Below are 72,089 nucleotides of genomic sequence, written 5' to 3' on the forward strand. Positions count from 1 at the left end.
ACCCTTTGTCGTTGACTTATATCCCCCACTTCTAGAAAAACTCTAATCTACTCACCGTTGGATATTTTGAAAACTCTAATCCAATCGCTGCCAGAAAACCCTAATCGATTAGACCTTCTATTTGTCATGGGAGGCATAAAAAGCCTTGAGGGCCTTTAGTGCCACCTTTATCAGAGCTACAAATATGGTTTTCAGCACCACAAATCTATATATCTTGGTTCTTCTTCTTCGCCGAAAAATGGAGGGCTTTCTGGGATGTTCGACATTGGTGGTGACAGTCACATCTTTCAACCCTTTTTGTGTTGGTATTGACCGGTGGTGGTGGCTGCGTTCATATCTCCGACTGCGGCGGTGATATTTTCTCTTTGTGAAAATTAGGTGGGAGAGAGAGAGAGAGAAATATGTTGTATTTTATTTTTCCTTTCCTTTTGATTTCTACAGTAAAAGGAAATTAAAAAAAAACAAAATAAAAGACAAAATAGTCATTTCATATTTTTTTTATGACCAAAACCATAATAAAAAAACATATTTTGGACTAGTTATGTTAGTACAAGACTTTTTTTTTTTTTTTTTTTTTTTTATAACTAAAATTACAACTTTTGACTAAGTGTAGGACCATTTTTTCAATTTTGTCTATATTAGGACATCCGGAACTAAAAACCAACATTCTTCTCACCTCTCTCGCCGTCTACATTCCTTCGTCGTTGACTTGCCGTTTACCTGTTGACTTTCCGCCCTTCGCTCTATAGCATTTACTCGTCATCCTGTTCGCTCGACTCGCCGTTGATTCGTACCTCCGATATTCTGGCTGCTTCAGGTACTTATGTATGCACTAATTGTGCAGGCACATTCTTACAATTTGTTTCACATGTTATTTGAAATTTTTTTCTGATTAATCATAAATCAAATCATAATAATTTGTTTGTTCATTGACAAGGGATTGAAATTTCAACGATTTCAGTTAAGTTTTTCATTTTGTAATTCAGTTAGATAATACAGAGTCCAACATGCAGGTCATTAATTCTTCTGTATGTTTCAATTCAGAAATACGATTCTCTACGTATGATTCTTTTTTAATCTTAACAGTAAGCTAAACAATAATATTGAAGAAGCTTTAATTTTGGATTATAAGAAATCTTGGTTCTTGTGAAGTACTTTTCGGGTATTATATTCAATGAATCAAAGTTATGAATATGCTAGTGCAGAGTCTAGATCCTGAATCAATTAAGTAATGCGCTATTTACTTTCAGATAGGATAACTCGTGGCCACTTTCTCATCTGTGTGCTTGGGTTCATCCCTTTGATAGTCTTTTCATGTTGATTTTGCAATTAAAAGTAAGGTTTGGTAACATGAAGTCATGTTCTAGGGGGAGTATAGGGGAGTATATATATATGTGCACAAGTGCACATATTCTTGCTTGTGTTTGGATCTTTTAATTGTTTGTTCATATCTAGTGAAATTTGGATGCAAATATGTTTTTGCAATTCCTTTCATAGGATATAATAGTGGATGTTGTAGTTGTTTGTAGAATGGTATTTGGTGTTGATTTGTTTGAGGATTGTTGAACTTAACTTTAGATGGAAATTGTTTAGACAATATTAGGAATGTCTATGGTGGATTAATCAGATCAAGATAAAAGTTTTGTAGGTTAATTAAGCATATTGATTATTGGTTCAATATGGTGATTCTATATCAATACATAGCTGTATATATGTTGGTTATTTTTAAACATATTACTTCACATGGAAAAGTCTGGGGTTGCATATGTATTGTTGAGGTTATATTCTGTGATGAGACTTATGTTGCATAAGGTATTACTAATCTGGATTTTCTGTAGAGACATTATGTATGGGATCTTGAGATTGAGGCACAATTGAGGAAAGTGTGAGATTCAAAAGCTTCAGAACACAATACTTACTTTCTTACTTCCTGAGAGACACGACGTAAGCGATCAAACCAACAGTCATAGCTTATCGAGATACACAGTCGTGGGAAGATTGAAGAGTACTCATCAATCCAGAACTCATAATGGTTGTTCTCTCTGAACTTTGTGAAGGGTCTTCATGTTCATCAACTCATAATTGTCACAGACATGATGTATTTTTAAGTTTCAGAGGAGTTGACACTCGTCATGGTTTCACTAATCACCTTTACAACGCCCTCATGCATGCCAATATCACCACCTTCTTGGATGATGAAGATATTAAAACAGGGGAAGATCTAAAACCAGAATTGGAGAGTGGTATTCGAGGGTCTAGGGCTTCTGTTATCGTGTTGTCCAAAAATTATGCTACTTCCACATGGTGTCTCGACGAACTGGTGTTGATCCTTGAGCAACGTATGAAATCCAATCATGTTGTAATCCCCATCTTTTATCATGTTAAGCCCAGCCATGTCAGGAAACAACAAAGTAGCTTCGGAGATGCAATGGCTAAGCATAGACAAAAGATGGAGGCAGAAACAAATTCAAATAAAAGAAGCCAATGGGCTCAAAAGATAGAGCTTTGGAATAAAGCGCTTACAGGAGTTGTTGATTTAAAAGGGAAGGATGCAAATGGCAGGTAACCGCTTTCTTATCCATATTTCCATACTCCTTTAATATTGTTTAATTAGTACATGAAAGTTATACATAATCTTCTCCTTATGCTTATGCACTTAAACACGTCCCTTCATATTAATCAAATAGCCATATTTTGATGCATTTAATTTGGATATAGATATGGTTGGTATCGAGTCTAATTTTTGCAAATTATGTGATCTCACAAATTAATTCATATAGGCCGGTTAAACCACCCTGCTAATTTTAACACATTTTCTATGATTTTATTATTTTCCCACAATTATTTAATGTAGATAAATCTTTTTAATTATTTTATATGATTTTCATTAATAAACCAAATATGAAACAATTGCAATGCATGTGCTATATTTATATCATTCTACCTTCAAACTATATCATCTTTTATTATGATACACTAATGCTTTTACTTGTAAGTATTAAAGGTTAACTTAGAGATGATAATTATGACCTTGCACATTAAATACTTACATGGTTAGGAGTGCAACTACGATAATAGTTATGATATGGAAAACTTAATAATATAATAGGTTAATATGATATATTTTTGATTTGGATCATTTTTGAAAAATTAAATCTCCAGTGTGACATGTTAGTTGTTTTGATTATTGTTGTTCTTACTAAAGTCAAACTTCAGGTCTGAGGTGGAACTTATTGATGAAATTGTCAAGGACATCTTCCATAGACTACGCATATCCTCAAGGTTTCCACTACCACAACTTATTGGGATGGAAGGTTCCATTAACTTCGTCACTTCATGGCTGAAAGATACATCATCACATACGACAAATATACTAACTATTTTGGGTATGGGTGGGATTGGGAAGACATCTTTAGCCAAATATGTCTATGCGTTACATTTTCATGAATTTGACAAAAGCAGCTTCATTGAAGATATCGGTAGGAAATGTGAGGAAAAATCTAATGGGATTCTTGATGTTCAAAAACAACTATTTGATGACATTTCAAAACCAAGTTCAGTTCAAGTTCTTGATGATTCTATATACACCTCAATGATAGAGAATGCAGTAGCCCGTAAAAAGGTGTTTTTGGTTCTTGATGATATTAGTTCTCTAAACCAGTTAGATGCATTACTTGGAACTAAAGGTTTTTATGCAGGAACTAAAATCCTAGTAACAACAACGGACGCATGGTTAACAAAGAGTTGTACACTATTCAAAACGAACGATAAACCCAATCATGCAATGTACGAGCTTAAAGTCTTATATGAGATCGATTCACAAAAACTTTTTTGTTATCATGCATTTATGTGCAATGAGCCCAAACCAGGTTATGAAGAGGTGTCAAAAAAGCTAGTAAAGTATTGTAAAGGACATCCTATGGCTCTTAAAGTTTTGGGTAGGTCTCTACATAATCGAGATGTAACTTATTGGGAGGGATACATAGATAGGCTAAAGCAAGAAAATGATTCCCCTATAAATAATGTCTTGAGAATGAGCTTTGACTCATTGTCATCAGAAAATGACAAGGACTTGTTTAAGCATATAGCTTGTATTTTTGTTGGAATGGATAGCAATGATGTCGTAACAATATTAGAGGCATGTGATATAGAAACAAAAACTGGGATCACAAATCTCGTCGACAAATGCCTTCTTAGTATCGGATGGAATAATGAATTGAAGATGCATGAGTTGGTTAAAGAGATGGGAAGATTTGTGGTACGTGAGGAATCACTTTACAAGCCATGGGAACGAAGTCGAATATGGGGTCTTGAGTCATTTAAAGTGTTAAAACAAAAAAAGGTAAAATTCCATGTATACTTGTTTAAAGCATTTTGGATTTCTATATTTTACAATATGTTTTCATACCTTTCTTTTTAGTGTATGGAAAATGTTCTAGGTCTAACCCTTGACATGAGAATGCTTGAGAAAGAGAAGTTACACGGATCACTTGAGTTGAAAACAGATGCATTGAGTAGCATGGATAATCTAATGTTGCTACAACTCAATTATGTGCAAATAACCGACTCTTTCAAGAACTTTCCAGAAGAATTAAGATGGTTGTGTATGCATGGGTTCCCTTTGAAGTCTATACCTCCAGATTTACCGATGGAGAATTTGGTTGCTCTTGACATGTCACATAGTAGTATTGAATCATTTGGGATTTGTTATAGCTATCCACAACGACTTCATAAGAGGCTAAAGGTAACTTATCTCCATTTATTACTCTTCTAGGTCGAGTTGATAGAATTCACTAATATTCTAACTTATATCAATTTCAGCAATTAATTGGATCGTGCACAAAAGACAAAAGGTTGCTTGGATCGTTAAAGATTCTTAATTTAAGTTGTTGTGAACAACTTCATAGTCTTCGTGGCTTTGACCACCTCCCTAAACTTGAGAGACTAATACTTAAAGGTTGTATAGGTTTGATTGAGGTTTGTGAATCAATTGAGCAATGTTTTGAACTTGTCCACATCGATCTGAGCTACTGCAACAAGCTTGAAAAACTTCCAAGAAGCTTAGGCATGTTAAAGAAAGTTAAAACATTATTGTTAAACGGTTGTCATCTCAGTGAATCTCGAATCAAGATTAGGGATAAGAAATCATCAGAAATGCTCAACGCTAACAACATTGGCATAAACACAATAACCTCTTCCTCCACTCTTCTCCAGGCTATGCCAAGTTATTCAAAATTTTCTGTCATTTCTTTACCGAGATCTTTAGTAAGCTTGTCACTGGAGAATAATAATTTATCTACTGAATCTTTTCCAATGGACTTCAGTTGCCTAACCATGTTAAAAGAATTATATCTAGATAAAAATCCTCTTTTTTCCCTGCCCCGTTGTGTCAGAAGCCTTCCTAGGCTAGAGAAACTTAGCATGGTAAACTGTCATATGCTTATATCAGTCGAGCATCCTCCACATACACTAACATCTTTAAATCTAATGTTTGATTTTACAAATAAGCCATTGTTACGAAAAGTTGTATTTGATCCACAAATGTCCCCACTCAAGTTCTCACTAGAACGGACCATCTTGGCACATTCATCGTTTGAATTTGAAGGTATGGTCAAAATCCAACCAATGGCTGATGTTGAGGAAAATTTATTACACTGTTTGGGATGGACTAACTTACACTTCCTTAAAGGAAAGCAAGTGAAAATTTCTATTGGTTATAGAGAAACGGAGGAATCTGAAATCCAGGTTTGCTGTAGTTAACTACATGTCTTTGTGTGAATATATACGTATATATAATTAATGAAGGTGGTTCTATTTGGCAGATGTATTATGAATTTGGAATATTCAGCACAATTTATTGGGGTAAAGAGATGCCAAATTGGATTACAGATAGAAGGATGGGGCCATCAATATTATTTACAGTCCCATCATCTCCTAACAACCTCACAGGATTGAATTTCTGCTATGTGCTGACATCTGGATGTCTGGATGAGACACATGGATCTGTAGATGATCTGGACCTTATTAATTTGCCGGTGATCAAAATTTGTAATATAACAAAGAACCTCACATGGATATACGAACATTACATTGAGAAATTCAATGTGGGTGGCCATCGTCTAATATTATTAAGTCATTGGATGTTTGGGATGAATGAGATGGAGTGTGGTGATCAAATTACTATTACAGTGAGGAAGAGACTATATGATACTGGTAATGCAGTTACTAAGGAGTGTGGGGTGAGTTTTGTGTATGATAATGGAGAGAACAAAAAAGAAGAAGATGTGTTGGGTTATTACAGGTCATGGAATCACATCATTGGTGGAGATCTCACTGGATTTCAATCAACAACAGGAGAATACATCCTAAGCAAACGTCGAATTATTTGGCCTACGCTTGATATAGCTCTACGAAACTATTATCATCTGTGTGGAGAAGGCGCACACTTTAAAGGTACATAGGTGTCATTCTTATGTAGTACTTTTTTATTAAAACCGATAATAATAACTAAATGATAGTATTTTAAATCATGCGTTAATCTTCTGCAATCCTTGCCAAATCACTAATCTATTTTTTTCATTAGATAAGCTGTACTTCAAAGCTTTGTCTAATAGGAAGCCTGGCATATTAAAGGATGGTCCCTAAGGTACTTTTATTCCAAAAACCCTTTTCTCATAACATATATAAACCCACTGCCATGAGCTTATTTCTAATATGTTTTCACATAAATAAATCTTTCCAGCTGGCAGTCCACTCAACATACTTACACTTTGGCTTGCCTGACCTTTCCTCATCCCAACAACTCAGCAATTCTAAGCAGTCTTTTTTCATGTTTTCAAATGGCAATGAAGGTGCTTTTTGGTTTTGGTGTTTTCTTGTCTCGGAAAGTTGGATCTTCAAAACATGCATGTTCAGAATTTGTACAATACTAGGTGGGATATATTTTATGTATAGATATTTATTATTATACCATTTTTTTCAAGGTACAATGTGTATAAGGAAGAAATGAAGTAGAATGTTGTAATAAACATATCAATGAAAGTACATTGCCCAAAGCTAGATAGCTTGTATACGGAATTTTCATCTATTCATATTTTTTAGAAGGGATTCAATCAACCTCCATCTGGAAATCAACCTTCTACAAAACCCTTTATTTCCATGAGAAACGTTTACCAATGTCCAATACATTGGGTTGTCAGTTATATCCTTTATGTGTGCATATATTGTTTGTATTTCCATTCCTTAATGTAAATTTGTTATTATCTTCTGTACTTTAAAAAATAATTTTAGTAATCAAGTTAGTGTTTGTCTTTAGCCAAATCCAAGTATTTCTTAATTGTATTCATGACCATCAATATATCGTTGTTACTTTTTTTTATCAAGAAATCACTCATTACCATGCTCCTGAGAATTTTTCTCCGCTTACTTGGCAGACAACATGGAAACCAGTGTTGTTGCACTTGAAATACATTAGATCCCGATTTTATTAAACAACAAAGTATATGTATAAACCCAACTACTATTTAGAATTCATTATATGAACTCTAGATGTTTATTTATTTTTCCAGGATTTATGAAGTTTTATGAGTTAATTTTGGGCCCTATGCAAATATGTGTTTATTCGGCTAGCTGTTGATTTGTACTTTTAGTGTTTAACAAGTTACAATAGGATTAATTGTGATTATTTTTATGCATTTAATTTAGAGCTTGATGATTAAAAAAAACATTTAGTCCAGGAGTCGTGACAAGCCAACAAGTGAGGCCCAGGAATCTTACGTTCAAGAAACATAATATAGGCTTTTAATTGATTTTGTGCGTTCATCCAATTTCTACTAGCTGTTTGGTTATTTCTGGTGCTTAAACAAATATTACCATCCAGGTGTCCCCTCAATTGTCACATAGGATGCAATATTTATACCGAGAAAATTTTGTAATTGACAATCGATCCTGTAACGGATGAGAGTTAAAGATAATCATTAATCAAGACATCAAAACTGACAATCTGTGATTAAAACTATGTTTAATGCAAGTTTTATAACTGAAAAGTCTAATACACTTTTAGTTATGAAGAAAAATATTAGCTAAAAAGCCAACCGGTGGTGCATTCGTGTCCAAGGGGCAGAGCCCTGGCTGGGATCAGCACGAAATTTTTTTATATAGGTTATGTTTCTATAAAAAAAAATGCATCAAAAATCCGGGTTTTTTTAGAATTGACCCATATTTGACTTTTATCCAAATATCCGTTTTTATGACCACTGTCATATGATAGTTTTCAGACAAAGATCTTAATATCGTTTTTGGTCTCTTTTCTGGTACATAGAAAACATCATCAAAACACTCTCTGTTCTTGTATCTCCTCTCTAAGTCTTATCCGATTAAGGAATATTGGGAGTACCATCCAGATACTTAAAAGATCTAATTGAGAATTTGTGCACCGGCACTTTTTATTCATTACGTAACTTATTGTCAAACAAAAGCCAACAGGATATATATATCCTGAGATCCTAAAATTCAGTAAAAGATAATGAAAAACAAAACAGATAAATGTGAAACATCTATGATTATCTATTCATTGGAATAATCTAGATTCCTTTACTCCCCCTCAAGCTGGAGCATGAAGATTTTGAATGCCCAGCTTGTCCGACAACGACTTCAAACGATCTGAACCAAGTGGCTTAGTGAGCAAGTCAGCCAATTGATCTTGAGTGCTTATCTTGACAGGAACAATCTCCTTTGACAAAACACGTTCTCGTACGAAATAGCAATCCATTTCGACATGCTTGGTGCGCTCATGAAACACCGGATTGTGAGCAATGTTGCGGGCGGATTCATTATCACATAAAAGAGGTGTTGGTGCATGGAAATCAACATCAAATTCTGCCAACAACCAACGGGTCCAAAGAATTTCACTCACAGTAGTAGCCATTGCACGATACTCGGCTTCAGCTGAGGATCGAGAAACAACTGATTGTTTCTTGGATTTCCATGAAATCGGTGCACCTCCCAAGAGCAATATGTACCCCGTCCGTGACCTTCGTGAAAAGGGACAACCCAACCAATCCGAATCGCTATATGCTATCAACTCAACATCTTCGGTCTTTGGTAACAACACACCTTGTCCCAAAGTAGTTTTGAGATAACGAAGTACTCGCATAGCAGCATTCCAATGACTCTGTCTAGGGTCCGAGACAAATTGGCTAAGAACATTCACGGAATAAGTAATGTTAGGTCTCGTTGCTTGAAGATATAAGACTCTCCCAACGAGACGTCTATACACACTAGCATCGACCCGATCTTCATCTTCTCCTTTATTTAATTTTAAATTTTGTTCCATTGGAAACCTACTGGGTCAACATCCAAGAAAACCTGAATCTTCTAGGACATCAATGGTGTACTTTCGTTGACTAAGAACCAAACCTTCGCTTGTACGAGCCACTTCTATGCCCAGAAAATATTTCAAGGTTCCGAGATCCTTGATACTAAAACTCGCATCAAGTCTAGATTTGGTATGCTCTATCTTTTTCTTGTTGTTACCAACAATTATTACATCATCCACATAAATAAGGGCTGCCACAAAGGTGTCGCCATGCTTATGAACGAATAGTGAATGATCAGCTTGAGATTGTCGAAATTCTAGACTTTGGAGGGTTGTAGTAAATTTTTGATACCAATTTCTCGAGGCTTGTTTTAACCCATACAAAGAATTTTTGAGCTTACAGACTCGTGTTTCGTTGTCTTTTCTAAAACCCTGTGGTATCTTCATGTAAATGTCTTCGTCCAAGTCTCCATGTAAAAAGGCGTTGTTAACATCTAACTGGTGTATGATCCAATCACGTTTGACAGCTATAGTGAGTAGAACACGCATGGTTACAAGCTTAGCCACCGGGGCAAAGGTGTCATGAAAATCCACACCTTCCATTTGGGTGTAACCCTTAGCAACAAGACGGGCCTTGTAGCGTTCTATATCTCCATTTGGCTTGTACTTTATCTTATAGACCCACTTGGAATCTATAGCTCTTTTTCCAATGTAAGTTCCCAAGTGTTATTTTGTTCAAGAGCTTGGATCTCCCTTTGTATGGCTTCTTTCCATCGGTCATTTTTAATAGCCTGATGAAAGAACTTTGGCTCATCATGGGTGGCGGTGGCAGCTAAAAAGGACTTGTGAGCATTAGAAAATTTATCATATGAGACATAATTAGTGAGAGGATGTACCGTGGAGGCGACTCGATTGGCAGCGAGTTGTGGATGACTTATCGAAGGAGGTAGTTGTACGTCATAATCTTTGAAGCGAACTGGTTGAGATCGAGTTCTGGTCTCTCTGTTGCTGTCAGTGTTGCTGATTTCTTGGTTCTCGTGATTGTCACTCTCCACGAGTTCGCTGTTTTCATTGATGGTAGTATTATCTAGTTCGAGAGTATCATGATGATCTTGGGCTTCATCGCAGATGTGGCTGTCGACGATGAAAGGACGTTGAACCGGAGTCGTGGTGACCTCCTTATTAGTGAAGACAAAGAGGTGTTCATCTTCTTCATTTGTCTCCTTACTTTCTTTTATTTGTTTCATTGGAAATTCATGTTCTAGAAATCTTACATCTCTTGAGACTACTAACCTTCTGTACTCTAAGTCATAAATTTTGTAGCCCTTCATCCCCAGTGGGTAACCAACGAAGATGCCTAGTCTACCTCGCGACTCAAACTTGTCTCCACCGGTTTCTGTGCTTCGATAGTAGGCCAAACATCCAAATACTCTCATGTGATCATAAGTGGGTGATTTATTAAAAAGAACTTCATAGGGAGTGACCCCATTGAGCACCTTCGAGGGAAGCCTATTGATCACATAAGTAGCGGTCAAAATACATTCTCCCCAAAAGGCCTTGGGAAGATTGCCCTGGAAACGAAGGGCTCGTGCCGTCTCAAGCAAATGTCTATGCTTGCGTTCAACCACCCCATTTTGTTGGGGTGTATATGGACAAGAAGTCTCCAAGACAATTCCCTCTTGTGCATAAAAGCTATGCATTTTATGAGAGAAAAATTCTCCTCCGTTGTCACACCTTATACGCTTGATCTCCTTCCCAAACTGCGTTTTGACCATCTTGTGAAAATTTATGAGGTGTGTGTTAGCCTCATGCTTATGTTTGAGAAGAAATGTCCATACGGATCGACTAAAATCATCTACTATAGTCAAAAAATAATAAGCCTTTGAAAAAGATGGGGTTCTATACTTTCCCCACACGTCACAATGTATAAGATCAAAACAATTTGTAGTCTTTATTTCACTAATGGGAAAAGGAAGCCTTGTGTGTTTAGCCTTAAAACAAGCATCACACACTTCAGCTTGAGCATTTTTAGAAACATTTTTAACAAACCCTAAACTAGAAATCTTCTTGGGAGATGGATGACCTAGCCTCTTGTGCCAAACCTCAAAGGTAGTAACAAAAGCTTTCTTCTCCATCGCCCCCATTCGATATAGTCCTCCACTACAGTTACCCGTACCAATCAAGTCCCCCGTTACTAACTTCTGCATCACAATGAAATCAGGAAAGAAGGTTATAGCACAATGTAAGTTCTTGGCAAGCTTATTCACAGATAATAAATTATAATTGAAATTCGGAACATGCATGACTCCATTAATCTTAAGGCCTCCTGGAAGGGTATGTTCACCCTCCCCCATAACAGGTATTTTGTCACCATTAGGAATGATGACGGGTGCCTCCTTCGTGTATGTGATTTTGTTATCAAGAATATCACTTCTATGGGTTATGTGATCGGTAGCACCCGAGTCAACGACCCATCCATCATAAGGATTTTCTCTACCTGCCAAGTTAGCCTTCGGAATTGTCTCATTAAATGACTCCTCCTTGAAGTGTTCCACAAAGAGGTGATATTGCTCATCGGTTAACCCTGGTATAGGACTAGGACCCATCTGCACGCAAGCTGCCTTCGGCTTAGGTTTATCCTTCTTCCCGGGCCACCAGTCCGGATACCCTATCTTCTTGAAACACCCATCCTTATTATGACCTTCTTTCCCACAAAAGGTGCATTTTTCTGCCTTGTCATTACTTTGCTTGAATGTCTTTGGAATGGGCTTGCTAGCTGATTGAGTTCCTTGCCCTCGTGCGTTTTTCTTCCCCATTAAATTCACTTGAAAAGCCGCTGCTTCACCACCAACTCTTCTTGATCCTCTAGAAATTGCTCGTTATTGCTCATCTTCAGCCACTAGATGGTATATTGCCCCCAAGGACGGAGTTGGCTTCATGGCAAGTATTTCTGTACGGATGATAGAAAAATCATCATCGAGTCCCATGAGAAACTCATAAATCTTCTCCCTTTCTTTAAGTTCACTCAATCTTTTTCCCAATTCACAGTCACATCTGTCACACGTGCAACGGGGCATAGGATGAACAAGTTGCAGTTCATCCCACACAGCCTTTAGTTTCGTGTAATAAGAAGAGACAGAAGATCCATCTTGTCTGGTGGCATTTAACGACTGTTTCAGCTCATAGGCACGTGGTGCTCCCTCATTCTCGAATCTTTCTTCAAGGTCCTTCCAGATTTCGGCTGAAGTATTTACATATCTAACACTGGTTCGAATGTCTTTCTCCATGGCTGTTGTCATCCATCCCTTCACCATGGCATCGGCTCGCATCCAAGCCATGTATGTAGGTGCTGTTGATTCCAGCTTCTTGACTGATCCATCGACCAGTCCTATCTTATTCTTTGCAAACAGAAAATTAGTCATCTCCTGCTTCCATTCACTGAAATTATTGTCGTTCAATATGTCGTTAACCTGCATCTGTTTCGGGTAGTCAGACGGGTGGATATAGAAGGGTGAATTGGCATCAATGACATCTCCGTCCTTCTTGCTTCCGTCTCCTTTCTCCCCTGTTCATGATCTTCGTTAACCTATGACCTAACAGATCACAGGCTTTGATACCATAAAAGATCTAAATGAGAATTTGTGCACTGCACTTTTTATTCATTACGTAACTTATTGTCAAACAAAAGCCAACAGGATATATATATATATATATATATATATATATATATATATATATATATATATATATATATATCCTGAGATCCTAAAATTCAGTAAAAGATAATGAAAAACAAAACAGATAAATGTGAAACATCTATGATTATCTATTCATTGGAATAATCTAGATTCCTTTAATACTTTAATCTAAAAGTGTTTAACACGATTCTCAGAATTTCCAAGTCTTTCTATACCCTTAATTTCTAATTGATAATGTGTTGGTGATAAAAAAATTTAATGCTTTGAGTACCATTTTTTTCATTATGGTAATCTATTAGTGTTAGTGATAAGGTTATCATACCCTTTGGCCATACATTGTGCCCAACAAAGCTGATGAGATAGGACTATCGTGGTTTTATTCCTTCTTGTATTTGTCGTGGAATTTTTTTTGTAGAAGTGCTTATATATTACATTCGATGAGCTTCCATTATCATTGTAGATGTCGCCACATACTTCCTTCAAAGGAAACTTTCGATAACTACAAGTTCACAACGTATGTAAGTGTGATCAAGGTAGTCCCACTCGTCAAATGTGAATGTGTCGCGTTTCCAATTTCTTAGCCTATCTAAACATGGAAATCTCTCCTTTCATTAGTCCCTTTATTTTGACTTCTACTGGTGCAATGCTTTCTAGTTGCTTGGAACACAAACCTCTTATCAGTTCACTCAAGATCCTGATTGTATTTTTGTTTGGATCTTTCTTCTTAGTATTGTGCATTCCATAGTTTCATGACCTATTAAATAATGGAATTTAGAGTATCGATGGTTGTCCTTATTGCTGAATCTTTCTATTTTCTTTCATCCATTGTTCTTATTTCCCTTAACAAATTTTGCTATTTTGTTTCGAACTCCATTCTGGTAAGCATGCAGGATAGATTTTGTTGTGTGGTGGCAATTTGTTTGATATTTGTATTTTGTTGTTGATGTACCTTTGGGGCCCTTGGTATTCTTATTGTATAGCACTCCGCTATCTTTAGGACTGTTGTATTGTCGATCCCCATGTTTACTTTCTTTTTTCTGATGCCACTTCCTCTCGTTTCATGAGCCTATGGGCTAGTTCCATCGTGTCTCTTTTTGACTTCGGTGGTTTTCCAACTAACTATTTGAATAATACACCATCGAGTAATCCATAAGTGAATGTAGCTATGACCATGTCATCTTCTCTTTCTAGCGTTCAATGTTGCCTTACTAAATCAAAAGACAAAAGCCTGCAATGATTCATCCTCCCTCTGCATGCAACTTAAGATGGCATGTGCATTTGTTGTGTATTTTCTTTGTTGCACAAAATGAGTTTTGACTCTTTGCCATTAGAAAATGTCAAGGAGATATTTAAGCATATTGCTTGTATTTTTGTTGGAATGGATATAGATTCTAGTGTAACAATATTAGATGCATGTGATATTGAGACAGGATCTGGGATTACGAATCTTATTAATAGAGGTGTTCTTAGTATCAGATGGAATAAAGAATTAACGATGTATCAGTTGGTCCAAGAGATGGGAACATTTTTGGTATGTGAAGAACACTTTACAAGCCATGGGAACGAAGCCTATAGGGTCATGAGTTATTCAAAGTGGTGAAAGACGAAAAGTAAGATGTTATTTATACTTCTTTAAAGAATTTTGTATTTCTATATACATATCTAACATTTTAAAAATATTTTTGCATCCCATTTCTTCTTAGGGTACGGAAAATGTTCTAGCCTCACCCTTGACATGAGAATGCTTAAAAAAGAGCACTTACATGGATCAGTTGAGTTGAAAACATATGCATTGAGTAAGATAGATAGGATGATGCTTCTTCAACTCAATTATGTGAAAATAACCGGCTCTTGCAAGGATTTTCCGAAAAAGAAACTAATATGGTTGTGTATGCATGGGTTCCCTTTGAAGTTTGTAACTTTAAACTTACAGATACGGAATCTGGTTTCTCTTGAGATGTCATATAGAAAGATTGAATCATTTGGGATTTCTTGTAGCTATCCACGACTTCTTAAGAGGCTAAAGGTAACTTATCTCCATTTATTACTCTTCTTGGTCGAGTTGATAAAGTTCACTACTATTCTAACTTATCTCAGTTTCAGCAATTAACTAGATCGTGCTCAAAAGACAATAGGTTGCTTGGATCGTTGAAGATTCTTAATTTAAGTTTCTGTGAACAACTTTGTTGTATGGGTGGCATTGACCGCCTCCCTAAACTTGAGAGGTAGAGGTTGCGCTTGTGGTTTGTGAATCAATTGAGCAATGTCCTGAACTTGTCCTCATTTTCCTCATTGATCTGAGCTACTGAAACAAGCTTGAAAAACCTCCAAAAAGCTTAGGCATGATAAAGAAAGTTAAAATATTACTTCGAAACGGTTGCTACCTTGGTTCAACTGTGTACCAGGCTATGCCAAGCTATTCAAAGTTCTTTATCATTTCTTTACCAATATCTTTAGTAAGCTTGTCATTTAAGAATAATAATTTGTGCACTAAATCTTTTCCCTTGGACTTTAGTTGCCTAACCATGTTAAAGGAATTATATCTAGATAAAAATCCTATTGTTTCGCTGCCCAATTTTTTAAGATGCCTTCCTAGGCTTGAGACACTTAGGTGATGTTTCTTTTTTGTCTGCAGATCTGTGTGGCCTCTTCTGTCTGCGTCGCGCAGACCACGCGTGGACATTAGCCTTCGCAGACTGTGTTTTTTTTTTTTTTGAAGATTGCAGATCTAAAAATTTCTGCGCACCCACTTCTTGGCACAGATGTGGACCAGAGTCTTCTAACATCTTCAGACATCTTCTAGCCTAAAAAAACATATATATCTTTATTTTTTCTAAAGTTTTTTTTTTAATTTATAATTTTTCAAACTTTATTAATGATAAACAATTTGAAAAAAAAATTACAAAACTTTAAAAAAAACGTTCGACATTACAAACATGATATTTTCAACAAATTTATAAATAAAAATTTATTATAATAATAGTCATTGAAGTTGTTTATATAAATATGAAAAAAAATCATAATATATTCTTATATTTTTTGCAAAATTTTATAAAACATTATTTAATACAGTATCATCAATTTCTCGAGAAAATATTTATGGTACGTTTTTAATGGATTTAATTGAAAAAATCGAAGTTTATTTCCATCCATTTATGTATCAAATTCTTTGATCACTAATTATAATGTTTAGTTATAACTTTGCAACCAAAGTTTTTGGTTTTTATAAAATATATACGTTAATTCATACCATTTTTATTTTTATTTTTATACAATAATACATAAAAGTTATTCTAGATTCGTTAATTATTTATAACAAAGTCATAAAAATATGAAAAAATCATTTTGAAGTTTAAAAAAATCAATTTATTTAAATTTCAGTTTATTTTAGTAGCCCACAGATGTTAAAAAAACAAACAGTCTTCATTTTTCAGACCGCAGACGTTTGGTCCACCTCTTCTACTGCAGAGGTCTACAGATGTGGTCCGCGGACTGCAGACATTTTGCCTCAGAAAAAACAAACAACACCTTAGTATGAGAAATCGTTAATTTTTGACGTCAGTCGGGCATCCTCCACTTACACTTACATTTGAACCATGATTCTCTTTCTGATAATCCTTTGCTACGAAAAGTTGTATTTGATCCACAAATGTCCCCACTCAAGCTCTCACTAGGATGGAGGACATGTTCATGGTTTGATATTGAAGGTCCGGTAAAAATGCAACCAATGGCAGCTGTCGAGGAAAAGGTATTACATTGTTTGGGTTGGACTAACCTAGACTTCTCTAATTCTTCTAGCATGAGGATTGATGTTTTGGGTATAGCATCAGAGGAATCTGAAATCGAGGTTAGGTGTATTTTATTATATGTGTTTCTGTGAATATGTATGTATATATAATTAATGTGTTGGTTGTATGTGGCAGATGTATTACATGCTAAATTGGATTACAGATGGAAGCAAGGGGCATGGGGTGATTATGTGTATGATGGAGAAGAAGAAGGAAAAAAAAGATGTGTTCGATTGTTACAAGTCATGGAATTACATCATTGGTCAACATCTCACTGGATTTCAGACTACAACAGGAAGCAAATGGCGAATTGTGCATTATGACAAGGATATTGAGGATCAACTCGTTACATAGATTGGAAAAATTTGTGCTTTGAAGGTAGATGTCATTTTTATGTAATACTTTTTATCTAAATCCGATAGTATTTTAATTCATGTTTTTAGTTTTCTGCAATCATTGTCAAATCTTTAATCTATTTCTTTTCATTAGATGAGTGAGTGTACATCAAAGCTTTGGCCCAAAGGAAGTCTGACGTACTTGAGGATGACCCGTAAGATACTTTTATCCAAAAAACCCTTTTCTCATAACATATATAAACAAGCACAATTTGGCTCAATAGACATACAATTTGGCTCATCTGACCTTTTCTCATCTCTACAGCTCAACAATTCTAAGTAATCTTCATTGAGGTTTGTTTTATGTTTTCTAATGTAATGCCAATGAAGGTGCTTTTGATTTTGGTGTTTTCTTGTCCTGGAGAGTTGGATCTTGAAGACATGCATGTTCAAAATTTATTCAATACTAGGTTGGATGTATTATATGTATACATATACATCTTATTCGCCAAAACACAAGCCTTTTGCACAACCACTACAAGAAAAATGCTAAATAGCTACGGAAAGTTACTATGGAATCAAAATCCGTTGCTATTTTACAACCGAATATGCTACGGAACGACTTGTCGTAGCTATTTTGCTACATAAATGGTTACGGAATTGCATTACGTAGCTAAATCTTAAATAGCTACGTAAAGTTGTTACAGAATCTAAATTCATAGTTCCTTTAATACGGAATATGTTACAAAATGGTTGGTTGTAACTAATTTGCTACGGAAATGGCTACGTAATTGCATTCCGTAGCTAAATCTTGAATAGTTGCTACGGAATTAAAATCCGTAGCTAGTTTACTACAAATAATGCTACAAGTATTTTGGTTGTAGCTAGTTCTCTATGAAACTTGTTACAAAATCCATGTATGTAGCTAGTTGGCTACATAAATGGCTACAAAATAAAAATCCGTAGCAAGTTAGCTATGGAATTAGGATCCGTAGCTATTTTGTTAGGTAATTTGCTACAAAATAAAATTTTGTAGCTAATCTATTATGGAATCTGTTACAAAAAAAGGTGAATTTGCAAAATAGCTACGAAATCAAAATCCATAGGTATTTGGCTACGGAAAATTCGTAGTGAAATAGTTACGGAATATGTTTCCGTAGCAAAATATAGAAGATTTTTGAAAAGATATATTAAAAATGCACAATTATTTTTGAAACTCAACAACAAAAATAAAGTATTATTTTTAATTGTTTTGAAATTTTAATTATAATATAATTTTTACATTATAAATATTTTAGCTTCAATTTTTAGATTTTGATGACATACATTTGCTAATTTTCTTATAATAATATTATTCCGATTTTGAAAATTATTACCTCTAAATCAAAATTTATTTACCCTCTATTGTACTAGCTGTTCTAAAAAAAGAATTAAAATGTTTTATTTTGACTTTTTAGTTAAAAAAATGGTCAAGTAATTGCCACGTAAAGTTTTTTTCAATAATGTTTGAGTTTGTTGCCATAATGTTTCATCAGGGGCAAATTAGTAAATTCAATAACCCCAATTTACTTCCTCACAAATTAGGGGTATTTTTGTTGAGTTCAAATCCATCGCCGGACAATGGTCAAGATCGGATCTCTTCCTCTCTCTCTCAACCTGCTCCGCTGTCGCCCGTTGCTTAGCCACGTCGTCGCTGCTCACAACATTCCGATTTCAAGTACTGCCCCAAGCCCTAAACGATTTCATTGGTATTACTTGTATCACTATTCTGTTCTTTCATGCTAATTAGGAAGAAAATTCGACAGCTAAAGCACTATTCTGTTAAGAAACGAAGTCTCCATGATTGACTTCTCTGTTAATTTATACACGCAATAAACAAAGAAGGAATATTTTTATGTTAATTTATAGAAAGCAGGATCATTTTGTCAATGTGATAAAACCATGCCCCCAAGGCTAGTTCGGCTCCCACATTAATCATTTTGAAGTCCATACTTATCAAAATACAAATTTGACAAGTGTTTATTATGCTGTTAGTAGATATAGCATAACATTCAGTTTTAATTTTCTTTAATAAAAAAATGTGGATTAAAGTACTGAAAGAGTGATATGTACAACAAAAATCCTCAATAGACACAAATTTGGTAAAAGATATAGGTTAAAATCACCAAATTTGTGGGCTTACTTTAAAATTCTCCATGAAAAGTAAAATCCTGGATGGCATACTCTGGGCCAAATTTGGTAATAGACACAAATTTATAGCCAACTTTATTATTCTTACTTTTCAAAACATAAAAGTCTCTACCGCAATAAAAGGCCTTATGACTGAAGCCAACATCATGGGATGAATTTAGGAGCGAACAATTAAATTCATCGTCTTTGAAACGACAATTAATTATTATTATTGTTATTTTTTCGTATTGTAGATTCTTGCAACTACTTTACCCTTGTGAAACATATAGTTATTTTAAGAAGATTCAATGGTGTTGTTATTATTGATATCTTTCTTGCTTTTACATGGTTTTTGCTTGGATATGACTAATGGCATATATTTGTAATCTTTATGTTTTTAAATATTTGTTTATAGTACAAATGATGATCAAATGAAGTTGTCTGTAATAGCTAATCTCTTAAGGGCAGCAACAAGTAACTTGTATAGATATTCTATATTTAGAGCAAAGGGCATAACTGACAATTTTTCAAAGTATGATGTATTATAGGAAAAGAACTTAAAATTAGGATGTTTAATAGAAAAAAATTGAAAGTAGGGTGCTATATTACACACTTTTTGGAGAGTAGGTTGTTCTATCTTGACGAGGATATGGAGTTAAATACTTGCATGTTATTTTCTTAGATTAATATTTTCATTTCAAGAAGTAAGGGTAGTATGTTTGTTTCCTAATCTTTTATTATTCCCTGATTACACCTAGTTTTTGATACTTGTGTGCAGATATAATAAAATGAGCAATAGAAATAGATATTGGATGTATGAACGACTTGATGATCGTGGTCATGTCTCTCATGTTTTCATTAATGGTGTGAAAACATTCATCGAGTTTGCTTCTACTAAGCAAAGTTATATGGATGGAGATAAAATTAAATGCCCATGCACAAAATGCAATAACAAAGCATATAAAGCAGTTGATGAGGCAAAATATCACTTATACAAGTTTGGTTTTGTTCCAAATTATGGGTTACATATAATTATCAGAGGGAGAATATCTGTAAAGTCACTATTATGCAGGGACCATTTATGTAACTTTTATAAGCACATGGGTCATTTCTGTAAATTCTCTAAAAGGCATGGACCAAAGTTATATGGTATTGGTAAAATGACCGAATTTGCTTGATTAATATTGTCCAACTATAAAAAGGTGGAACAAAAGATGTAAATGCCCTTTTGATTCAACACAACATGAAAGTAGTGTTTGTAGTAACTAAACTGTAAATGTTTGCTATCATTAACTAAAAGTATATATTTACAGGTTTTGAAATGTGTCAAAGAAATGCAATCCGTCAAAGGAATGGAATCGGTCAAAGGAATTGAAATTTGAAGAAATTGAAACGTGTCACGTGTTTGGTTAGAAGAGTTTGTAAGGAGAATGGAATTGAATTCAACTCCGTTCGTTTACATGTAAATATCTACTTTTAGTTAACTAAACTATAAATGTTTGCTATATGATGGTTTTAAAGAATGGATGAAAAATGACAATGTTATTAATATTCTAACTGTTAGTTTGCTATATGATGGTATTTATTCAAATTTTGTGACATATATGATCTATAATATATATGATCTATAAAAAGAACTCATCGATTGAAAATGCCACATGCATTTACGACAATGTGACTAAGAAGATCAACATATTCTTAAAATATTCGTAAAGGAAAAATCAATTAGATGTTATTATATATTAGTATGTTATATTGTTTGAACAGCTGAATATTATATATTAAATTGTCACTAGTAGGAAGCTATTGAAACAAAAGCAATTTAAAATCTGCAAAAATGCCTACCCGTCGTGAAGTTGTGTTTTCTATGCACAATCTAATATAATCAATGGATCTTGTTGCCACAAGACAAGGGTAAAATTGTAATTTTACCCTAAAATTCCAATTGCTTCTAATTGTCCATCCAATTTTATAATTATCGAGAAAAGTATAAAAAAATTATAAAATAATCCAATTAATATTTTAACATCTTAGCTTATTCGATCCTCTATCAATCAAGACCACGTTGACTTTGACTTTCTGCATTTGTCAAACATCTTCAAATCTTAAAATTTTAATATAAATTTTCATTTACCACGATCAGAATGATATTATTTATATATTTTATTTATTTACCACGATCAAAATTATATAAATATACTCACGTAATTGATAGTTCAGGGAGAACACGACTCGTGCGTATACACAGGTAGATGAAAACAAAGAGCGAAATTCCACCTGACATTTAAAAAAAATAATCAAATATTCAGATTAAATACACCAAAATATAATAATTTTTTCTGTTAATTTAAAGATTTTATTTGGTAAATTTGATTTCTTAGGAGAGGACCCATCAAGTCATCAACCGATCATTAAGGGAAAAATGGGTCAAATAATTGGATCATATCTTCTTCCCTAAATCAGAGGTAATCGGATCATATCGATCGTATTCCTCATTCCTCAGATCACTTATTACGCCATTATCGATCGGAGCTTTGTTGTTCGCCGCCTGCTCCATCCCTACCTCTCTTTTGCCTACCTCGATCCTCCCTAAATTTGATGCTAAATCAGAGGTAACATTTTTCTCTCTTCTTTTTTGCTCTATTTTTCTCGATCTCTCCATTGAATCTTTCTTCTTCGCACATCGTCGCTATCTGGTCGTCGCCGTCGATTGCTGCTTCTTCCGGTCATCTTTCTCATTGACCCTGTGCAGGTACTATCCTTGATCCTCCCTAAATCCCTTCCTCGGTTTCTCCTTCTCCACTCTTCTGTGAACTTAGCCGGTCATGATTTTGTTTCAGAACTTCTAAATCTTCCAATGAATTTTGTTTCAGAACTAAAATTATTGTTCATTACGCATTACAGAACACTGTATCACACTCTCATACACACTTAACACATATACACCTCTACTGCTCTTTTAAAAGGATTTTGTCAACCAAATGGTTAAATGTCATATGACTTTATGTAGAAAATAAGCATACATTGTATGATGAGTTTATTGATCAAAACTAGAGACAAAAACTACATTCTGTTGTGGTCTACTGATGATAGAATTAAGATAACTTGGTGATGAAAACTAGATTATGCAGTAACTATGCTTTTGTGTGGTACATCACATTACAAACACCTCACTCATATTTTCTTTTTTACCTTAAGCATCAGAATCTTGTAAGAATCTTGTAATTTACTCCAATGCTTATACCAAGCCCTCCAAATTCCAATGTTTAACAACTCATGAAGATGTTTTCCTATCCTATAATAATACATTGTGCATTCTATACATGTATAATATGACCTTGTTAGTTGATGAAAAAGATGACTCTTGAAAAGAATGTATTTGATTGATCAAGTCAAGACTCGAGAATAAATAGAATACAAGATGGGACAATCATAAGGTCCTATAATGTGATGTGCATTCATTGTGCTGTTTAATTTGATGTTACTTTACTAGATGGCATATTCTTTGTTTGTAAAATGTAATGTTGCACTTTTTACTTAGATGAAGATAAGGAGACTCAGCTCTCATTTTGGAGTCCACTGTTGGATCTGAGCTCTTTCCTGTTAAGGTGAAGTTGATAAAAAAATCAGTGTCCAGCAATGTTAAATAAAAAGCAGTCAAGTAAACAAAACATATTGTATTATTCCTAGAAGAAATTAAGGTATAAAGTACAATTAAAGTTGCTATTATAGAACTCCTAAATTAAAACACAGACACATAAAAGTAGCAACCATGACCTAGTGACCTCTAAGGTGGTAGTGAAGCTCTAAAGTACCCTAGATTGGTAAATCTATGTCCCACGGATGTAACTGTAAATCTGAATATATCATTGTAGTCATTAGTTTGTTTTAATTGTAGTTTTTGTGCAACCATAGAAATCATTCCAAAGTGAATTCTCAAAATGAGCTCTTTCGGTATCACTTTATGTATAAATATTAATTAAAGGCATGAACTGTTTCAACTTTTTCTTTGCTCCAGGTTCCAATCCACTCCAGTCCAATCCAATCCAATCCAGGTGATAACAAAACCGTCATGTTTAAGTTTTGTGCTTTATCTTTTATACTTACTATGACATTGTAAGTTGTTATTTTTTTCATTTTTAAATGCAAAAATAGCAATCTACGTTCATTAAAGTATTTGCATTATACTTTTAGTTTTTGTATTTTTTCAAAGTAAAAAAGTAGAATGCTAAAATAAATAAGCAAACAAAAGTACATTGGTATTTTAAAGTAAAAAGTAGTATGCTTAGACTTTTAGTAAGGTATTTCTATAATATTTGTGATCTAACAGATTTATAACTTCCTAATTATTTAAAATTTCAGGGAATATGTCACAATTCTTATTAAGAGACACATTTGAAACGAAAGCAACATACAAGTGTACGTTTCATAAACAAACGCACAGATGATGCAAAATATGCCCCATTATCTACACCACTATTGTTGTCATCATCATCCCGTACCACATTATCATCTATTGGTACTGTATCTGCCCCAACATTTGCTTCACATGTTGGTGCCACATCATCAACACATGCATCATCCATACCTACATCATCCAACCAGTCATCCTTACCTACATCATCTACCCAATCATTTGTATCTACATCTATCCAATCATCTACACCTACATCTACTACATCATCTGTACCTACATCCACAACAAATTGTAGTGAATCGGTTGAGGAAAATGTTGGCGTTCAACATCAAGGGTATTTACTTGGATCTACAGGACTGGATGGGCGTCTATATATTGGAGTGCAAGATAAGGAGTAAGTTAAAATTCTTACATTTTTATCAACATTGAGCTTCATGAATTTTACAATGGGGTTGATTTTTTCTTTTGTAGGTTATTTTCTTCAGGCCTATGTTCTTCCGTTATCTATGAATCCTTTGGTGAAAGAGCTGATTTAAACGGGTATAGCTGGGCAGCTTTAAGTGACGAGACAAAACTCCTTTATTGGGACAAGTTTCATGTATGTATCTCATTTATGCAATTATTAGGTACTCATTAACTAAAAATCTCATCTTTATATTTTGTATTGTAGAAAGAGTGTCATTAGGATGATGCAAAAACTCAGTTAGTCCAAGCTTGTTGGGAAAATAAGGCAAAGGAAAGATATAGACAATATATCTACAATATAAGCTCAAAATGGAAAAAGTCGACTATAAAAAAAAACCTGTTAATATAACATCAGAAGTGTGGACATCCTGGACTGCAAGATGGAATACTGAAGACTTCAAAAAGAAATCAGAACAAAACAAAAAAAATAGGCGTAGAGGTGTAGCTGATGGACAAACCCTTTCTACGCATACCGGTGGATCGACTTCTCATTCCAAGATTGCTTCTAATTTAGTAAGTACTCATTTAATTTTATATTATAGCAATCTACTTTCATTTAGATTTTTATAAGGACTAAGCATAAATACATAAAATAGCAATGTACTTTCATTTAGTTGTATGTTATTTTATTTTTCATTTTTCAAGAGTGGAGCCTAAATGCAAAAAATAGCAATCTACTTTCATTTACTTTTGTATCATAGCAATCTAGTTCCATTTCGATTTTTAAATGGGTTTAGCCTAAAAGTAAGTTGCTATTTTTTCATTTTTAAATATCTAAGCCTAAATGTAAAATAGCAATCTACTTTAATATTGATTTTTTTTTGTATATATGTAGAAGAAGCTTTGGGGACATGATCCGGCACACCATGAACTATTCTTGTATACACACACTAAGAATCACGATGGAGTGACTTTTTTAGTTGACAAAGCTAAAAAAATTCATGTAAGTTTTATTTTTAATAATTTCATGTAAGTTTTATTTTGATTTTTTTGTATAAGTTTTATCTCAACACAATTATAAAATTATAGGATGATTTTATGGAACGATGTGATCGGTTGGAAGCAATAGGAGAGGAAATTGATGAAGACAAACTATTTTATGATGTTGTTGGGGGACACGATCGAAAAAAGAGATTATATGGATTTGGCTCATATGGAAAGCGCATTCGTTCTAGTAAAGGATCTTCTGAAATGCATCGCGAACAATACGAGGATAATAATGCCGAGACAAAAGTCGAGATTGAGAATTTGAAGAAATTAGTTGAGACGCAACGCGAACAATATGAGGATATTCAACAAGAATATGAGGATGTTCAGCAAAAATATGAGGATGCTCAGAAAAAGAATGTGGAGTTTCAGCAGAAAAATGTAGATGTTCAAGCTAAGTTTGAACAACAACTCGCACAAGCAATGAATGTCATTAACACATTGAGTGAACATGTCAAAAATTTTATTAATCGATGATAGAATATTATGTATCGAATAATGTTTTACGTTAAATTTGTAGCGACTTTTGATTTTGAAATATGAATCTTTTGATGTATTGGAATATTTCTTTTAGTTTCTACAGAAATACTTTGTTATTTTTGGTTTTATATTAATTGTATTTTTGTAAATTGATATAATAAGTCAAATTAAATAACCGAATTTTATAGAAAAAATGGTATGGAACGATTGTTATGGAATTGACTACATAAAAGTTGTTACGAAATATGTTACGGAATGAATGGCTACGGAATTTGTTACGGAACGAATGGCTACGGAATTTACTACAGAACAATTAGTTACGAAATTTGCTACGGAACAATTAGTTACGGAATTTGCTATGGACTAAAAGGCTACGGAATTTGCTACAGAACAATTAGCTACGGAATTCGCTATGGACCAAATGACTACGGAATTTGCTACGGACCAAATGGCTACGAAATTTGCTACATAACAATTAGCTACGAAATTTGCTATGGACCAAATGGCTAAGGAATTTGCTATGGAACAAAATAGATACGGAATTTGCTACACAATTCATTGTTACAGAATTGTGATGGAAGTGCGTTGTAGTTGAAATGCTACGGATAAACGTTGTAGCAACGACCATAGCAAAATTGCTACGGAACTATAATTTCGTAGTTAAACATTTTGCTACAAGAAATCTTACTATGGAATCTCATTGGCAAATTCTGTAGCAACTTTCGTAGTTATTTAGGTTTAGCTACGGAATTACATCATTTTGCTACGAAAGTTTTCCGTAGTTAAATCGAAATTTTCTTATAGTGAACACTGATCAGCGGACACATTTTTGTGTTAATAAACTGATGTTATGTTCAACATTAACTAATATATACTCCTCACAATATTCCCTCAGAAACCAACTTTTTCATTCAAACGCCTTGCCCCTGTTTTTATTTCATTCATCTTCTTTCATATCATACAAATTGACCCATCTACCCTCGTCTCTATCAGATTATGTGAATGAGATCACGTTCACTCCATGGAACTCTCAACAAACTACTCTCAAAATACTTTTGCTCCTGTAACAAGGTCTGAATCGGCTCTGTTAGGGCATTAACGTATGTGCTAATAACTCTTTACGTCATAAAGTCATTTACACGAAAAATTATCATATTTCTAAGTTCTAACATTGGTTTTACGTACGTACGTCTATTAAAAAATCATTTGCAAAAAAACCTAATTGGACCAAACACTTTGAAAACCAAATGTTGCTTTATTTAACTAAAAATGTCAAAAACTGTGAAACAAGGAAGACATCTTTATAGACTTTTTAGAAAAAAAAATTATTAATATTTCACTAAAATGTAGCCTCAAGAACATTTATGCAATAATTATTTTGATATTGCTATATTTAGGAAAATGACGGAAATTATGGCAACGTGACCCACCTTATATAACTTGTTACGTGGTGGAAGTTACTTGATGGAAGTAACTGTAACTGTAAGTATTTATATGGGCAAACCGGTTTCCTTTTATATGAAACATAATCACAGAACTTTTTTTATCACTCACAGAAACAAATCCATGAGGATACCAATAATTTTCTAGCAATCTTCTATCAATTTGGACATCATGATGGAATCAGTGGCTTCATTTGTGAAGCAGATTGATAATCCAAGTACGCTCTTTGTCACTGAAATGGATTCGTGGCGTTTAAATTGATTAGAAAAGTGATTGGGATGAATAGATTTCTGAAATTAAACATGTGGTATCAGGGTCTTCTTTTGGCTTTTAATCAATTTGAATAAAAAACTTCCGTTCCTATTATCATAAACACCCCAGTATAAAATAAAATAAAAAACCAGAACTTCTGTGATTCTTGCATGAAATTTTCTGGTAAAAACCCATTAGAAAACTTGCTTTTATACATAGACTCATATAGCTTTGGATTCTAGGTTTTAATCCTTCAAACGCGTCCCCTTGGTTTTCAGACGTTATGACATTGTGAAGGGGCGTCCTTGATATCGATGGCGACGCTGCCCCTCAAAACTTCGAAACCTTTGCCCTTAACGTCGAGGGGCACCGCCGCACCGGCGTCTGAGTAAGTGGCGTCAAACGGCGTTCAGGAATGGGGACGATGATTTTATTCTTGTTTTTTTCGTATGAGTTGTAACACAATGGCGTCATGGGCTGAAGCTAAAATCCATGTAATCTGGGCTGAATCTCCTTAACGTGGATTGTTCTATTAGCCCAATTCGCTTTTTCATATTTATTGATCCCTCGTAGGCTCGTCGCCAAACACAACCCAGCGGTTTAAAGATCTTTTGTGATCAAGAATTAATATTGATTAATGAAGTTAAGGAACAATTCGATTAATAATAGTACCGTACTAAATTCAAATTTTATACACAAACTAGTTTATTAATTAAACTTCTATAATAAAATTTTATAATTATTAATCAATTATTTTAAATAAATCATTTTAAATAAATTATTAATTAAGAGATATATCAAAATTTTAAAGTTATTATAACTTCAAATTTAACATATAATTAGAAAATGTAAATTTGAACTTTGAAATGAGTTGCCAAATATATCTGCATTACACACGACATAGTATTAATAAGGAGTTGTATTAGAGTGACACTTAGCAAAAGAAGATTAAAACTATTCATTTATTAGAATAGAGAAGATGTTAAGGGTCCATTAGTTTTTTTCTAGTTGTATCTTATTTGAATAGATGGCCCAATGGAAAGTTATTTCAATTGGATATAAGTTTAAATACAACATTATTTTTTGCTAACATGTGTTTTACAACCCGACAAACTTAAAGGAAATTCATTTTGTGACGGAGTTTTCATGCTCGTTGATACAGTTAGCATGGCCGCTATGAAAAGGAAGACTTTGGAGGTGATCGTTTTGACTACCATTTGGATGCTTTGGAATTATAGTAAATTCCAATCATCTAAAGTGAAGAGAAATAATATTTTGAAAGGATTGTTACTCATTCTTTTGTTTGGTTTTCTAATAGGAATGTTAGAAGTAGCATTAATTGGACCATATGGTTAAAAAAAAACATTTTTTTTAAACGAAAAATCTAACATACTTCTAAACTACTACTTAAATCCATATATGTCCACAACAAGACTTAAACTCTTAACCTCAATGAGGGAGAGCAATGTTGGATACCGTTGGGTTAGAAGCCTTTTAGTAATTACAAAACCCTTTGATTTGTAATGTGTCCATTAAATGATAAATTTATATAAGAGTTACTAAAAAGAATTGTCCTTCAAATTTTCTTTATTTTTGGATTTTTGGGACCTAATCTTCCAATTTTTCAGTTATTTTGTCATTTTCTTTGAATTATGGCGTAATGCCCATTTCTAGGGTTCAACTATAAAAACTTAAGGATTTTAAATCAAGGGTTTAGGTAAAACCCTAAGTCGTTGTCGTCACAACTAGCCTTTTTGCTAGGAAATTATTGTTGGATATAGTGTCTAAGTCCATAATTTTATTTGGTATGTACTTGATCCGACCCGGCATGGTCCATTTGGGTTGCATGGCATTGCAATACTTGGATAGACTAAATGAGAGAATATGGCACTTATGATTATTAATATATTATAAGTTCTAATATATTGATAATAATATTATTTAATTAGTATTTGATCAAGTATTAATCTAGTATTAATTTGGTGATCAAAGTGAGACTAATTAAATATATAAGGGTTGACTATGACAATCATCAATTCTTTTATGGTGGATTAATGATCCATGGTTTATGGGTTATGGATGTAACCATTTGGAGCTCCATGGATAGTCCATGGGAGTTACAAACCCATGGGTCATGAGAAATGAAGAGTCATGACAATTAAGAGTATTCATGTGAAAACCCTAATTGTGACACCACTATAAAAGGGACCCTTTGGCTAGTGAAATTTGGCTAGTAAGGTTACTAGAGAGGGCATAACCGATTTTGAGTGCTAGAAGTATTCTCTCAAGTTATTCCAAGTTTTGTGGTGTTGTGTGAAGCATTTGAGGCACAACATTTGGGGTGCTAGGCTCACAAAGTCTTGAAGGAATCCAAGCAACAACAAGGTATGTATTTCTACTAGTTTTATATTTTATGTAATCCCCATGCCATGCTAGTTAGGATATAACCTTGTAAAAGAATTTTGCATGTATATAGAGAAAACATAGATTCAAGGTTATTAGGGTTGCATGTACACTTAGGAAGTGTTAGAATGCTCAAAACCCATCAGTGGTATTAGAGCCAGGTTGTTTTCTATATACTTGATGCAAAACTACTTGAAAATCGAAAAAACTGCTCACTGTCGACTAGACTCGCCGAGTTCATGGGGAGGACTCGCCGAGTCCATGTACAAATTCATCCTACTCGTCGAGTAGGATCATGCACTCGATGAGTAGGTGCGTGTTGGGCAGTCTTTTCGTGTTTTGTTGCTGGAAATGGATTAGAATCATTATCGCAATCTGTTTTGGACTTGTAAAATCTGTTTTTCAAAATGATAATGATTATGTTAATCCATTTTACATGACTTTTAACAATTTCAAAGTATTATATATGTTCATACGATTTCTTGAAATTGCTTGACATGAATTTGTGTTTTTATGAGTTTTTAGAAGATCATAGGAATTATGTGTAACCACCATGTGTGTTTAATTCTTGATCTTTTGTATTGATGGTGTCCATAACATGTCCTCAAGTTATGGATAACCAAAAGTCACTTCTTTTAATTGTGATTAAAGAACTAAAGAGGTTTCATAAAATGAAGAGTCTTCATTTTTATGAACCATTAAAACTCATAAGTTACAAATTGAAGAGACTTGGAATAGTTTTAATTCTTGCCCTCAAGTTTTGGAATTTGAAAAGTCTTACACTCTAATACTTTAATTCCAAATTAAACCTTAGATTTTTCAAAGGTTTAAAAATCAACACTTATACTATTATTATAATTTTATTATATAGATATGTATAAGAATATGTCTTTCTTACCGTTAGTAGGCCTCATTCACGAAGCCGGTCTATAAGGGGGGTATAAGGTTGTTGCCTATAAAATGGTGACTTAATGGGTGTCCACTCTCACCCACCGCTTCCTTGATCGGTGGAGGGTCGTTAGCCGAACGGGTAGGATATGACTTTAAATTCTCATTAAAAGTATAATGAATTATAAAGTAACTATACATTATCAATTCCCAATCTTAGTTACTTTAGGAAAATATGAAATTGGTGCTAGCCTATAAAATTACACTTTGTACCTTACCAAGTCGTTAGTGGAGCGTGTGTGGTTAACCGACACACTAACATGGACTAGTAAGAGTGGCAAAGGGTAACTTGACTTTATTATAGATCGGTGGAGCGTGTGTGGTTAACCGGCACATCGATTAGGTAATATTGTTAAGGGTACCAAGTCAATCTGTATGGTTATTCACACCTTGTTTGTGATCCTCGACATCCCAGTCACAAACTTGAGAGGGCACATTCGAGATTCAAACATGCCATTGAAAAGTTCAATGTATCTCAAAAGATCTAGGAGTTTCGAAACCAATAAAACCTAATAATAAAATATTTCGTCTTATGGTAGAAATTGGTAAATCGTCATTTACCTACCTTCAAATATTTTATAGTGTGGATTACGGCATCCCTCTTCCACCTATAAATAGTTTGTTGGATCCTAGCCTTAATATTTCATTTGGGTGACTTATTAAGGATTCTTAATCTAATGAAACTTATCTTCCTTCTATTCCAGATGTCTTCCAATAATGCTGCTGGCTCAAACCCTACCGGCTCCTTTTCCCTAATGAACTTGTGTGGTAAGGTCATCTTTGATGGATCCAACTTTAATGAGTGGATCAGAAACATCAGGATGAATACCCGCTATGAGGACAAAGAATATGTCCTTGATAGGGAGCTTAAGGTTGTTAATGAAGCCACTGCTACTCCAGAAGAGCTTGCGGAGTTCATTGCGCATGAGAAGGATGCCAGCAAGGTGTCCTGCACCATGATGGCCACAATGACTCAGGAACTCCAAAAATCTTATGAAGATTTCTACCCCTATGAGATGCACCTGGATCTGATGGAAAGGTACCATCAGAGCGCGCGTCAAGAGAGGTATGAAATCATTTCCTCCATGATAACCGCAAGGATGAAGGATGGTGAACCCATCACCGGTCACTTGTAGAAGATGCAGAGGTTCGTTGACCGGTTGCTAAAGCTCAATGTTGACTTCCCTGAGGAATTGGCGATTGACATCATTCTCCATTCCTTACCTCCAAGTTATGATCAGTTTCGTATGACTTATCATATGAACAAGGAGGAAGTCACGCTTAGCAAACTTCAAGGACTCTTAAGGAAAGCTGAAAATGGCCTTAAGGGTAAAGCGGTTGCTACTTCTACTCCTTTAACAGCCCCTGTTCTTGCAATTGGGCAAGGGAAGGGTAAGAAGAGGAAAAGCCCTTCAAAGGGTACCAAGGGTAAGACTCTTGATGGTTCCTCTTCAAGTGGGACAAAGAAAGGTCCCATTACTCCTTCGAACCCAAAGGAAGCACAGTGCTTCTATTGCCAAGATAAGGGACACTTCAAGCGAAGCTGCGCCAAATATATGCGAGATGTAAAGGATGGGAAGGTTAAACCCACCCATGCAGGTATTTACACAATATTGTCTAACAACTCATCTAATGCTAATTCTTGGGTGCTTGATACAGGGTGTGGTATTCACATTTGTACTGATTTGCAGGCACTAAGAAGAAGTGAGCAAGTGGAGCACGGGAAGATAAACTTAGTCATGGGCAACAGGAAAGCATCACCTGTTACCAAGATAGGAGTTTATTCTTTGTTGCTTAATAATGGGTTAATGTTAGATTTGAATAAGTGTTGTTACTCGCCCGAAATGGCGAGAAATATTATTTCCTTTCATGGCTTGTACAAACAAGATTTTACATTTTCATTTGATAATAAAAATGGTGCTATTAATGTTTATTACAATGATGTATACCTTGTGATGGTGTATATGAAGCCATGAATGTTGTAGACAATCTAGGAAATAATGTGTTGTATATTGATTCTTCTGATAGCTTGGATAAAGCATCCTTGTGGCATTGTCGTCTTGGACATGTTAGCAAGAAGCACATAGGCCAACTCCAAAAGGCTGGAGTCTTGGAATCATTTGACCTCAAGTCAGATGATAGTTGCGAGTCTTGTTTACTTGGAAAAATGACAAAGTCGCCCTTCACAGGTACTTGTGATAGGGGTGAAGGTTTGTTGGAGCTTGTACACACGGATGTGTGTGGGCCCTTCAGAGTTGCTACAAGGGATGCTAATCGTTATTATGTGACTTTTACAGATGATTACAGTAGATATGGATATATTTACTTAATCAAGCATAAGTCAGAAACCTTTGAAAAGTTCAAAGAGTTTAAGCAGGAAGTTGAGAATCAATTGGGCAGGAACATCAAGATGCTCCGATCCGATCGGGGAGGAGAGTATCTTAGCATTGAGTTCCTTGACTATCTTAAGGAATGTGGGATTGTCTCACAATTGACACCTCCCAGGACACCACAGTTGAATGGTATAGCTGAGAGGCGCAATCGAACCTTGTTGGATATGGTTCGTTCCATGATGAGTCGAGCTTCGTTACCAATCTCTTTCTGGGGGTATGCCTTAGAGACTGCCGCCCATATCCTTAATCTAGTCCCTACTAAAAAGGTTGCCAAAACACCTCACGAGATGTGGACTGGGAAAGTTCCCAATTTGGACCACATCAAGATTTGGGGTTGTGAAGCTTTTGTGAGGCGTGAGACTCATGACAAGCTTGAACCCCGAAGCGAGAGGTGTATTTTCATCGGCTACCCACAGAGATCCTTTGGTTACCTCTTCTACAGACCCAGTGATAATGTGGTCTTTATAGCAAGAAGAGGAGTCTTTCGTGAGAGAAAATTCATAAGCCAAGGGGACAGTGGGAGGCAAATTGACCTTGAAGAGCTTCAAGAGTCAAGTGGTGAAGGAACCTCAAATGCTATCAGCCAACCTGAGGAGGAAACTCCTGTTGAGCCAATAGATGAGTCTATACCTCTAAGACGTTCCACTAGGGTGAGGAACACCTGAATTTTATTATGATTATCACATCACCACCGAAGGTGATACATTTATCAGTGATAGTACACTGATAGATTTGGATGAACCTAATAATTATAAGGAAGCCATGGCAGGCCCTGAGTCTGCGAAATGGAAGGAGGCTATGGACAGCGAGATTCAGTCCATGTATGACAATCAAGTTTGGAACTTGGTTGACAATGTACCAGGTCGTAAGACAGTTGGGTGCAAATGGATCTTCAAGAAGAAGACCGACATGGATGGGAAAGTACACACTTATAAAGCGCGACTGGTTGCGAAGGGCTTTACTCAAACTCCGGGAATGGACTATGATGAGACCTTCTCACCAGTAGCTAAGATTAAGTCTATTAGAGTGTTGTTAGCCATAGCTGCATTTAATGACTATGAAATATGGCAAATGGATGTCAAAACCGCTTTCCTTAATGGGAAGTTGGCTGAGGATGTTTACATGGCTCAGCCAGAGGTTTTTGTCGATCCTAAATACCCTAATAGAGTGTGTAAGCTTGAAAAATCCGTTTATGGATTGAAATAAGCATCTCGCAGGTGGAATCTTTGCTTTGATGAGAAAGTCTGAGAGTTTGGCTTTACTAGGAGTGAAGATGAGTCTTGTGTGTATGTCAGGGCTAGTGGGAGCATAGTTAGCTCTTGGTGTTGTATGTGGATGACATACTTCTCATAGGAAACGACATCCCAACTTTGCAGGAGGTTAAGGCCTGGCTTGGGAAGTGTTTTGCTATGAAGGACCTTGGGGAAGCTGCCTATATCCTAGGGATAAGGATATTGAGAGATAGGAGTAAGAGACTAATTGGACTTAGTCAAAGTACTTATGTGGATAAGGTACTGAAGAGGTTCAGTATGCAAGATTCCAAGAAAGGAGAATTACCAATCCAGGGTAATGCCAAACTAAGTAAGACTTAGAGTCCGAGTACAGAGGCTGAGATAGCCGAGATGAGTCAGATACCATATGCTTCCGCTGTGGGCTCGATCATGTATGCTATGACTTGTACTCGCCCTGATGTGGCCTTTGCTTTGAGCATGGTCAGTAGATATCAAGGGAACCCCAGCAAGGCATACTGGACAGCGGTAAAGAACATTCTCAAGTATTTGCGGAGGACTAAGGACTGGGTCCTTACCCTCGGAGGCAGTGATGACTTGAGAGTGGAAGGATATAATGATGCTAGCTTTCAAACTGATAGGGATAATTTCCGCTCTCAATCGGGCTGGGTCTTTATCCTAAATGGAGGAGCAATTACTTGGAAAAGTTCCAAGCAGGAGACAGTAGCTAATTCAACTTGTGAATCAGAGTACATAGCAGCAAGCGAGGTAGCAAAAGAGGCAATATGGCTGAAGAACTTCATCGGAGACCTTGGAGTTGTACCAGCTATAAAGGAGCCAATGGAAATTTTCTATGACAGTGAAAGTGCGGTTGCTTTGGCTAAAGAACCAAGAGATCACGGGAGATCTTGGCACATTGATAAAAAAATACCATTTCATCAGACATAGAATAGAAGAAGGACTCCTCGTGGCAAAGAGGGTATCATCAGATGAGAACCCGGCAAATCCCCTCACGAAGGGACTGAGCAGGGTTTAGCATTTACAGCATGCAAGGCGCATTGGCCTGAAGGATGATATTAGTTTCAATAATTAGATTCCTGAAACTTGTAAAATGTAATTGACATTTGATGATAAATAAAAGTTGTTATTTATTTATGAGTAAGGTGTTACTATCTTGTGTTGATTGTTTACTATGTTTCAATTTTGCATGTTTTTACTTCCAGAATAATCATGTTATGGTATATATCATATTATTCAAACCATCCACAGTCGGTCAAACTTATGAAGTAAGTATTGATTCAAGACTGTCATGAATCTGGCTTGTATGATTTGTCTAAAGTGCTTTAGACAATGCAATGGTTGCTACAACATTCATGAGTACTCATAAGGGTTGAGTATTGGATTCAACCCATGCTCACTTGCATCACTTCATGGAATTTATCTTGAGTGATCGTGAGACGGTAATATCATATAACTCTTCAAACCTAGAGATATGAGTTGTTGACTATGAGTTGGTTATTCATTGATTGTATGAAAACGCATTGGTAACTCGATGTTATAAAACGTGCCTTTGTGAGTAATTCAACAAGTAGTTAGTACAAGCATATCAGTCGAAGTTTATCTGTTCCTTCTAGAAATAGAAGCGATATATGGGCCCCTCGATGATTTGGTTTTGACCCATGTACCGGGCCCGGTCAGAACCTAATTGATGTGTTCAATTTAGTTCTATGTCGAAACAAATCGGAGATCGAGAAACAAATGCTGGACAATAAGTAAGACCATGTTCCATGTGTTTGTCCGACTGATATCATGAGAGCAGAGGATTATATGATCACTTATCTTAAATGGCGTATCATCATCATCTCAGTTCCGAGAGACTTTGAAAGAGCTACGATTGCTAGTCGGATTTTGAAGTCATATTTGCAAATATAGTTATTAGACTTATCCAAGTGGGAGACTGTTGGATATAGTGTCTAAGTCCATAACTTTATTTGGTATGTACTTGATCCGACCCGACATGGTCCATTTGGGTTGCATGGCATTGCAATACTTGGATAGACTAAATGAGATAATATGGCACTTATGATTATTAATATATTATAAGTTCTAATATATTAATAATAGTATTATTTAATTAGTATTTGATCAAGTATTAATCTAGTATTAATTTGGTGATCAAAGTGAGACTAATTAAATATATAAGGGTTGATTATGACAATCATCAATTCTTTTATGGTGGATTAATGATCCATGGTTTATGGGTTATGGATGTAACCATTTGGAGCTCCATGGATAGTCCATGGGAGTTACAAACCCATGGGTCATGAGAAATGAAGAGTCATGACAATTAAGAGTATTCATGTGAAAACCCTAATTGTGACACCACTATAAAAGGGACCCTTTGGCTAGTGAAATTTGGCTAGTAAGGTTACTAGAGAGGGCATAACCGATTTTGAGTGCTAGAAGTATTCTATCAAGTTATTCCAAGTTTTGTGGTGTTGTGTGAAGCATTTGAGGCACAACATTTGGGGTGCTAGGCTCACAAAGTCTTGAAGGAATCCAAGCAACAACAAGGTATGTATTTCTACTAGTTTTATATTTTATGTAATCCCCATGCCATGCTAGTTAGGATATAACCTTGTAAAAGAAATTTTCATGTATATAGAGAAAACATAGATTCAAGGTTATTAGGGTTGTATGTACACTTAGGAAGTGTTAGAATGCTCAAAACCCATCAATTATGTACTCTTGTAAACATCATTTATTGTGATACATGTAACTCTAAGTTGATACTATGCACTATGGTTATTCAATGACAACAAACCGAATCAAGGTTCACCAATGAAGTTTAAAACTCTATACAAAACAGCTCATATGTTCAACTATGGGTTGAAAACCCTAGAAATCCTGGTTCAAGTTCTGTATGGACTAGGATCCTCTTATTGGGCCTAATGACCAATAAACCTTCAACTAGACTACTTTGGGCCTAGGAACCCTAATTGGGCTCTAAATGGACCACATTCATAAAACTTTAGCATTTTGAGCCATGTGGGCCTAAATAATTCATTTTATCTTTAATGAGCCTTGTTGGACCATAAATGGTCTCATTTGTCCTAATGGGTCGTAAACCCTTTTATTGGGATTCATTGGGCTATGGACCTTCATAAAGGCCCAATGGGCCGAAAAATATGGTTGTAATTCTTAAAATTCGAACAAGGCCAACGTTGGGACCCAGATCATTGCATTCTTATTCCTCTAGCCCAAATCTCTGCCCTATATATATATATATATATATATATATATATATATATGCATATATGTGTAAAAGAAAGGGGAAAAGGGGGAATTTTATGCTTGTGACAACTCATGTTTGCATGGTGGTTTTCCATGCAAACATCACCTCAACATCTCCCTCTCTCTTCTCTTATTGTGTAACGACCCAATTTTCACGTCCAAAAATTTCGTTTTTAAAACATTACTTTAGAAAACATTAATAATTAAAAACATTGTTTGATCAAACCACATCACAATGTAAACCATGTCTAAAAGCCAAATCATACAGCCAATCGAAATATCAGAGTATAAATCCCAGAGGAATCTCGTAAGTGCGGAAACCAGTGTGTGTGTGTATGATGTGCCGCTACCGCGCCAGCTCCTTCCCCTTCGATAAAGAGGTACCTGACACCAAAACTATAAATTGTAAGCACAAAGCTTAGTGAGTTCCCCCATAATACCTCATACCATGCAAGCATATAACATACAACATTCAGCTAGGAGTTACGGGCCTCGCCCACACTCATGAAGATACGGGCCCTGCCCACACTTCACTAGCCGAGAGATACGGGCCTCGCCCACACTCTACTATCTGGGTACGGGCCTAGGCCACACTCCACTCTCGGAGAGATATGGGCCTTGCCCACACTCAACCGCTAACTCATAATATACATGTATCACGCAGACAACAAGTATAGACAATTCTATCATACTGACACATATATCATAATTAACTAAACCAAGAGATACGGGCTCGACCCACACTCTAGTGCTAACATCTCGTCTACACGGGTCGGCCTTAGTGTCTTAGACCCGTTCCTACCGGAAGGAAACTCACCTCGAAATAGCTGTTGGTCTGTGTGGGAATTGACTATCTGCTGCTGCCGCTGCTCCGGAAGTCCTCCGACAATAATTCCCACAAAACACTCAATCAAACACCGCTAACTGACCCTCGGGTAAATTGACCATTTTACCCTTGATCAAGTTAAAAGTCAAAGCCAGAGTCAACTTTCAGTTGACCCGACTCGCCGAGTTGGCTCCCCAACTCGCCGAGTCCTTATCCAATCAATTGTCCTGCAACCCGTCTCTACTCGTCGAGTTGGGCGTTGACTCGACGAGTTCTCCTTCTAAACTGATATCCACGTCCTTCATCCTACTCGCCAAGTTGTATGAACAACTCGCCGAGTTCATCTTCATCCGATGAACAATTTATGCTGTGACTCGCCGAGTTGTATGAACAACTCGCCGAGTCTGTTCTTGATCTAAGAAGATTTCCTTGAACTCGCCGAGTCAGGGCGTTGACTCGCCGAGTTTCTTCATGGGTGAGTTCAGATACCAACTCACCGAGTCCACCCAGGACTCACTACTCAACTCTACACAACGAAAAGGGGACAAACTCGGAGACTCGCGACCATACTCGCCGAGTTAGATGAGCGACTCGCCGAGTCTGCTTCATGCAAGAGCCATATACGCGTTTTTGCTCGAATCCAGTCCATGCCATCCATAGATCTGGGCTCCTAGGGCAAGGTTTACACGTAAAGTTTCCAACTTTACATGTAGATCATCACCAATAAAGGTTCTAAGGCTCAAAGTGCACCAAAAGGGGGTAGATCTAGGGCTTGTGTGCAATATGACTCCATAAAGGCAGTAGATCCAAGCTCCAGGGACTGAATAGGGTCTAGATCTAAAGGCTAACAACTTGAATCAACCAACAATGCACAACCAAGCTTGGGACATGGTTCAAGAAGGACTTTAATGGAGTAATAAGCATAGAAATAGAGGGAAAACGAGTTATACCTCAAAGAAATTACTGAAAGAACACGAAGATGCTTGGCTTCCTTCCCTTCCTCTTGATCTACTCCTCTTCCTTCTCAAAATCTTCAAGGAAACACACTAAAAAGCCTCAAACTCACAAGAACAAGGGCTAGAATGTACGGAGAGCTTCTGAGGGTGAAGGGGGCGGAGTTGGGGTGCAAATGGTCGTTTAAATAGGGTGCAAACCCTTGAAAATTAGGGTTTCATCAGGCAGCGCGAACTCGCCGAGTCGCCAACTTAACCGCATCCCAAGTCTCGTCTCTACTCGGCGAGTTGGGCCTCCAACTAGCCGAGTCCAAGGCCAATAATACAAAATACTCAGATAAATCTTACATACCAGGAACCAGGTGCTACATATTGCCCTCGGTCGAGACTCCCACCACCCCACCTTCATTTTCTCATTTCAAACTACTTCAAACTCTCTCTAAGAACTCCTCCCTCTCCTCCATATTTTCGCAAGTTTGTGAGTTCATACCCCTTTTATTTTCCGTTTTATATGATTTTTGGGGGAGAATACAAGTTACTATGTGATAGATCTAAGTGTTATGCATGTTATGTGTGTTTTACTTGATTTAAGTTATGATTATGTGATGAAACACTATAGATCTCAAAAATTCTAACCAAAAGTTGTGATATTTGTAAACTAAAACATTTCATACAACTTACTATAAAGATAAATGTGTTAAAAATGTGAAGATCCATGAGAAACTAAATAAAATTTGGAAAAAGGACCATTTTTAACAAATAAACAAAAAGTTGAGACTTTTATGTCATTTACGGTATTACAAGGAGTAAAAAGAGTCATATTTGCATAAAAATGGGTATTTATGATAATCAAATTTTTCGAAAGGGCCAAAAGTGTAAATTCTTGCAAAATGGGCCTTAGTATGGGCTTTTCGGTTTTTTCTTGGGCTTATTTTGTAAAAATCTTGATTTTTAAGGACTAAATAGTCGTTTAATACAAATTCGAGACAAAAGTGTAAACTTGCGGTTTTATGGCCAGAAAATGGCATTTTATTTGAAATTGAGCCTAAAATGCTATTATTACAAAATGTGGGCCGAAAATGTTATTCTTTTCAAAAGTGGACTAAAAATGTAATTTCTTATAGAAATGGGCCGAAAACAACAATATTTAATTATTTGGGCCAAAAATGTTCATTTATATGTATTTGGGCCAAAAATGTTAATATTTATGGTTTTTGGGCCAAAAATGAAATTTTTAGCCAAAATCGGCTACAAATGTCATTTTTATTAGAAGTAAGCCCATAAAATGAATACTTTTAGCCTTAAAGGATTTAAAGTGTCAAATTTTCTACAAAGGTGACTAAAATTGTATAGTTTCAGTTTAATGGGCCAAAAGTGTCTCTATTACAAAAATTAGATATTTTTGTTGTATTGGTAACCTCGAGCAAAAGCAAACAATGAAATAATAACAAATGGACGAAATACATCGATAACATGTTATTGGGCCTAATACTCTCATTACATGGCTAATGGAACTTAGGGATCCATTTAAGTGTATATTGGGCCTACATTTCCATGTCATGTTAAATGGGCCTTTATGGTCCATTTACATGTTAATTTGGGCCTAAGCTATGGATCACATGTTATTGGGCCTTAGTGGTTCATTTACATACCTATTGAGCCTGAATTATCCTTTTACATGTGTATTGGGCCTTCGTGGTCCATCCACATACTAATTGGGCTTGGATTAAAAATCATATGTTTAGTGGGCCTTAAATGTCCCTTACATATCTGTTGGACTTCATACAATCACTTACATACTTTGGATTTGAAAACTTAAAACATATGCGTAAACCTTATACATGGTGTGATAGAATACTCGTAAACAAGTTAAGGATCTAGTGAGATTTGTCGGTTGACACCTTTGAGTGTATGATCATAGTCTGTAGTTATAACCAGAGTCTCCTGGAGGGAGCACGGGAGTTTGTGTATAGATCTATACGGGGTGACACCCCACGCCTTAGCTGCTCGCTACAGCTACACTAGGTCAGTCTAGGGCGACAAACCTTACATTAATCGAACCGCCGCCTAAAAATGCCAAGACAGACGAACTAGTCATTATCAAGCATGGTTGTAACGGCTCACTTAGAGATTAACTCCAACAAAGATTCGGTATACTTATACAAATCTTGACGACACTAAAAGCATACATCGACACTCAGTTTTAGGAATTTACGACTACAATACTCTTAAAAGCAGAAAATATCATATTTTCTGGGATGAATACATTTACACATTACTCTTACTTATGAAAAAAAATACATAATTTTTTGGGCTGCATTTCATATACATTTCCAAAAACAGAATACATACATGCATTAATACTTGATTTTGTCACATCACATTCAAACCATTTTTCAGAAAATATCGGATTTTCTAGTACCATGCAAAAACTTTTATTCAAACATACTTATGAACTCACCGACATTATTTATGTTGACGTTTTCAAAATAACTTGTATTCTCAGGGAATCGTTAAGCGGAAGGTCAGCAGAGAATGTGGAATTTTTTGTATTTTTGTTATCATCATACATTGAATGTTTTGGTCATGTAATTTAAAATATTGTACTTGATGTAAACTACGGAAGTTGTATTATATTACGCATGGTAATGATGATGTTATGTTTCATTTGTATTCATTGTGATGATATTTCAAGATGAAGTCACACATAAGCCCCCAGGTGTTTCCACCTTCTGGTTGAGGGTGTGACAGTTGTGCATATGATGAAATATCTCAACACACTCTAGGTAAGGAAGTCGCGATGCGGTCATACAACTCTAGGTTTTCCCTTATTCACATAGACTTCACTCCCATTAAACATTCCCCTAGAAAACCCTAACATCCATTTATGAGTGTGTGAACATTTGTACTTGTTATGTGAAGATTGGAGCTGAAACAAGTCCACCATGTTGCATGGAAGTGTTATTGCAGCATAGATCTAGAATTCTCAACATATTTCTAGACCTTTGTGAGTATAAAGTTTTTACCTTGGTGATTTTCTCTTTAGACCTAATTTAGGGGGGGCAAATTTAGCATCTTTTGGTCCCTTTTATGGTGTTCTTGGAGTTTGGGGAAACTCCAGAACCTACTGTGTCGCTGTTATGACTTATGAACCTTGCTATTGCTGCAAAGTATGGATTTTGTGCATAAAATTTACTCCATGCAAGAGATGTGGTCATTTTAGTACTTAAAGAGTTAGGGTTGTATATCTTGATGGATTGAGCCTTTTGGGATGGGTAAAGTTGGAAACTTTAAGGACGATCAGATATGAGCTTTTAAGCTCTGGACCGTAAGGATTAAGACCTTATGAAAAGTTGGTTGATTCTCTAAAAAGTGTGATGCTACCAGTAGGGGCGATTTTGATCCAGATCTTTGACTATTTTGTTGCCTAGTGGTTTTGACACGACCATAGGCTAGTCACAGCACGTTAACCTGTTTGACCATTGACTTTGACTTAACCTGTTGATCATTGTGTAACGTCCCCAAAATTCATAGTAAATTTTTTGTTTTGAAAACAATAAACCGTAGAAAAGAGTTGTTCCAAAACTAATTAAAGTGAGTATATTATTTAAACATCAGAGTTAAAATCATAATTTGTCAATGCGGAAAACTTTAGGGGATGTTGTGCAGTCACATCAGGCCCTTTCCTTTCATACCAGAAGTACTTGAAACCATAAACATAAAACCGTAAGCACAAAAGTTACTGAGTTCCCCAAAAAACCACATATCATACATACAATAGAGAATGTTATGTGCCAACCGTAGTCTTGCTATTACGTCATGAGCCGTATCATGGTCTTTCATTGCTAGGTCAGGGTCAAAACCGTGGGTCTTACAAACAAGTGCCAAGAACCACCTCCTGGCTTCAATGCAAGTATCATATAGACAACCAACATACTGCATATAATTGCCAGGGTCTGATCCCTAGTCTTGCATACAATTTTCCAGGAGCCACCTCCGGTTCTTTTATACAAATGCCAAGGGCCACCCCCTAGTCTTCCTATATAACATAAGTTAATGGGCCGACACTGGTGCCTTCGACCCCATAGTATAATGAGGGGACTCACCTGAATCACAAGGGTGACTAACAACCAGCTCAAAATTGTGTCGACCACATCTAACTGCTCTCCTGACAAGTGATGGGTGCTTAACACCTCCTAACAATCCACACAAGGTAAACCTTAAGTCTACCTTTTAAAAGTAGAATTTGACCAAAAGTCAACGGTCAAAGTCAAAGTCAACATCCTAATATCAACTTATCCATCCTCACGTCGTGACTAGTCCTTGGTCACATCGTGAGATCTCACTTGGTCTGATTCCAACTCATCCCGACTCAACTCAGTTAACTCCGACATGGAAAAATCACTGGAGCTGACCTCGGGTTGTGAGAAACCTCCTCTCACGTTGTAATCTCCAAGAAGCTAACCAGAAACAAGATCACTCACTCCTCACGTCGAGAGACCCCTATGTCTCACGTCGTCAGAACAGTCTGAAGCAAAAGGTCCAACTTTTAAGTCCTTAATCCATTAAGCCTTGAACCCAAAATGACCAAGAATCAGGCAAGGATGAAGACTAGGGTTTTTCTGAGGTGAAAGAGCATTTGGAGGCTGAAAAGAAACCCTAAAATGAGTTTATATGTGCTTAAATACGAAGGAAACCCTAAAACATCATTAGATTGCGCCACAACAGGTGTCACGTCGTGAGCCTCTATGTCTCACGTTGTGAGACCATTCCCGATCAGAAGTCTCATGTAAACCCATCTAGTGTCATGACCACTCAAAAGGTCACATTGTGAGGCTCCAATTCTTCTAAAATTCCACCTTTTGACTCCTTGAAACCCTAATTGGATTCATATAGGAAAATGGGTGTTACACGTTGACTTTTTGTTAAACTTTGAAGGATATAATTTTGGAATACAGATTAATCAATGATAGATATTAGGTGATTCTTCCGATCAGATCTGTCGGTGGACTCACGTATGAGGCTTGTAATAGTTCAACTAGCTCCATGTGAGTTTTCTCACTATACTTTGTGTGACATTATATATCATTTGTATGTTAAGACATAGTTACTATTAGGGGTACATATATGCTAGTAGACAATGAAGCCTTTGTTATGTATGTGATTGATTATATGATATTGTTATATGTCATGATTGGCCATGTATTGGTAGTATTGGTTGATCATTAAGTAAAAATCGTATGGATCATACATAGTTTAAATTGGATATGTTGATAAATCTAGTCTAGGACTTATTGCATGGTTCTTGTTTAATATATTGATATCGGTGTTGTGTTTTATTCAAAAATCGGTTTCTAATAAACACTAGAAATAGAAACGAGAACTTTAAAATTATATATATATATATATATATATATATATATATATATATATATATATATATATATATATATATATATATATATATAAGAAATGAAAGTTAGGAATAGTATATTTTTAGGCTTTAGGTTTTTACCACAAATCTTTGGTGTATTTAACACTTTTCGCCCTTAAATTCAAAACTTTTATATTTTTGTGTTTTGATTGAATTTTTCTGCCTTTTGGTTTTTGCCACAAATATTTAGTGTGTTTGACACTTTTAGTCCTTACAGTCAAAAGTTTTACATTTTTGATGTTTTTGCCACAAATCTTTTATGAATTTGACACTTTTCGTCATTGTACTAAAAACTTTTACATTTTGACATAAAAAAGAAAAAAAAACCTCCTTTTGAATTTTGTCACCATATTTTCCCAACTTTGGCAACTTTAACATTATTGTCACAATATTTTTGAATTTTCTCCAGCAGTGTCCATTCTTTTGATTGTACACTTTTGACATCTAATTTTAGGGGCTGTCAACTTTCTCCCCTATTTGTGGTGATTTACAATTTCAGCACATATCTTTTAAAGTTTGCCGATTTTTCCCTTAATACCCCAAAAGCAGCATAGTCGTAGCCTCCTTACTAGTTATGAATAAACTTAAAACTATTTTAACCCACCAACGATCATATTGCAAACATAGAAAGATTAAAACGACCAAATAAAGAACAAAATAAAACCTTTGAAGTCTCGGATCCATCTTGGGAGGTTGGATGTTGATGAAGAATGTAGATGTAGAACTCCACATAAGTAGAAACACCAACAATAGCTCAACTTGATATGGATGTTAGTCCTTGTTATAATAAGAACACTCTTAAGCTTTAACTTAAAACTAAAGTAATGAATCAAAAAGAGGTGTAAGTATCAACTTCTTCCATTATGATTTTAACACTTTAAGAGACAAAACAAGAGATAATATGGAGAGGAAGAGTACTTCATAGAAAATGATCAAGAGAAAAAAGAAGCTAGTTTCCAAGTATTTAACTCATTTTGACTAGTCTTAAACCCACGGGTCTTAGCACTTTAAGACTCGTGCCTTTTGATGTAAAATAGCCACGCTTCTAAAGCATGACATGAGTATTAAACAAATCAAAGAAAACTATCCCTTCTCCCATCTCCGTGTTACAATTTTAAAGAAGAAAACAAATTATTATATATAAAACTTTTCCATATTTTATAACTTAGACACACACACACACACACACACACACACACACACATATATATATATATATATATATATATATATATATATTATATATAAGACAAAAACCTCTTTTGGTCCTTTAGAAAGTACATGATATAATAAATCATACCTTCTGATACATTTGATAGTTAACATTGCAAATTAATATTTTCATGAAATAAATAATTTCCAATTAATTACAAGAGTTATAAATATTTATCAAAAATTAAATTCTTAAAAATAATATATGTGAATCAAGATTTTGTTAGTATGATCCTTTAGGATCATATATTATCTAGGAAACATCATTCTATAATGATTATTAAGCATATAGATGTTTCACTCAGGTAGAATTATCTATTCGATTGTTTATCTTATTTAATAACTATGTATGATTATGCATTCATAAGCCCATCATCAATATTAGTGGTAGCGTTGGTATGGTTGTGGGACGGATGAGAGTCAGTGATTGTATGATGGTTCGGAGCCAATGATCGTAAGATGGTTGAGAGCATGTAATGATCTGATGACAGGGTACCTATGGTTGGTATGTATGTTGGTATCTCATGCTTGATTACAGTGATGATGTATTAACTAAAGCCAAGATCCTTTGTTTATATACATTATATGTATGGTGGAATATATGGTATACTATGGAACTCACTAATCTTTATGCTTATATTGTTAAGTAAAATGGTTTTCAGGTTGTTTGAGTAAAGGGCACAACAGGATTGTACATTCTCCTCAAAGTTATTCTGCTATCCAACTTCCGTTGGTTTTGTAATTTAACTGTGTTTAAACTTTGTGCTTTCAACGAAAATGAATATTACAATAAGTTTTCAGGAATGAGTTTTTAATGTATAATCTGTTTTTTAGAATGAAATTTTTGGTTTGAAATTTGGAATGTTAGATATCGGACCTTCTTTTAAAAGAGGTTAAAATATACCCATCAAATTGGATGTGCATTGCATATGAGGATACTTTAGTATTTTCGTTACCATGTTTTTCTTTTATTTGACTAATGCCACTATCAACTATCATTACCTTTCGCATCATTGGTCATGTATGTTACCATATTTTTCTTCCTCCCCTATATATATATATATATATATATATATATATATATATATATACACACACACACATGATTTATTAAACCCATTAAAACTCTTTTTCTAATTCATCCAACTACCTAACTTTAGATATTAATTTCTCATTCACCTTGATTTCATTTTGAACGTGTGATATATACCAAAACAAAGGTATCATAAATAAAACATACAAATATATCAATCTTTATTCATTTTGATAATGTTAAGGATTTGAAATTCGTTTATGAAATTGGAAAAAGTCCATTTTTAAAAATTGGCTAAACCAAATTTCCAACACAACCTTAACCCCCCCTACAAATAGGTGTGTTGGATTCTTTTCAAGGTTTTAGTAGAAGTATCTACAATTTGTTCTTAAGAGTTAGTCTTTACAACCTTTGGTAATACAATATGATATTTTTTTTGTAAGTTCATATTAATCCAATCTTAATATGCTTGGCCTTTTCCTATAAAAATGGGTTTAGAGACAACAATCGCAAAGATGTTATCACATAAAAATACAACATGTAACTGATAATTTAAATTTTCGTATCTCAAAAAGCTTTATGATTCACAAACTTCACATGTAACATAAGCTACAACACAATATTTGGACTATATGGAAGACGTAGAAATAATGGTCTATTTCTTTATCTGGACTTGGCATCTTGGCGATGAGGGTGAGTACACAGTGGCTTCGCTTAGAAAAGCGTTGGATGTTGGGTCGCTGCCGGTAATGCCAGTGGTTATGAAATGGAACAGATGTTCCTATAAAAGTAAATATTCTAATTTAGAGAATAGCATTGGATAGATTTCCTACAAGGCTAAATTTGTCTCGCAAAGGAATTACTGATATACCATCACGTACCAGGAACCAGGTGCTACAAATCTCCCCCAGTTATTTTAGACTTCGTCATCGAAGTCTACTGCTCGATCCTGAAACAGCTCGGGGTAATGCTCCATCATTTCTTCCACCGGCTCCCAAGTCCATTCCGAAACCTTTCGGTGCTTCCATTGCACCTTTACTAATTCCACCCGCTTGTTGCTCAGATCCTTCGACTTCCGGTCGAGGATTGCGACTGGGCGCTCAATGTAATTCAGGCTGTCATCAACCTGTATATCCTCTAGCGGCACCACCGCTGAATCATCCACTAGGCACTTCCGCAGCTGGAAGACATGGAAGGTGCTGTGGATCTGACTAAGCTCGGTTGGCAGATCCAGCCTATATGCCACCTTGCCCACCCAGGCTACAACCCTGAACGGACCAATGTATCTCGAGCCCAACTTGCCCTGCTTCCTGAATCGAATGACGCCTTTCCAAGGCGAAACTTTCAGGAGAACTATATCCCTGACCTGGAACTCCAGGTCTGATCGACGCTTGTCGACGTAACTTTTCTGCCAACTCTACGCAGTCTGAAGCCTGCTTCGAACCTGCTGGATCCTCTCGGTCGTCTTGAGAACCACATCGATGCTCCCCATGACCCTCTGGCCAACTTCACCCCAATATATCGGGGTCCTGTACCTCCGTCCGTACAACATCTCGAATAGGGGACGGTCAATACTCGCGTGGTAGCTGTTGTTGTACGAGAACTCAGTCAAGGGAAGACATGTATCCCAACTACCACCGAAGTCTAGCACGCATGCCCGCAACATATCCTCCAACGTTTGGATGGTCCGCTCGCTTTGACCAACCGTCTGCGGGTGAAAGGCGGTGCTAAAATGCAGATGAGTGCCCAACTCATCATGAAACTTCTTCCAAAACCTGGAAGTGAACCGCACATCTCGATCTGATATCACTGACACTGGCACCCCATGCCGTGCCACTATCTCCCTGATATAGATATCGGCCAACTTTTCGGCCGATATACTCTCCTGAATCGGAATAAAATGGGCGCTCTTGGTCAACCGATCCACGATGACCCAAATCGAATCTACTCCTCGCGCCGTTCGGGGAAGCTTCATGATAAAATCCATCGTAATGTCCTCCCGACGGCTGCATCTTGTCGTGCGGTCTCTGATGCTCGGCCTTAACCTTCCTGCAGGTCAAACACCGCTCGACGTACCACGCCACCAATAGTCTAGACGAAGATCCCGATACATCTTCGTCGCCCCTGGATGAATAGAGAATCGGGATTTGTGCGCCTCCTCCATCAAGATCTGGCGCACGCCTCCATGATACGGCACCTACACCCTACGGTGTAGTGTCAATAACCCTCGGCTATCATAATCGAAGGAGGTGACTTGACCCACTATTCGCTCACTCTTCCAATGTTCCTCCTTCATAGCTTCCTGCTGAGCTTCCCGAATCTGCTCTAACAGTGGGGTCACCACTGTCATCCTCATACACTCATCCCTGATCGGTGCCGCCTTATAGCTAAGTGCATCTGCCATCACGTTGGCCTTCCCCGGGTGATAAAGGATCTCGCAATCGTAATCCTTCACCACGTCCAACCACCGACGCTGCCTCATGTTCAGATTCGGCTGATCCATAAGGTACCTCAAACTCTTGTGGTCCGTGTAAATGGTACATCGAACCCCGTAGAGATAATGCTGCCAAATCTTGAGGGCGAAGACCACCGCCCCCAACTCTAAATCATGCGTCGGGTAGTTCACCTCGTGAGGCTTCAGCTGTCTCGAGGCAAAAGCAATGACATGTCCCCTCTGCATCAATACTGTGCCTAAGCCCGAGATAGACGCATCACAGTATACCACGAAATCCTCTACACCCTCCGGCAGGGCTAAGATCGGCGCCTCACACAATCTTTGTCTCAGAATCTCGAACGCGGCCTGCTGCTCAGGCCCCCATCAAAAGACCATGACTTCCCTAGTCAACCGTGTCAGGGGTACGGCTATCTTGGAGAAATCCTGAATGAATCTCCGATAGTAGCCTACTAATCCTAGGAAACTCCGAATCTCGGATGGAGACTTCGGAACCTCCCATCTCATCATGGCCTCCACCTTGGTCGGGTCTACTGAAATCTCGTTCTGGTTGATGAGGTGCCCAAGAAACTGCACCTCACGCAACCAAAACTTACATTTGGAGAACTTAGCGTACAAGCTCTCCCTCCTCAAGGTCTCCAAAACCTCTCTTAGATGCTCCTCGTGCTCCTCCTACGTCTTGGAATAAACCAAGATGTCATCAATGAAAACTATCACAGACCGATCCAGCATCGGTCTACACACGCGGTTCATGAGGTCCATGAATGTTGCAGGAGCATTGGTGAGCCCAAACGGCATCACCACGAACTCATAATGGCCATAACGCATCCGAAACGCGGTCTTCTATACATCCTCCTCTCTAACCCTCATCTGATGATAGCCTGAACGCAAATCGATCTTAGAGAACCAAGATGCTCCCTGTAACTGGTCAAAGAGGTCATCAATCCTCGGGAGTGGGTAACGGTTCTTCACCGTCACCTTATTCAGCTCCCGGTAATCTATACACATCCGATGCGACCCATCCTTCTTCTTCACAAACAGGATCGGGGCTCCCCAGGGTGAACTGCTCGGTCGAATAAATCCCTTATCTAGCAGCTCCTGCAGCTGCGTAGACAACTCCTGCATCTCGGGAGGAGCCAACCGATACGATGCCTTGGCTATCGGAGCTGCACCAGGAACTACGTCGATCCTGAACTCTACCTGACGCTCCGGAGGTATTCCAGGAAGCTCCTCCGGGAACACATCAGTGTAGTCTCGCACCACTGGAACCTCGCTCACCGTCGCCTTACCCGTCTCCCGGGTATCCATAACATACGCGACATATCCCGCGCAACCCTGTTGAAGGTAGCGCCTAGCTCTCGCTGCTGAACATACTGTAGGTCCACGCTGTGGCCTCTCGTCGTGGATCATTAACTCTCCCCCACTCGGGGTCCTGATCCGCACTAACTATTGTGCGCAATATATCATCTCCCCATAAGGGCTCAACCAATCCATGCCTATAATCACCTTGTTCCCCCGCAAAGGGATGGGAACCAAATCCACCAAATAGCGCTCCTCAAATACCCTTAGGACACAATCCCTGAATGCTGCCGATGCTCGCACCGATCGATCATTGGTAATCTCTACCTCTAAAGGGAAATCCAACATGCCCGAAGACTCAGTAAACCTCTTGCTAAGCGCAAGGGAAACAAATGATCGGGTGGCACCCAAGTCAAACAACACATGAAATGGGATACCGTTCACATGGAACAATCCTAACGCATATACACAGAGCACATATCAATATCATAACATCATAAAAACATAAGATAGATGGAAAGAATCATACCCGTCACCACGTCGGGTGCGGCGCGAGCCTCCTCTATAGTCAGCTGAAACGCCCGGATCCTCACCACCAGAGCCTCTGCCTTGCCCTGCCGGCCATCTGTAATCCGCAGGGTAGCTAGAGTCGGCACCTTAACCAGCGCTGATGTTGTCAACTGGGGGCAATTGGCCTTCTTGTGGCCCCTCTGGTTGCAGTGGAAACACAGAAACTCCAATGTCTGAATCACAGGTGCAGGGGCGGTACAATCCTTGCTGAAGTGCCCTAGCTTACCGCACTTGTAGCAGCCTGACAATCCCAACTTGCACGCTCCCTCGTGCGCCTTGCCGCATTTCCTGTAGCGACCCCGCCCCTGTTGGCCTTTCGGCCCCACATCTGGTCCCTTGGGCTTCTTCCCTGAAGCCCCGATAACATGCCCCTCCTCCGACTTCCTCTTCCAGATGTGCTCCAGGTCTATCTCCCTCTCCCTTTCCCTGGCAATCATAGAGTCCAGGGTAGGGCAAGCTGAAAAACTGACATGCTCCCGAATATAAGCTCATAGCATGTCATGATAGCGGGTCCTCCTCATATCCTCGTCACCCGCGTACTGGGGCACCAGCAACGGCCTCTCCCGGAACTTGGCGGTGATCTCCGCCACAGTCTCCGTCGTCTGTCTCATATCTAGGAACTCCCTAGCCAGCTGCTGAAGCTCGACCATCGGTGCAAACTCTGCCCTGAACCTGGTCACGAAGTCCGACCAGGTCATAGCCTCAACAACCGAGGCTCCCAACGAGTCACAAACGGACTCCTACCAATCCCTAGCTCGATCTCTCAAATATCCTGCTACATATCTCACATTCGACCCCTCAGGGTAGAAGCTAGTCAACTGTGCAGACTCAATGTCTGCAATCCATCGCCTGGCAGCTATGGGGTCCTTTGCCCCGTGAAAATCCGGCGCACCACTGCCCCGGAAGTCCTTGAAGGACAGTGTGCGAGATCCCGACTGGCCAGATGCCATGTCGCTCCTGAATGCTCTGAGGCGATCCTCCATCATCTCCAATATCCCTTCCTTGATCGACCCGAAGATAATGGGGGTCGACTCAAGGATGCCTCTAGTGATCTCTGACGCGATGAACTCGCACAACCCCTCATCTACTGGCTCGGAACTTGATCCCGAACCCGATCCCTCTCCTGTACTGCCAACTGCTAGCCTCGAGCGTAGTACCACCATTCTCAAATACAAAAATAATAACCATTAGTGATACTGATACCTCTGGAGGGATCACACCTACTACAAGTTCCCTGGTCTTATCTTGGCCTTCCTCGGTTCGGGTACAGATCCTCTGCTTTTAGTAGTACGAGCCCATACTACCTTCCACATCTATCCGTACCTTCTCCAAGGATTGCCTTGACTCCACCAGATCCCTTTCACTACCGCTGATCTCTGCGACTCTTATCCTTGGCTTACCCTAGGAAACCTATGACTCCTCCCAACCTAGTCCTCAGCTGCTGAAGGTCTCTTCGTGATGCCAATTAGATATTACCTGAATACAATCACATGCGATGAGGCTCGGATAATCCTTCAAGTAAGGGACTCATCCCTACAACGGTTAGGACTCAAACAAGAGCTACGCAATAGGGTCAAATCCAACACTCTGAGATTATTCAACCCTACGTACAAATCGTTTGCGTGTTCTGTTTTACCGTTTGCCATTTCTACAGTGAATATTTTATTGAGTGGTTGGGGTTTTTGATTAAGTAGGTGTTTGAATTTATGACTCACAAAACTTCTCTCCGTACCGCAGTCAAAAAGTATGCATGCATAAGTGTTGTTGAGTAGAAACGTACCCGTAACCACCGTGGGGTCCGCTATTGCTTCTCTCTGTCCTACTGCCAGCACTCTCCCCACACCGCCAATATTCCTTTCCTTGGGACAATCCCTCCTGAAGTGTCCAGTCTCTCCGCACCCATAACACGCCCGGCTTACTCCAGTGCCAGAAACTTGAGTGATTGGTCGTGCTGGTGCCTTACAGAAACGGGCTGTGTGCCCTTTCCTGTCACAGTTCTTGCAGTGCATCTCGCGACAAATACCATGGTGATGGTAGTTGCACTTGCTGCACTTGGGCAGATTCCCTGCATATAGTTTTGTTGGTGCAGAGGTAGCAGGAGTTGTGGTGAGGGTAGTAGCAGCATGAACCGCAACCATTTGCTTCTTTGAAGGTTCTTGCGAAGTTTGCCCCTTCCTTTTGTTCCAAAGTTTCTTCTTGTTGTTGTTGGCATTGATTTTATTGTTGATGTTCCCTTTGGTTGGTTCGGCCATAATAGCCGCGACTCCTTGACAAACACCATGATCAACAAGAGATTGCACTAGTTCCTTGGCGCTGGCGAAAGTCAAGGGTCTGGAAGCTAGCACACTTCCTCGAAGTTGGGGTGATAGTCCCCAGATGTATCTCTCGACCTTTTGGCTCTCCAGGGTTAACATTCCTGGGCAAAGTGTTATTAAGTCACTGAACCTGTTGGTGTAACCAGCTATGTCCGATCCTACTATCGAGAGGTTCCACAGTTCCTGTTCAAGCTTCTGAATCTCGCCTCTTGGGTAGTATTCTCGAAGGAGCATTCTTTTCAGGTTTTCCCAACCCATGGAGTTCGCCACCACCAGGGTTAGTGTCTGGACGTGGCCGTTCCACCATGTCAGGGCGCGTTCAGAGAAAGTAAAAGCGGCGAACTTTACTTTGCTTTCTTCAGGACATGCACAGATTTCGAATACAGCTTTCGTTTTCTCTATCCATTGAGATAGAGCCAATACTCCCCCACTCCCGTAAAAGGGAATAGGTTTTCCGTGGGTGAAGTCTTTGTAAGTGCATACCCCTGAACGGCTTTGACCTTGGCCATTTGTAAAACTGTTTGTTCCTCCCCCCGATCCGTTGTTGCTCATTTGTGCCATTGCTGCAGTTACAGCAGCGGTTACAGCAGTCTGGAACATAACGGTGTCCATAATTGGAGGAGGTGGTGGAGGTGGTGTTGAAGTTGAGTTTCTGCGTGTTGATCTACAAGGAGGCATGTTCTGGTAGAAAAGAAAATAAGAATGAATACTATAAGTTTCTAATGTGTTGACAAACGTGTGTTTAGTTGTATCTTGTAATTCGTTTTGACTTTAGTTTATGGTTTCAAGGTAGGCATAAAAATTTAAAACTCGTAATTTTTTAGAGGTATATAATAAGAAATACTTCATATTTATACATATAGGTCACACCTGAGGTGTGTTACATTACATATCTTGTTCGGGAAAATTTGACCCTCCTAGAGGTCTCCGATTGCAGATACAAAAGGGAAATAAGGGAAAAACTTTTATCCGAAATCCTAATCTATAACAAAATTGTTGGGCATCGAACAAGCTCTACTTGCGGCGTTTGGAGCTAGACTCGGCATCCGACCGTTTGACTCCCATCAGTCGCCTCTCGAGATCTGCTTGTTGTTCCTTCATCTCTCTTATTTCTGCCAGAGCTGTTATCATTTGGTTCTGAAGTGTTCCCGTGTAGATTTGGGTATTCTCATGTAGTCCTTCCAAACGGCGGATGTCAGCAGCGTTACCTTGGGTAGCAGCATTGATCTCGCGAACTCTGACTGCTTGTTGGTCCGCCTGGTAGTTCTGGTTAGCTATAGCGTTCACGACGACAGGAAGTGCTCGATCAGCTGAGCCTCCCCCATTGACGTTGTAAAAATCCCGACACATGCCGAATGGAGGGCGTACACCTTGCTGGCGGCTCCAGTAGTAGAGGTGGCTTCCCCAGATGGGGATGGGTCCCGGTTGATATGGTCTGATTACGGGAGGATGAGGGATGGGAGGGTCGTACACTTCTGGCTCGGAGTCTGTTCCGCTAGAAACTTCCACGATCTCCTCGTCGACTTCGAATTCCTCTCCGACTTCGACTTCGAATTCTTCCTCGATAACCCCTTCGGGTTCTTCCTCGACCTCTTCTTCGATTTCCTCTGGGTCTTCTTCCGGGTCTTCTTCTATCCAACCGCCGTTGCCTTGGTTTGGGTAGTAGGGATCTCCTGGTAAATGGAATCCGGTCATTTGTCTGTACTAGGATAGATGTATGAGAACTTTATAAGAAAAGAAATTTCTATCTAACGACTTATTATTTTTAACTATAATTTTTATTGTACAACTATTTTTAATAATACTCCTATAATATTTCAACTTGGCGAAACTAAAATAATTTGTATTTGGTAAGTTCTTGGCTTGTTGTCCACTATGACCATTCCTCGACGTACGTTGGTCAAATCCAGGATAAATATAGTTGATCAGGCTATATTTATTCTCGACCTGATTACATACCCCGAGGCTCAATCGTAGTGTCGTAACTTGCCTTAATACTTTTTAGTAAAACTTGTTATGATACGAGATTAATGCATGCTTTGTAAAAATGTATATTTTTTTTAAAAGAACATATTTTGTTCATGAAAATGTTTTGTCAGAGAGTTTTTGGTCCCCTTTGCATTTATAGTTTGTATATCGTATGTGGTTCGATATACTTAGTTCACTATAAACAATGCTCTGATACCAATCTGTCACACCCCCAAACCAGAATGGCGGAAACATTCGGGGGTGGATGACTTCACGTAGTATCACAACCATTGAATATTGTAAAGAAAGTAACACAACCATCACATATATAATGAAAACGTATGTTGTTGCGTTATACATATTAGCAAAAGAATATTACAATGAGATGATAAATGTTCAATAATAAAACATCCTTAGTGTTCCCTTCTCCAAAAGCTGGTGGTTACCTGTATTACTGGTTCCCTGAGAAATACAAGTGGTTTCGAAAAAGTGTCAACAATTAAGTTGGTGAGTTCATAAGTGTTTTGCATTGAAAAGTATGTCCTTTTTGATAGTAAATCGATGAACGAGGTTTTCAGAAAATCCAATATTTTCTATAAATAATTTGAAAAATTTCCCGTGTTGGAGTGCGTTTGTGTTTTCCATACTTGAATAATAGTGATAAAATTTGTGTTAACAATAAAATGGAAAACTGAAATGCATATATGAATCTCGTAAATCAAACTTGTTTTTATACTTTTATGTGAGTTTTATAACCATGCTATTGACACTGATGGCCTGTAATAATGTTCTTCAGGCGTTGGAACTGTTAGGACATTTGTCACCCCAGGCCTGCCGGCCTAGCTGTAGCTAACAGCTTAGGTGTGGGATTGTCAATCCCGTATAGATCTATACACAAGTATCACGCTCCCCCTACAAGGGATTTTGGTATATAATACAGGACTTAATAATGCATACTCGAACGTACGTGAAGCTGTCTCACATTACTTGGTATAAACAGATTTACGATAATAAAGACTTTACTTCTTTTGAAAACATTTCATTTGTCGAGATGTATATGTAAAATGTATGAATCACTTGAATACTACACTCATTATAGTTTCTCAAAAGTATGTTCCCATTTGGTAATAACAACTTGGTGATATAATAGCTCTCTAAACATAAAGTTATTTTTGTATCAAAACTCTATAAGAACGATATTATAAAAATGATACTTTGATTTGTAATGTACTTGTATTCCCCCCCTAAAACGTAAAAAGAATTGAAAAGTAGGGGTATGAACTCACTCGTTAAGTTTGAAGAGAGAGGCTAGGGTTGAGCAGAACTTCGACCGCGGATGGTTGCGTCGTCGGGCTCTTCGGGGATCTCTGCAGCGTAAATCTTTCGTCGGGGCTCGAGTGCGGAAACCAAGGTAAGAAAATGGTCTCTGGAGCTGGGAGAATGGCTGAGAAATGGTGAAGGTGTGCCAAAACTCGAAGCTCATGCCATCTATTTATAGGGCTGGAAACCCTCGTACGCGGTGCGTACCTCCGAAGTACGCTGGGCGTACTCGGTTACGCGGGGCGTACTCGGTTACACGGGGGGTAATAATGCGTCATGGCTTACGACTCGGGTCTAGCTAAGCGTAGCTTGGGCGGGCCGATGGGACTCGACTCTGGGTCTAGTACGCGGGGCGTACTCCCATATTACGCGGGGCGTAATCCTGACTTCCGACTTCTAAATTCCGTAACTTTCGCGTACGAGCTCCGTTTTTCGCGTTCTTTATATCCACGCGTAGGTGAGATTATGCTCTACAACTTTCATTTAGACTCCGTCGGCTAGTTTTGAATTTATTTTTAATGATAAAATTTTAATAGGCCGGGCCTCCTAAAGTTCGTTAAAAATTCATAGGTTCTTTATTCGACGTCGGTTTTCATTTGTCTTTTTATCGTTTTATTACTACTGAGGAGATGTTCAACTTCCGTTTAGGTGGCGATAGCTAAATAACACTCGATCTTCAATCCGAGTTTTTAGCCCTCTACTACTGTTACGAAACTTTGAAAATACGTAACTTCTTCATACGAGGTCCAATTTGGGCGATCTTTTTATGCACGATCACCTTTCAACGAGATCTACGACTTTTGTTTAGATACTTAAGGCTAAAATGTATTTTATTGAGATTTTACTTTTTACGTCAAATAATGTTTTAACGTCGTGTCGTAAATATACGAGTGGTTATAATTTCTTCAATATAACCCGGTTTTCAGCGTTCTTTATGTTTTTGGAAACCTTGGCATGATATCTAATATTTGATGCATCCCAACTTAGATACTTGAACACTTTATTTTCGAGGTTAATTTCGTTGTTTTTGGCTTTCGAGCGTTTACAATGCTTTTGGAAAATATAGGGTTGTCACATCATCCCCCTGTTAAGGGAATTTCGTCCCGAAATTTAATCTAAGATAGTGTTTACAGTTTTAGGAAAAAGATGCGGGTACTTTTGTTTCATCTGATCCTCGTGTTCCCAGGTGTATTCAGGTCCTCGCTTGGCATTCCATGATCTCTACTGGTTCCTCCACAAACTGGAGGTTTTCATTTATTGCAATTTCGTCTAGAGGGACGACAAGGGTCTCGTCGGATAAGCACTTCTTTAGATTTGATACGTGAAAGGTAGGGTGTACGTTGTGGAGTTCCTGAGGTAGTCTAAGTTTGTAGGCCACTGGACCGATCCTGGCAAGGATCTCGAAGGGTCCGATGTATCTAGGGTTCAGTTTTCCACGTTTTCCGAAGCGTATTAAACCTTTCCAAGGCGAGACTTTGAGTAGGACATGGTCTCCAACTTGGAATTCCAAGGGTTTGCGTCTCTTATCTGCGTAACTCTTTTGTCTATCCCTTGATGCTTTTAGACGTTCTCGGATTTGAACAATCTTCTCCATAGTCTCCCGTATGATTTCTGGCCCAGTGAGCGTGTTGTCAGTTGCTTGTCCTTTTGCTAGTTGTGTGTCCCCCACTTCGGCCCAGCACAAAGGTGACCTGCATTTGCGGCCATAGAGGGCTTCGAACGGGGCAGCTTTGATACTGGTGTGGTAGCTATTGTTGTACGAGAACTCGACCAATGGTAGATGTGTGTCCCATGCTTTTCCAAAATCGATTACGCAAGCTCTCAGCATGTCTTCTAGGGTTTGTATAGTTCTCTCGCTCTAGCCATCGGTTTGTGGGTGATAAGCGGTACTCATGTCTAGTCTTGTCCCCAAAGCTTTTTGTAGCGACTGCCAGAATCTTGAGGTGAATCTACTATCTCGGTCCGAGATAATGGATATGGGCACACCATGAAGTCGTACAATTTCTCTGAGGTATGTCCTTGTTAACTTCTCCAATTTATCCGTCTCTTTGATCGGTAGGAAATGCGCTGACTTAGTTAACCTGTCGACAACTACCCAAATGGTGTCGAGTCCGCTTGTTGTCTTGGGTAATTTTGTTATGAAATCCATGGTTATCCGCTCCTACTTCCATTCGGGTATTTCTGGTTGTTGCAATAAACCCGAGGGCTTCTGATATTCCACCTTGACTTTGGCACATGTCAGGCATTTGCTCACGTAGGTAGCAATTTCGGCTTTCATTTTTTGCCACCAGTACAACTTCTTGAGATCGAGATACATCTTATCGGAGCCGGGATGTATGGAGTATCGTGTTTTATGGGCTTCGTCCATAACGATTTCTCTGAATCCACCAAACTTTGGTATCCAAATTCGATCCATGAAATAACGAATTCCGTTGTTCTTGGTCTCAAGGTTCTTATCCATTCCCCTTAGGGCTTCTCCTGTCACATTTTCGGATTTCAAGGCTTCTATTTGGGCTTCCTTGATTTGCGTGAACAGGTGTGATTGGATCGTCATAGTTAGGGATTTTACTCGGCGACCTGAGTACTCCTTCCGACTGAGTGCATCAGCCACTACATTAGCCTTTCCAGGGTGATATCGAATTTCGCACTCGTAATCACTTAGTAGTTCTACCCATCGTCTTTGTCTCATGTTGAGTTCCTTCTGATTGAGGATATGTTGGAGGCTTTTATGATCAGTGAAGATGGTACATTTTGTGCTGTAGAGATAGTGTCTCCATATCTTCAGAGCGAAGACGACTGCTCCTAGCTCAAGATCGTGCGTTGTGTAGTTCACTTCGTGCGTCTTTAGTTGTCTTGAGGCGTAGGCGATGACCTTCCCTCTTTGCATTAAGACACACCCAAGTCCTTGGTTTGATGCATCACAATAGACCACGAAGTCCTCCGTTCCCTCTGGCAAGGTTAGGATGGGCGCACTACATAAGGCTTGCTTTAGTGTCTGAAATGCGCTGTCTTGTTTTTCTCCCCAGTCGAAGGTCACATTCTTCTGGGTTAGGGTGGTAAGTGGCTTGGCAATCTTTGAAAAGTTCGGTATGAATCTTCGGTAATACCCGACGAGTCCCAAAAATTGCCGGATTTCTGTAGGGGTTCTTGGAGTAGTCCAATTATCTATTGCCTTTATCTTGGAAGGGTCCACGTGTATTCCTTCTTTACTTACAACATGTCCTAGGAAATCCACTTCCCGAATCCAAAATTCGCATTTGGAAAATTTTGCGTAAAGTTTCTCTGCCCTTAATGTTTCCAGTACTTGGCGGAGATGTTTGCTGTGATCTTCCTGGCTTCTTGAATAGATGAGTATATCATCTATGAATACGATCACGAATTTATCCAGGAAGGGACGACATACTCGGTTCATCAAGTCCATGAACACTGCTGGAGCATTCGTCAATCCGAAGGGCATTACTACAAATTCGTAGTGACCATAACGTGTTCGGAAAGCCGTTTTGGGGATGTCTCCCTCCAGTACTCGCAGTTGGTGATAACCAGATCTTAGATCGATCTTTGAGAAGTAGCTTGCTCCCTGCAGTTGGTCGAATAGATCGTCTATGCGCGGTAAGGGATATCGGTTCTTGATCGTCAGTTTGTTTAATTCCCGATAATCGATGCACATGCGAAAGGATCCGTCCTTCTTTTTCACGAATAGGACTGGCGCTCCCCATGGTGAGAAGCTCGGTCTGATGAATCCCTTGCTCAGCAGCTCGTTTAATTGACTGGATAGTTCCTGCATCTCGGCTGGGGCTAAACGGTAAGGTGACTTTGCTACAGGGGTAGCTCCGGGGATTAAGTCGATTCTGAACTCGACTTGACGTTCCGGTGGGATTCCTGGAAGATCTTCTGGGAAAATATCTGGGAATTTGCAGACTTCCGGAATGTCTTTAATGTTTTTCGATTCTCGTTTCTTGTCTACTACGTGGGCTAGAAAGGCATGATATTCCTTACGAAGATACTTTTGTGCTTTAATACAGGAAATGATTTGTAAACTTGAACTAGGTTTGTCTCCATAAATGACAAGAGTTTCGCCGTTTGGCAGATTTAGGCGAACAGCCCTTTCGTGGCAAAGGATATCGGCATGGTGAAGGCTCAACCAGTCCATACCGATGATGACATCGAAACTTCTTATGGAAATGGGCATAAGATCGACACGAAACAAACGCTCGTTTAAATTTAGTGTGCACCCTACGTACAAATCGTTTGCGTGTTCTGTTTTACCGTTTGCCATTTCTACAGTGAATATTTTATTGAGTGGTTGGGGTTTTTGATTAAGTAGGTGTTTGAATTTATGACTCACAAAACTTCACTCTGTACCGCAGTCAAAAAGTATGCACGCATAAGTGTTGTTGAGTAGAAACGTACCCGTAACCACCGTGGGGTCCGCTATTGCTTCTCTCTGTCCTACTGCCAGCACTCTCCCCACACCGCCAATATTCCTTTCCTTGGGACAATCCCTCCTGAAGTGTCCAGTCTCTCCGCACCCATAACACGCCCGGCTTACTCCAGTGCCAGAAACTTGAGTAATTGGTCGTGCCGGTGCCTTACAGAAACGGGCTGTGTGCCCTTTCCTGTCACAGTTCTTGCAGTGCATCTCGCGACAAATACCATGGTGATGGTAGTTGCACTTGCTGCACTTGGGCAGATTCCCTGCATATGGTTTTGTTGGTGCAGAGGTAGCAGGAGTTGTGGTGGGGGTAGTAGCAGCATGAACCGCAACCATTTGCTTCTTTGAAGGTTCTTGCGAAGTTTGCCCCTTCCTTTTGTTCCAAAGTTTCTTCTTGTTGTTGTTGGCATTGATTTTATTGTTGATGTTCCCTTTGGTTGGTTCGGCCATAATAGCCGCGACTCCTTGACAAACACCATGATCAACAAGAGATTGCACTAGTTCCTTGGCGCTGGCGAAAGTCAAGGGTCTGGAAGCTAGCACACTTCCTCGAAGTTTGGGTGATAGTCCCCAGATGTATCTCTCGACCTTTTGGCTCTCCAGGGTTAACATTCCTGGGCAAAGTGTTATTAAGTCACTGAACCTGTTGGTGTAACCAGCTATGTCCGATCCTACCATCGAGAGGTTCCACAGTTCCTGTTCAAGCTTCTGAATCTCGCCTCTTGGGCAGTATTCTCGAAGGAGCATTCTTTTCAGGTTTTCCCAACCCATGGAGTTCGCCACCACCAGGGTTAGTGTCTGGACGTGGCCGTTCCACCATGTCAGGGCGCGTTCAGAGAAAGTAAAAGCGGCGAACTTTACTTTGCTTTCTTCAGGACATGCACAGATTTCGAATACAACTTTTGTTTTCTCTATCCATTGAGATAGAGCCAATACTCCCCCACTCCCGTAAAAGGGAATAGGTTTTCCGTGGGTGAAGTCTTTGTAAGTGCATACCCCTGAACGGCTTTGACCTTGGCCATTTGTAAAACTGTTTGTTCCTCCCCCCGATCCGTTGTTGCTCATTTGTGCCATTGCTGCAGTTACAGCAGCGGTTACAGCAGTCTGGAACATAACGGTGTCCATAATTGGAGGAGGTGGTGGAGGTGGTGTTGAAGTTGAGTTTCTGCGTGTTGATCTACGAGGAGGCATGTTCTGGTAGAAAAGAAAATAAGAATGAATACTATAAGTTTCTAATGTGTTGACAAACGTGTGTTTAGTTGTATCTTGTAATTCGTTTTGACTTTAGTTTATGGTTTCAAGGTAGGCATAGAAATTTAAAACTCATAATTTTTTAGAGGTATATAATAAGAAATACTTCATATTTATACATATAGGTCACACCTGAGGTGTGTTACATTACATATCTTGTTCGGGAAAATTTGACCCTCCTAGAGGTCTCCAATTGCAGATACAAAAGGGAAATAAGGGAAAACTTTTATCCGAAATCCTAATCTATAACAAAATTGTTGGGCATCGAACAAGCTCTACTTGCGGCGTTTGGAGCTAGACTCGGCATCCGACCGTTTGACTCCCATCAGTCGCCTCTCGAGATCTGCTTGTTGTTCCTTCATCTCTCTTATTTCTGCCAGAGCCGTTATCATTTGGTTCTGAAGTGTTCCCGTGTAGATTTGGGTATTCTCATGTAGTCCTTCCAAACGGCGGATGTCAGCAGCGTTACCTTGGGTAGCAGCATTGATCTCGCGAACTCTGACTGCTTGTTGGTCCGCCTGGTAGTTCTGGTTAGCTATAGCGTTCACGACGACAGGAAGTGCTCGATCAGCTGAGCCTCCCCCACTGACGTTGTAAAAATCCCGACACATGCCGAATGGAGGGTGTACACCTTGCTGGCGGCTCCAGTAGTAGAGGTGGCTTCCCCAGATGGGGATGGGTCCCGGTTGATATGGTCTGATTACGGGAGGATGAGGGATGGGAGGGTCGTACACTTCTGGCTCGGAGTCTGTTCCGCTAGAAACTTCCACGATCTCCTCGTCGACTTTGAATTCCTCTCCGACTTCGACTTCGAATTCTTCCTCGATAACCCCTTCAGGTTCTTCCTCGACCTCTTCTTTGATTTCCTCTGGGTCTTCTTCCGGGTCTTTTTCTATCCAACCGCCATTGCCTTGGTTTGGGTAGTAGGGATCTCCTGGTAAATGGAATCCGGTCATTTGTCTGTACTAGGATAGATGTATGAGAACTTTATATGAAAAGAAATTTCTATCTAACGACTTATTATTTTTAACTATAATTTTTATTGTACAACTATTTTTAATAATACTCCTATAATATTTCAACTTGGCGAAACTAAAATAATTTGTATTTGGTAAGTTCTTGGCTTGTTGTCCACTATGACCATTCCTCGACGTACGTTGGTCAAATCCAGGATAAATATAATTGATCAGGCTATATTTATTCTCGACCTGATTACATACCCCGAGGCTCAATCGTCGTGTCGTAACTTGCCTTAATACTTTTTAGTAAAACTTGTTATGATACGAGATTAATGCATGCTTTGTAAAAATGTATATTTTTTTAAAAGAACATATTTTGTTCATGAAAATGTTTTGTCAGAGAGTTTTTGGTCCCCTTTGCATTTATAGTTTGTATATCGTATGTGGTTCGATATACTTAGTTCACTATAAACAATGCTCTGATACCAATCTGTCACACCCCCAAACCAGAATGGCGGAAACATTCGGGGGTGGATGACTTCACGTAGTATCACAACCATTGAATATTGTAAAGAAAGTAACACAACCATCACATATATAATGAAAACGTATGTTGTTGCGTTATACATATTAGCAAAAGAATATTACAATGAGATGATAAATGTTCAATAATAAAACATCCTTAGTGTTCCCTTCTCCAAAAGCTGGTGGTTACCTGTATTACTGGTTCCCTGAGAAATACAAGTGGTTTCGAAAAAGTGTCAACAATTAAGTTGGTGAGTTCATAAGTGTTTTGCATTGAAAAGTATGTCCTTTTTGATAGTAAATCGATGAACGAGGTTTTCAGAAAATCCAATATTTTCTATAAATAATTTGAAAAATTTCCCGTGTTGGAGTGCGTTTGTGTTTTCCATACTTGAATAATAGTGATAAAATTTGTGTTAACAATAAAATGGAAAACTGAAATGCATATATGAATCTCATAAATCAAACTTGTTTTTATACTTTTATGTGAGTTTTATAACCATGCTATTGACACTGATGGCCTGTAACAATGTTCTTCAGGCGTTGGAACTGTTAGGACATTTGTCACCCCAGGCCTACCGGCCTAGCTGTAGCTAACAGCTTAGGTGTGGGATTGTCAATCCCGTATAGATCTATACACAAGTATCACGCTCCCCCTACAAGGGATTTTGGTATATAATACAGGACTTAATAATGCATACTCGAACGTACGTGAAGCTGTCTCACATTACTTGGTATAAACAGATTTACGATAATAAAGACTTTACTTCTATTGAAAACATTTCATTTGTCGAGATGTATATGTAAAATGTATGAATCACTTGAATACTACACTCATTATAGTTTCTCAAAAGTATGTTCCCATTTGGTAATAACAACTTGGTGATATAATAGCTCTTTAAACATAAAGTTATTTTTGTATCAAAACTCTATAAGAACGATATTATAAAAATGATACTTTGATTTGTAATGTACTTGTATTCCCCCCCTAAAACGTGAAAAGAATTGAAAAGTAGGGGTATGAACTCACTCGTTAAGTTTGAAGAGAGAGGCTAGGGTTGAGCAGAACTTCGACCGCGGATGGTTGCGTCGTCGGGCTCTTCGGGGATCTCTGCAGCGTAAATCTTTCGTCGGGGCTCGAGTGCGGAAACCAAGGTAAGAAAATGGTCTCTGGAGCTGGGAGAATGGCTGAGAAATGGTGAAGGTGTGCCAAAACTCGAAGCTCATGCCATCTATTTATAGGGCTGGAAACCCTCGTACGCGGCGCGTACCTCCGAAGTACGCTGGGCGTACTCGGTTACGCGGGGCGTACTCGGTTACACGGGGGGTAATAATGCGTCATGGCTTACGACTCGGGTCTAGCTAAGCGTAGCTTGGGCGGGCCGATGGGACTCGACTCTGGGTCTAGTACGCGGGGCGTACTCCCATATTACGCGGGGTGTAATCCTGACTTCCGACTTCTAAATTCCGTAACTTTCGCGTACGAGCTCCGTTTTTCGCGTTCTTTATATCCACGCGTAGGTGAGATTATGCTCTACAACTTTCATTTAGACTCCGTCGGCTAGTTTTGACTTTATTTTTAATGATAAAATTTTAATAGGTCGGGCCTCCTAAAGTTCGTTAAAAATTTCGTTAAAAATTCATAGGTTCTTTATTCGACGTCGGTTTTCATTTGTCTTTTTATCGTTTTATTACTACTGAGGAGATCTTCAACTTTCGTTTAGGTGACGATAGCTAAATAACACTCGATCTTCAATCCGAGTTTTTAGCCCTCTACTACTGTTACGAAACTTTGAAAATACGTAACTTCTTCATACGAGGTCCAATTTGGGCGATCTTTTTATGCACGCTCACCTTTCAACGAGATCTACGACTTTTGTTTAGATACTTAAGGCTAAAATGTATTTTATTGAGATTTTACTTTTTACGTCAAATAATGTTTTAACGTCGTGTCGTAAATATACGAGTGGTTATAATTTCTTCAATATAACCCGGTTTTCAGCGTTCTTTATGTTTTTGGAAACCTTGGCATGATATCTAATATTTGATGCATCCCAACTTAGATACTTGAACACTTTATTTTCGAGGTTAATTTCGTTGTTTTTGGCTTTCGAGCGTTTACAATGCTTTTGGAAAATATAGGGTTGTCACACATATCATTTCATAAAAGTTATCGCATGTCTTGAAAAACATTTCATAAAAACATAATAAAGTCAGAGTACAAATTCCCAGGAGGATCTCATAGTGCGGAATACAAAGCGTGTGTGTGATGGGCCGCTACCACGCCAGCTCCTTCCCCTTTGAAGAAGAGTTACCTAAAATCAAAACTGAAAACTGTAGGCACGAAGCTTAGTGAGTTCCCCCAACATACCACATACCATACAATCACATAACATACAAATATTGTCAGGCATATCTGGGTGCCCGGCCTACCCCTTCGTCCTCTCGACCGGATACTATCTAGTATATATGGGAGCTGGCCTCCCCTTCGGTCCTCTCGACCGGATACTAACTAGAATATATGGGTGATGGTCTCCCCTTCGATCCTCTCGACCGGATACTGGGGACTATTTCACCCCTACTACTACCACATAACACATAAATCTCATAAACTATCTAGCATGGCTGGCATGACCGCCCCTTCGGCCCTATCGACCGGTGTTCTGGGGGACTATCCCCCCCTTACTGTCACTAGCACATAGCATCATATCATACTAGCACAATAACATATCACAGGTAGTAGCAAACCTAGATGAATATCACAGAGACAAACATCTATCATACAATCCTACTGGTAGGCCGTCATTGTGGCCGTAGACCCACCGCTACTGGAAGGTAACTCACCTCAAAGTAGCTGCTGATCTGCGTGGGAACTGACTGTCTCCTGCTGCTGCTGCCCCGGAAATCCTCCGACTATAATCCCTACAAAACACTCAGTCAAATGCTGCTAATCGACCTTAGGGTAAAATGACCATTTACCCCTAACTAAACCAAGAGTCAAAGTCAAAGTCAAAGTCAACTTCCAGTTGAACCGACTCGCCGAGTTGGCATGCCAACTCGCCGAGTCCCTATCCCTTTGTCTGACCATAGTCTAGTCTCTACTCGTCGAGTTTGGCATCGACTCGACGAGTTTTCCTTCTAAACTGATGTCCAAACGTCCTTCATCCTACTCGCCGAGTTCGTCTTCATCCGAAGAACCCTCTATGCTGAGACTCGCTGAGTTGTATGAACAACTCGCCAAGTCTGTTCTTGAGTCAAGAAGATTGCCTTGGACTCGCCGAGTCAGGTCATTGACTCGCCGAGTTTCTTCATGGGTGAGTATGGCTTCCGAATCACTAAGTCACACCCCATGAATCACTACTCCACTCCGCAAACACGAAAAGGGGGAGAACTCGGGGACTTGCGACTCGACTCGTCGAGTCCGATGAACGACTCGCCGAGTCCTTCGCATGCAAACACTATATACTCGATTTTGCTCGAATCTAGCTCATGCCATACATAGATCTGGGTTTCTAGGGCCTGATTAACACGTAAAGTTTCCAACTTTACGTGTAAATAAACACCAATGACGGTTTTAGGGCTCAAAATGCACTGAAAGAGTAGATCTAGGGCTTTCATGCAATATGGCTCCATAAAGGCAGTAGATTTGAGCTCCTGGAGCTAAATCAATCCTAGATCTAAGGGTTAATCAACTTATTTCAAACCCTAATTCGTGATCAAGCTTGGAAATGGCTCAAAGAGGACTTTAATGGAGCTATAAGGGACTATAAGCATGAAAACAGGGGGGAAACTGAGTTATACCTCAAGGAAATCACTGAGATAACAAAAGGATGTCTGGTCTCCTTCTTCTCTTCTTGATCTACTCTTCTTTCTTTTCTAAATCTTCAACAAACACACCAAAGCACTTCAATCTCACAAAGAATAAGGGTTTGAACGATGTTGGGAGCTCTGAGGGTGAAAGGGGCGAGGTTGGGGTGCATAAGGTTGGTTTAAATAGGGTGCAAACCCTTGAAATTTAGGGTTTCATTAGACAGCGGGGACTCACCGAGTCGCCAACTTAACGTGCTCCCAAACCCGTCTCCACTCGGCGAGTTGGGCCTACAACTCGCCGAGTCCAAGGCCATAAATGTAAAATACTTAGATAAATTTTACGTACCAGGAACCAGGTGCTACACGTTCATATGGTAGATTTCATAGTTTTAGGGTTTTTCCCTCATAATTTTATGAGATCTAGTGAGTATGAGGTCCTCTTTGGAATTATGACATCAGATCTGGACCATGAGAGGTCCCTAGAGTCATTATTTCCCAGCTTTTTGCAAGCAAATAAGCAGTTGGAGACTAGGTTGCCATTTATAGTGTTATTTCTCCATTTGAGGCTTGATATGGGTTGCATGCACGTAAAGGTTGCACCTTTACGTGACTTTCGAGTGTTTAAAGGTTAGATCTATGATTTGATTAAGCAGATCTGACCTTAGGAGGTTGTTTGAGCGATTCCATGGAGGAAAATTGCCGAGTCCATATGTAGACTCGACGAGTCGGACCGGGTGGCCCTGGGGTCAGACTCCAGTGGTAACCCGGTGAGTTGAGGGGTGACTTAGTGAGTCGAGTGAGGCTTAGAAAGGGAAGAGTCTGTGGGGATGATGGGACTCGCCGAGTCATCGTATGCACTCAATGAGTCTGGTCAAAATAGACAGTTGACTTCTAGGGTTTGTCAACAAGTGGGCCTTTGGGCCTGTAGAGGGGTAGAATGGTCTTTTACCCTTCTAGGGATTTTTATGAGAGAATATCCAAGTTGGTGGAGAGACATTTATTTAGTGTAATTTATTATTGTGACTAGGCGGAGGCTAGGCCAGTATTTCTGAGTTCGAGATTTTACCGAGATTCCCGAGGTGAGTCTTCTCATTATACATTACCCAGAGTGGTAATCAGAGTTATGTGACAGTGTATCTGGTATGCTATTTATGTGTTGTGGTTTCTATGTGATATGTGATATGCATGATTCAGAGTTTATAGAGTTAGGACTAGTGGGTCCACAGAGTTATGGGACCAAGAGGGTCCCACAGAGATATTCGACCAGAGGGTCATCAGAGTTACAGCCTTGAGTGGCTGATATGTGTCTATGTGGTATTTTGGGGAACTCACTAAGCAATTATGCTTACAATGTTTTGTGTATGTGTTTTAGGTACCAGGCTACCAGTGATGATCGCTGGAAGGCGCCAGCATGACCTGTACACACTCGCGGAGTTTTTGTTTATGTGATTTTGGGACATGTTTTTACTATGATGACAGTTGATACATTATGTTTAATATTATTTTATGAATGAAAGTATGTTTTCAAATGAAAAAAAAAATGTTTTGAAAAATTCGGCGTTACATTTTGTTTTTTAGGGCTTCGGCATTTCAGCGTTGTTTTCTAATACTCTACATGATTTGTAAGATTTAAAGAGATTGTATTCATAAAAAGTTTTCTTTTTTATTACCCTACTAATTACTCATACAGCTGTATGTTACTAAATTTAAAAATTCCTGAGATGTTAGAAAATTTCTAAATTGTTTCATGTTGCCTCACAAACTCCCAGGTGTCCATTTTGTGATTTCCACCGGTGTCCCTTTCAAATTTACCATATAATCTGTAAAGAGAATTAAATAACAAAGGGTGTCCATGGACACCCTTTAGTTCAACGTAGGTTCGCCTCTGTTGATTTCATTGTTTTGTATTCGTTTAATTGGTTTGTTCGAGGAACAAAAAGGTTGCTAGAGTTGGAACTCGTGGCTCGAACATCCTATGAACTTGTAATTTTTTTTTTGTCTTAGGGTAGTTTCTTGCTATACCTTAAGGCTTGTTTTTTTTAATCTCCGTTCAAAAAAAAAATGATCTATTTCTTTCTCTTTCAAGAGATTAATGACTTTAATTCCACATACCAAACATAAACTTGTAAGTGACCTTCTAATGCTAACACATTCCCCCATTAGCATTTATGTATGCCGCTAACCTCAAGCTAAAAGACTTGTTAATATTGATAGGATTACATTTGAAGTACCTTAGTATTCTAGTGGCTAAATTTAAATGCGACTTCCATGAAGCATGCATGAACTGGCTCAATGTTTGGATAACAAATGAGATTGGCTGAGTGATGTCAAATAAATGACTTTCCTACTTAACTTTTGATAACCAGTTAAAACATTAAAAGACTATCATTCACACCAAGTCCCTTGTTGCTAACGACAATGATAATAGGCTTATGCGGTGTTAACATGCTTACACCCAAGTCCATACTCATATAATTCTAACGCACATTTTTTTTACACATACAATTCATATATCAGTATTGATAATTTCAATACCTAGAAAGAACTTCAAAACACCTAAATATTTAATTTCTAAAATTTATTTTTACCTTATTTTTCCATAGGACTTCTAGATTAATATGATTACAAGAACTACAATAAAATAATCAACTTCAAGTAAAGTAGATAATGAGTAATTATTTATAATTTGACTAAAGCCAAAGTTGATTAAGAAAGATGTTAACTTCTTATTTCATTTTTTTTAATGATCTACACGTGTTTATATTTCTATTTACCAGTCGTATAAAACTTGGGTGTTACATTAAAACTATAACACAAATGGTATTTTAGTCATTTCACATAGGCAGGGGACAAAAACCGCAACAACCTCCATGCTTAATGGGCCCCTTATAAATAAAAAGTTCTGACAGAAACTGCAATGTTTTAACAACCACAAGGACCATTTCTGTAACTTGCGATAAAAATACGATAACATTTTTTGTAAAAGAATAATTAAAAGAGGAAATATCATAAAAGCCCTTCTCCATAGCAAGGTAAAACATTCTCTCTCACCTCTCTCGCTATCTCCCTTTTCAATCTCGTTGACTTGCCGTTTACCAGCGTTGGTTCTGCAGTTTTCACTCGTCGTCCTTCTCGTCTCCATTGGATCTTCTGCAATTCTCGCTGTTTCAGGCCTCACCGTAGTTCTGTAGGCAGGTAAAGTCACATTCTTACAAGTTAGTTTCACATGTTGTTAGACAGTTACATCTTTTTAATCATAAACGACATCATGATCATTTGTTTGTTCATCAAAATGGGATTGAAATTTTGATTATTTTAGTTACTTTTTTCAGTTTTGTATTTTGGTTAGGATCGTACAGAGTCCATCATGTACTTCATTAATTATTCACAAACTTGATTCTCTACATATGATTCTTTTTGAACCAGAAGGATCGTATAGACTTTTGTGATTAAAAGCTCAGAAGTTGTGTAATTTGTTAGGTTCAAATTCATATTATATGGATAGACAAATTCAAATTTGAAAAGATTGTTCTTGCTAATATTGGGGATCTATAAACAACCATGTCAAGAAAAGAAACTTATTCTTTCTTATGTTTGGATCTTTTAGTTGTTTGTTCATATCTATTGAAAGTTTGGAAATTGCCTATATGTTCTGCAATTCCTTTCATATGATGTAATAATGGATATTTTAGTTGTTTCTAGAATGGTATTAGGTGTTTAGTTTAATTGAATACATTGGTTCGATAATTTCTTGCACCGAACTTAACTGGAAAAACAGGTTAATCAATTTAATTAACCGAGTAATTAAGCAATTTTTAAACAATTCTCATCTCAATATTATTATGATACTATATCAATACATAGCTGTATATATGCTGGTTATTTCTGAAATTTATTGAATTCACATGGAAAAGTTTGCAGGTGCATATGTATTGTTATTTAAACACTTAAAGTTTTAATTATGTAGAATATATCATTGTCGAGGTTTAAATTGTTTTGATGAGACTTAAGTTATATAAGTTAGTAATAATTTGGTTTTTTTGTAGAGTTTTTAGGTATGAGGTCTTGAGATTGAGTTGCAATTGAGGAAAGTGTGGGATTCAAACGCTTCAG

At 38.1% G+C, this 72,089-nt stretch overlaps 4 protein-coding genes and 1 long non-coding RNA gene across 12 annotated transcripts in view; 4 read left to right on the plus strand and 1 right to left on the minus strand.

Moving 5' to 3' along the window:
- The first annotated feature begins 605 nt into the window (after window positions 1-605).
- LOC145043274 (disease resistance protein RUN1-like) lies at window positions 606-7,238 on the plus strand. 2 transcript variants are annotated; one of them, XM_078991880.1, is made up of 8 exons: window positions 618-817; window positions 1,839-2,562; window positions 3,217-4,342; window positions 4,421-4,744; window positions 4,822-5,745; window positions 5,823-6,453; window positions 6,584-6,646; window positions 6,743-7,238. In XM_078991880.1, exons 2-7 carry the CDS (start codon window positions 2,030-2,032, stop codon window positions 6,643-6,645), a joined length of 3,600 nt encoding a protein of 1,199 aa, XP_078848006.1. In that variant the 5' UTR covers window positions 618-817; window positions 1,839-2,029; the 3' UTR covers window position 6,646; window positions 6,743-7,238. The 2 variants fall into 2 exon arrangements, with proteins under 2 accessions (XP_078848009.1, XP_078848006.1); XM_078991883.1 differs by lacking the exons at window positions 6,584-6,646; window positions 6,743-7,238 and having other exon boundaries at window positions 606-817; window positions 5,849-5,976.
- Window positions 7,239-12,195: 4,957 nt separating this feature from the next.
- Window positions 12,196-12,792, minus strand: LOC145010442 (uncharacterized). Its single transcript, XM_078968984.1, has one exon. It carries the CDS (start codon window positions 12,790-12,792, stop codon window positions 12,196-12,198), a length of 597 nt encoding a protein of 198 aa, XP_078825110.1.
- A 5,930-nt stretch (window positions 12,793-18,722) lies between these two features.
- LOC145000552 (uncharacterized) lies at window positions 18,723-20,907 on the plus strand. Its single transcript, XR_013661300.1, has 2 exons — window positions 18,723-18,885; window positions 20,620-20,907. It is a non-coding gene; the product is annotated as an uncharacterized LOC145000552 (long non-coding RNA).
- Window positions 20,908-21,716: 809 nt separating this feature from the next.
- On the plus strand, window positions 21,717-25,739 carry LOC145043290 (uncharacterized). Of its 4 annotated transcripts, none has more exons than XM_078991908.1 (8): window positions 21,717-21,918; window positions 22,848-22,914; window positions 23,325-23,361; window positions 23,669-24,117; window positions 24,195-24,321; window positions 24,394-24,701; window positions 25,024-25,131; window positions 25,218-25,739. In XM_078991908.1, the coding sequence occupies exons 6-8, from the start codon at window positions 24,498-24,500 to the stop codon at window positions 25,650-25,652; spliced, it is 747 nt and encodes a 248-aa protein (XP_078848034.1). In that variant the 5' UTR covers window positions 21,717-21,918; window positions 22,848-22,914; window positions 23,325-23,361; window positions 23,669-24,117; window positions 24,195-24,321; window positions 24,394-24,497; the 3' UTR covers window positions 25,653-25,739. The 4 variants fall into 4 exon arrangements, with proteins under 4 accessions (XP_078848034.1, XP_078848028.1, XP_078848021.1 ...); XM_078991918.1 differs by lacking the exon at window positions 21,717-21,918 and adding an exon at window positions 21,938-22,058; XM_078991902.1 differs by lacking the exon at window positions 22,848-22,914.
- Window positions 25,740-71,021: 45,282 nt separating this feature from the next.
- Window positions 71,022-72,089, plus strand: part of LOC145043313 (disease resistance protein RUN1-like) — a 6,463-nt gene continuing 5,395 nt past the window's right edge. For 3 of the 4 annotated variants that reach the window (XR_013680952.1, XM_078991930.1, XM_078991951.1), the window contains exons 1-2: window positions 71,022-71,171; window positions 72,023-72,089. The exon at window positions 72,023-72,089 is cut by the window's right edge and continues 600 nt beyond it. The gene's annotated coding sequence lies outside the window, so the exon portion shown is untranslated. The remainder of the gene's footprint in view (window positions 71,172-72,022) is intronic. The other variant, XM_078991939.1, reaches the window with a different exon arrangement.

This window comes from Lactuca saligna, chromosome 1 (assembly GCF_052625555.1).
Source record: "Lactuca saligna cultivar CGN05327 chromosome 1, ASM5262555v1, whole genome shotgun sequence".
NCBI classification, from domain to species: domain Eukaryota; kingdom Viridiplantae; phylum Streptophyta; class Magnoliopsida; order Asterales; family Asteraceae; genus Lactuca; species Lactuca saligna.

Excerpts from the sequence above, each read along its gene's own strand:
- LOC145043274 (XM_078991880.1), top strand. The coding sequence starts at position 2,030 with ATGGTTGTTCTCTCTGAACTTTGTGAAGGGTCTTCATGTTCATCAACT. Across the intron at positions 4,745-4,821 it reads GACTTCATAAGAGGCTAAAG|CAATTAATTGGATCGTGCAC; the intron begins GTAACTTATCTC and ends TATCAATTTCAG. Across the intron at positions 6,454-6,583 it reads AGAAGGCGCACACTTTAAAG|ATAAGCTGTACTTCAAAGCT; the intron begins GTACATAGGTGT and ends TTTTTTCATTAG.
- LOC145010442 (XM_078968984.1), bottom strand. The coding sequence starts at position 12,792 with ATGCAGGTTAACGACATATTGAACGACAATAATTTCAGTGAATGGAAG.
- LOC145043290 (XM_078991908.1), top strand. The coding sequence starts at position 24,498 with ATGGAAAAAGTCGACTATAAAAAAAAACCTGTTAATATAACATCAGAA. Across the intron at positions 24,702-25,023 it reads CCAAGATTGCTTCTAATTTA|AAGAAGCTTTGGGGACATGA; the intron begins GTAAGTACTCAT and ends GTATATATGTAG. Across the intron at positions 25,132-25,217 it reads ACAAAGCTAAAAAAATTCAT|GATGATTTTATGGAACGATG; the intron begins GTAAGTTTTATT and ends ATAAAATTATAG.